Consider the following 56,969-nt stretch of genomic DNA (forward strand, 5'->3'; position numbering starts at 1 on the left):
CAAGAATCAGAGGTGGACAATCAAATAATATTTGTTACAGAGGGAATAACCTGGGTATTATACCATTCTAATAACAAGCAACAAATCATTACTTCTATGCTTTTAGAAATTTAATAATTAGTAAAAATCCATCTCCATCGAACTAGTGAAAAGTTGTCGGTCTCTTTAGGTCAAACAATCAATAAATTCTGACTCCATTAATCCTAGAATATACCGCAAGGATATACCATTTTACTTCTCTATATAAAGCATCTCGTCAATCTTTTTTCTGTTTATAGCATAGAGAGTTAATCAACACACAATTAGATTGTAGGGAAAGACCTTCCTCCCATTTCCTATCTCTTCCTGCGCATCAAAACACCAACTCTTGAGCAATGGTTGGGACCCAACAACAACCCCTTGAAGTCTTGGGTGCCCTTGACGTGGCCAAGACACAATGGTACCATTTCACAACAATCATAATCGCCGGAATGGGATTTTTTACTGACGCATATGACCTCTTTTGCATATCGCTAGTAACAAAACTCCTTGGCCGATTATACTACACTGTTCCCGGGTCCCCTACACCTGGGACCCTCCCACCAAATGTCTCTGCTGCTGTGAATGGGGTTGCATTTTGCGGTACTCTCTCAGGTCAGTTGTTTTTTGGCTGGCTTGGTGACAAGTTGGGCAGGAAGAAAGTTTATGGGATGACTTTGATGATGATGGTGCTGTGTTCTCTGGCGTCGGGCTTGTCATTCGGCCATACGCCTAAAACAGTCATGGGCACCTTGTGTTTTTTCCGTTTCTGGCTTGGTTTCGGCATTGGTGGCGATTACCCCCTTTCTGCCACCATCATGTCGGAGTATGCCAACAAAAAGACACGTGGCGCTTTTATCGCTGCTGTCTTTGCCATGCAGGGTTTCGGCATCCTTGCTGGTGGTCTCATTGCCATTGTCATCTCATCCACCTTTAGGGCACGATTCCCGGCACCAGTTTATGAAGTTGACCCGGCTGCTTCTGTGCCAGCTCAAGCTGACTATGTCTGGCGCATCATCCTCATGTTTGGTGCAATACCTGCCGGGGTGACATATTATTGGCGGTTGAAGATGCCTGAGACTGCCCGATACACTGCATTGGTGGCTAAAAATGCAAAGCAAGCTGCCGCAGACATGTCTAAAGTGTTAAATGTTGAGATCACTGAAGAACAGGCCAAAACCGAAGACTCAAAGGATGAATCACAATATGGTCTTTTCTCAATGGAATTTCTTCGTCGTCATGGGAAGCACCTTCTTGGTACCACAACAACATGGTTCCTCCTCGACATTGCTTTCTATTCCCAAAATCTTTTCCAAAAAGATATCTTTGGTGCCATTGGCTGGATACCAAAACCAAAAACCATGAGCGCGCTTGATGAATTGTACAAGATTGCTCGTGCCCAAACCCTAATTGCTCTTTGCGGCACGGTGCCTGGTTATTGGTTCACTGTGGGTCTAATTGACATAATCGGACGATTTTGGATCCAACTTGTTGGATTCTTAATGATGTCTATATTCATGCTCGGCCTCGCCATCCCTTACCATCATTGGACCACCTCAGGAAACCACATTGGCTTTGTTGTCATGTATGCATTTACCTTTTTCTTTGCAAACTTCGGACCGAATAGCACTACTTTCATTGTGCCGGCTGAGATATTTCCGGCGAGACTTAGATCAACCTGCCATGGAATATCTGCAGCCTCCGGCAAGCTTGGCGCTATCATTGGATCCTTTGGATTCCTTTATTTGGCTCAGAATCCAGACCCGACAAAGACCGACCATGGATATCCTCCTGGTATTGGTGTGAGGAATTCTCTCTTCCTACTTGCTGGGTGCAATGTCTTGGGGTTGTTATTTACTTTTCTTGTGCCTGAATCGAAAGGAAAATCACTAGAGGAAATGTCCGGTGAGAATGAAGGCAATGAAACATCTGATGACGACTACAGAAAGACTGCCACGGTTTAATGCCTTATAGCTAAACTGTTGGAGTTTAACCGCGGTAAAAGAATAAATTGTAACTTGTTGGAATTTATGTCATATTTTATGTTAATTTATATTAAAAGTACTAATTAGGTGCAGAAGAAAGAGAACAACGTTGTTTAACAAACTTCTGTTGTATCTATGTCAGGTACAAGCGTCTACTTATTTTCAATAGAAATTGTGTTATGACTCTCTAATATTTTGACTTTTATCTACGTCCACTAGCTCAATGGTCTTCTTTTATTCACTTTTTTTTGTTTTTTTTAATCTAACATGCATGAGATGAAAGTCAAAGTCCTTTTAACAGTTCAACTCCAATTTGAGCACTGAATTTCGAATTACTTTCCACACAAAGAAAACCGTCTTATCACCAAACTAGATATGATTCTCCACCAATTTAATTTTTTAAGCCGGCGTATTTGATTTATGCTATTTTCTCTGTTGTCCATGCTCATCTATACATATAATTTCAGAAAATGCATTTCCGATTCCAGACATCAGAGATGGTCTCACATAGAAAACAAAATTTTATATCATTTGATTTATATAAAATTTAAGTGTGAAATATGATTAATCAAAACCAATGTTGTAAATAACGGTATGCGTTGTCAAACGGATAGGGTACCGCCAAGCGATTATTCAGGAATAAGAGAATAATCGAGCATAATCGGAAATAATTAGTCAATTATTCGGAAAAATCCGTAACGGTTAGATAATCGCCAACAACTAACGGCCAAATAATCAGTCTAAATGGACGTTTTTTATAACACTGATCAAAACTCATGTTTAGTTGTTGAAAAATAAAATATGATTCAAAATTATAACAGCTAGTTTATTTACTATTATTAATAGAATAGAAAAATAGTGCCTTAATTAATAGCAATAGGAAATAATGCATTTCAATAGCTAGTTTTTTTTATTGTCTTGCAAGTATAACACCTTGTTTGGATAGAGAGTAGAGGGAGGGAGGGAATGAAAAGGAATAAAAATTTTCTGTTGAATCGTGTTTGGTTGATAAAATTATGTCGGAGATGAAAGATACAGGAGGTGAAAGGTTTAACCTTATATCATTATAATTAATAGAATCAGTTTCCCTCCCAAATTAGGGTGTAACGGATGGAAAGAAATTTTGTTACAAATATTTTTAGGAAAAATGACACAAATGCCGAACCCTATACCATACATATATAATTCTCATACAAGATTTTTTCCTCGAACCTACAACAGTCATGGAGAGTAGAGGAAGGAATGGGAGGTAACAAATAGAAGGGAATGGAATGGAATAGAAAGGAAGATTAACATATTTAATCTCTTTGTGTTTGGATAATTAATGAGTGTAAAGTGAAATGTGCATGGTCCATGTGCTTGGTGGTCTCAAAGGTTTCGGCTGGTCGTGTGGGCTCTACACGGTCAGGTTGCTCAATTTCTGCAACAGGTGGGTCCTGCATTGTCCGTGTGGAGTCTGCACGGTCCATGTGCTGGGCTGCTGAGTCAGTGAGCTTGGTAGAACCCTGATAATGATCCCACTTCGCAATGTGATGGCTTTGACCTCTCATCTGGGGTTGAGCTCTGGTTGACTGGGCAGCCTTCCAAGTTGTTGTGGGCTAGAGGTGGCTTGGTGGCTAAATTGAGCTTCCATCACCTTGTTCTGAGCGGCTAAACAGACCAACTGGGCACTGATCGTTTGCATATGCTCGAACATCATCTGATTCATCTTCCCTTGCTCGTGCATGAAGTTGCTCACAGCGAGAGCAATGTACGGCTTGGGTGGATCGGATTGAAATGCACGGTTATTTGAGTTGTTGAATTGTGCATTGTTGTAGAAGTCTCGGTTGTTGCCGCTCGAGGGATTGTTGAATGGTGGTCTCGGAAAGTGGGATGGTTCATTGTTGAGGTAGTTTACTTGCTCGGTTCCTCATCCCTTTACGCCAGTGGGCAATGCTCATAGGAGTGCCCCTTATCTCCACACATGACACATGGCTGTGGTTCATGGTTGCCGACTGCCTTTACACTCATCTTGTCAAAGGCCTTCTACATGGCATCCAGCTTGGCAGATAGTGCTGTGATCTGATCAACCTCAAATCGGCCGCCTCCTCTAGCTCGATTACTGTCGCTGTCGGACCACTGTTGGTTTGATGCCATGTTGTCAATAGATGTACGAATACTCTCAGTTCATCATAAAAGGTCTGAATAAGCAACCGGCCAGGTATACCATGGTGTGGACAAGAGTATTGCAATTCCCTAAACCTTTCCCATGCCTCATTTAGGGGTTCATCAGACCTTTGTCTAAAACTAGTCAATTGGGTCCTAACCTTGGCAGCTCTTTTGTGAGGGAAAAATATGGTCAGAAACAGTTTAGACAATTCCCTCCAGGTGTTTATGGAATCCCTTGGTAAAGACCCTAACCATCTCTTGGCCCTATCCCTAAGAGTAAAATGAAACAATGCAAGTCTAGTATAATCAGTGGTTGCGCCATTTGTTCTAATAGTAGTGCAACACTCAAGAAAAGTTTGGAGGTGAGCGTGTGGATCCAAATGATCCAGGCCATGAAGGTGTTATGCTGCACGATGTTAACAACACCAGGATTGAAGTTTGGTTGTTGTCCGGCAATCCTTGGCAGCCTGATTGAAATTTGGATCTGTTTCTGGAAATGCTTGACACAGTCCATGTGAAATTCTACACGGGCCATGTGCCTTTGTAGATCTTCTCGCAAGTTTTTTGAAAAGTGGTCATACACTCAAAACAGAGTTACGAGTCAAAAGTTATGACTGTTTTAAGTTCAGGTCTTGAAATTTCAGCATCATATACAGGTCGTGTGGATGGTGTCCTGGTCGTGTCTGTGGTCGGGCAGAGGGTTGTACAGTCCGCATAAGAAGGTACACAGACCATGTATAAACCTTCGAATTCCATATTCTTCTTCGGTTTCGCTCGTTTTCTGCAAAGTAAGAACAAATGCACAGCAAGACCACATTCTATAGATATTCAATGAAATAAACACGATTTGAAAGTTTTAGGCACAGGTTTTGGTACAAAATATGAGTCGAAATATAGATATGTTTTTGAGATATCAAACATCAAATGTACCCTCAACTCTTACTGAATATTTGGGTTCTTGCAAATACACATCAAGGTCAAATTTGGGTGGCCTTTCTTCCTCTGTAGTCATAAGAAAAGTGTAGAAGTCATCTTCTTTTGATAGTGCACCGGTATAGGCAGCAGGTGCTGCTGAATCTGAGGTACTTGCGTCAACTTTAGCCGCCTTCCGAGCTGTCATTTCAACATTTGAATACTTCTCATAGAGACATTTCAACTTACTAGTTAACTCTTTAATCTTATTACCAACCTCATTAACTGGATACAACCTTTTAAAAGTAAAGTCCACCGAGAGCAATTTAAAGTGTGGATCTAAAATGGATGCAATTGCCATAAGCACTCAAATCCCCCCCCCCCCCCCCCAATACTTGTTAAACTTTTCATACATAGGTTTACTTATATCCACCAAGAATTTATCACCCGAATGATAAGCCTCATATATCACCTTTTTTTACCCTAAAAACTTCCACAAGAAACAGATTTGCTGTTGGGTACAATGACCTCGAGAATAGGTTAGTGGCATCCGAGAAAACTTGAAGCAACTTGCACACTTTTTCGGCTTTATTCCATTCATTCTCATCGGGCAACCATTCAAAATTATTGTCTCTCATTTTATATCCTTGAAAGGTGGATTTGTAATAAAGAGCCGATTCAAGCATGAGGTATGTTGAGTTCCACCTAGTTTTCACATCACTACATAGTGACCGACTAGTTTGGATAACTAAACCCTTTGCTATTTCACCAAATTTCAAAAGACGAGCCGAGGACTTTTTAAGATATCTAACTCCATTCCTAATTTTTCCAATACAATCATTAATCACACTAAGAACATCTTGAACTACCAAATTCAAGATGTGAGCACAACATCTCACATGAAAAAACAACCCGTCAAAATGTAACTTGCCCCTCTCTTGAAAACTAAACTTCAAAAGGGTAGCTGCTATGTCATTATTGGTTGCATTATCTAGAGTTATTGTACCAATTTTGTCTTGAATGCCCCAATTTATAAGAGAATGTAAAATAGCATCCGAAATTACCTCAGCACTATGGGCGGTGCAAGCTCATTGAAACTAATGATGCGCTTTTGCAATTTCCAATTAGAATCTACATAATGAGCTGTCAAGCACATGTACCCAATTGTTTGGTTTGATGTCCAACAATCACTCGTGAGTGAGATCCTATCAGTACTTCTAAAGACCTTTTTTAACTTCTCTTTTTATGATTCAAACACTTTTATGCACTCTCTTTTAATGGTTGCTCTACTCACTTTTTGATAAAGATGAGTGATGTACTTCATTAACATGTTGAACCAGTGATATTCGACAAATGTGAAAGGCAACTCATGAGCCATGATCATCTTGGCAATGATTTTCCTACACCTCAATTGATCAAACACCCCACTTGGGTTCAAACCAGGTACAACAATATTATCACATGATTCAAATTTGAGAAGACCTTGAGAATTACCTTGTGCCTTTTTTATATTAATGCAAGTTTCGATGTGTCGCTTAAGAGTTGTTGTGGGGCCTCCCATCACGCCTTTGTACCTCTTTTTACAATACATACACTCTAACTTTTGCACCATCTTCCCTTTTTCATTTACTTCTTTAGCCACAAAATATTTCCAAACTGCGGATGTATGTTTCCGTTTGTGCTTGGTAGCGCCTTCAGAATTAGGCTCCTCTGTAGCTGGTCCGTCAACCATATCTCTTTGTCCATCACTTAAGGTGACACTCTCACTACTGGATACAGGTTGGACTGACTTGTCTACATCATCTGTCACACCATGTGAAGACTACAATAACAAATTCAACAAAAAATTACAAAATAGATTAAAGCTACTGAAACAGAAAAAAAAAGTAAATTAAAGTAATAGAATATAAGCAGAAAATAAAGTTATAGTAAATTGAATTCCTCACATTTTGTGTTTCTTTATCTCAGAATGTGAAGACATTCTACCATGACTTATATGCACAAAAATCAGTAAAAATTGATATGCGTCAGAACTGGCTCAGATTGTATTTTTGTAGGAATCGATTCTAGTACTAGCATATAGCACAGTGTGGTTTTACCCTTTTGGTCAGTCAGACTTTGGAGAATTATTCTGACCGATTGGCTACATGGAAATTTTATTTCTTTATATGGAAATGATGGTAATCTCACATGCAACATTCTCAAAAAGTTTCAAAAATTCTAGAAGTCAAGAGCTATTTTTGGTTCACCAATTTGTTAAGGGCAATTTATATGCCACCATAACAGCAGTGCATTTTTTTTTTTTCTGCTGACTGAGACTTCAAAAAATCGATGAAAACCCTTTAAAAATTCCTATAAATGGAAAATCAGGTGCAGTGATATTTATCAGGTTATACTCTAACTGAGTGGACATTTTGGGGACATTTGACAGCATGTAGCTATAAGGAACATGTATGTTTATGAGGCTCAGCTAGTGCACTTGTGCAACATTTTTTTGTTTTCAGGATATTAAATTCAAATGGCCACCATAAATTGTAGGTAATCAAAAGCGTGAAAATTTACTAATAAAAAATAATGCACAATTTAAGGCCTACTTGAGAGCAAGTGAGCAACTACGGGCAACAGAGCCTTACACTTTTCAAGATACTAAAATAAATAAGCGATGAACTATTCTTCTAGAGAAATATGTCACAAAGTAACGCAAACTATAAGCGAACACCGGTACAGTACCTTAACAGAGAAGCAGCAAGGCGATCGGTGTGCTGGTCCCGTCGTGCACAGCTCTGGTAGTGAGAGAAAGAGAGCGAATGGGTCACCAAAATAGACGGTGGATGGTGGATCGTTGTGCTGGTCCTATCGTGCACGGCTCTGGAACGATGACTTGGGCTGGGTTAGGGTTAGCGTGAGAATGAGAGAGAGAGAGAGAGATTAAATGTCTAGGGTTTAGTGTTTGGCACTTTGGCGGGATTTTGATTTGGGTGCATGAGGGTCTGAGACTATGAGGGATTTGGTATTTTGGTTTTAGGTCTGAGTTGGGATTTACTGTGGCGGATGCTATGTAACTCGAATTATAAATGAGTGAGTTGAGCTGAGGTCGAACTCAGCTCATTTATTAAACGAGTCAGCCAACTCGAGTTGGAACTGACTTGAGTTGTAAATGAGCGAGTTAAAGTGAGCCATTAACGAGCGAGTTGCGAGTTCGAGCAATTTTGCCCAGCCCTAGTTGCAATCACCCCCTTCTCTAGCCATATAGAGACACTACTACAGTCCTACAAAGTCCTTCAATTGGAGTGTTGTATTAGGGTTGCAACTACCATATTCTCTTGCCATCTAGAGACACTAATAATGTGTTGCAAAGACCTACAATTGGGGTGTTGTATTAGGGTTGCAACTACCTTCTTATCTTGCCATATGAAGACACTGCTAGAGTGGTGCCATGACCTTCTATTGGAATGTTGTATTAGGGCTTTCACTACCATCTTACCTTGTCATTTGGAGACACTATTTGAGTGCTGCAAATACAGTTGGGGTATTATATTAGGGTTGTGACCACCCGCTTCTCTTGCCATCCGGAGACAATATTAGTGTGATGCAAAGGACTTCAATTGGAGTGTTGTATTAGTGTTGCAACCACCCACTTCTTATGCCATATGGAGACACTACTATTGTTATGCAAATACCTTATGCTGGAGTGTTGTTTTGGGGTTGTAACTGACCTATTTTCTTGTCATATGTCAACATTACTTGAGTACCGCAAAGAACTTCAACTGTAGTGTTGAATTACGATTATAACTACCCTCTTTCCTTGCCATTTTGAGACACTACTAGAGTACAACAAATACCTTCAATTGGAATGTGATATTAGGATTGCAACTACCCTCCTCTCTTGCCATAAGGAGACAATACTGGAGTACTACAAAGACTTCGAATTGGAGTGTTTTATTAGGGTTGCAACTACCCACCTCTCTTGCCATATCGAAACACTTCGAAAGTGCTCCAAACACCTTCAATTGTAGTGTTGTATTAGGGATGCAACCACTCTCTTCTCTTGTCATCAGTAGACACTACTAGTGTTCGGCAAAGATTTTCAACTAGAGTGTTATATTGGGGTTGCAAATACCCTCTTTTATTGCCATCTTGAGACACAACTAGAGCGCTGTAAAAACCTTTAATTAGAGTTTTGTATGAATGGTTGGAACAATCCTACTCTCTTGCTATATGGGGACATGACTAGAGTGATGCAAACACCTTCAATTGAGTGTTGTATTAGGGTTACAATCACCCTCATCTCTTGCAATCTAGGGACTACTAGTGTGCTGCAAACACCTTCAATAGGAGTTTTTTAATAGTGTCACCAGATGACAAAATAATAGGGCATTTACAACACTAATACAACACTCCAATTAAAGGTGTTTGAAGCACTCTAGTAGTGTCTCCAGATGGCAAGGGAAGAGGGCATTTATCAATACAACACTCCAATTGAGGGTGTTTGGAGCACTCTAGTAGTGTCTCCAGATGACAAGATAATTGAGCATTTACAACCCTACTACAACACTCCAATTGAATGTGTTTGCAGCACTCTAGATGTGTCTCTAGATGGCAAGATAATAGGGCATTTACAACTCCAATTGATGGTGTTTGGAACAGTCTAGATGTGTCTCTAGATGTCAACATAATGGGGCATTTGCAACCCTAATACAACACTCCAATTGAAGGTGGTTGGAGCACTCTTGTAATGTCTCCAGATGACAAGATAATATGACATTAACAACCCTAACACAACACTCCTATTGAAGGTGTTTGGAGCACTCTAGTAGTGTCCCTAGATGGCAAGATAATAGTGCATTTACAACCCAAGTACAACACTCCAATTGATGGTGTTTGGAGTACTCTAGTTGTGTCTCTAGATGTCAACATAATGGGGCATTTAAAACCCTAATACAACACTCCAATTAGTGGTGTTTCGAACAGTCTAGATGTGTCTCTAGATATCAACATAATGGGACATTTACAACTCTAATACAACACTCCAATTCAACGTGTTTGGAGCACTCTAATATTAACTCTATATAGCAACATAATAGGCCATTTACAACCCTAATACAACTTTCATATTGAAGGTATTCGGAGCACTCTAATAGTGTCCCCAGATGGCAAGATAATAAGACATTTGCAACCGTAATACAACAGTCCAATTCAAGGTGTTCGGAGCACTCCTGTTGTGACTCTATAGTAAGATAATAGGGAATTTACAACCCTAATACAACACTACAATTGAAGGTTTATGCAACGTTCTAATATTGACTCTATATAGCAAGATAATAGGGCATTTACAACCATAATACAACACTCCAATTGAAGGTGTTTAGAGCACTCCCGTAATGTCTCTCTATGGCAAGAGAAGAGGGATGTTGAAACCCTAATACAACAATCCAATTGAAGGTGTTTGGAGCACTCTAGTAGTGACTCTATATAGCAAGACAATAGGGCATTTACAACCCTAATACAACACTACAATTAAAGGTTTATGCAGCGTTCTAATATTGACTCTATATAGCAAGATAATAGGGCATTTACAACCCTAATACGACACTCCAATTGAAGGTGTTTGGAGCACTCTAATAGTGACTCTATATAGCAAGATAATAGGGCATTTACAACACTCCAATTGAAGGTGTCTGGAGCACTCTAAAATTTCCTCTATATAGCAAGATAATAGGGCATTTACAACCCTAATACAATACTCCAATTGAAGGTTTTTGTAGAACTCTAGTAGTGTCTCCAAATGACAAGATAATAGGGCATTTGCAACCCTAATACAACACTCCAATTGAAGGTGTTTGGAGCACTCTATTAGTGTCTCCAGAAGGCAATAGAAGAGGGCAGTTGCAACCCAAATACAACACTCCAGTTGAAGGTATTTGGAGCACTCTAGTAGTTCCCCGATGGCAAGATAATAAGGCATTTACAACCCTAATACAACACTCCAATTGAAGGTGTTTGGAGCACTCCCGTAATGTCTCTATATGGCAAGAGAAGAGGGATGTTGAAACCCTAATACAACACTCCAATTGAAGGTGTTTGGAGCACTCTAGTAGTGTCTCCAGATGGCAAGATAATAAGGCATTTGCAACAGTAATGCAAAACTCCAATTGAAGGTGATTTGACCACTCTAGTAGTCTCTCTACATAGCAAGACAATAGGGCGTTTACAACCCTAATAAAACGCTCGAATTGAAGGCATTTGGAGCACTCTAGTGGTATCTCCAGATGGCAAGATAAAAAGACATTTGCATCCGTAATCCAACACACCAATTGAAGGTGTTCGGAGTACTCTAGTAATGACTCTATATAGCAAGATAATAGGGCATTTACAACCTAATACAACACCCCAATTGAAGGAGTTTGGAGCACTCTAGTAGTGCCTCCAGATGGCAAGATAGTCGGGCATTTACAGCCCTAATAGAACACTCCAATTGAAGGTGTTTGGAGCACTGTAGTAGTTTCTCGAGATGGCAAGAGAAGAGGGCAGTTGCAACCCTAATACAAGACTCCAATTGATGGTGGTTGGAGCACTCTAGTAATGTCTCTAGATGACAAGATAATATGACATTTACAACACTAACACAACACTCCTATTGAAGGTGTTTGGAGCACTCTAGTAGTGTCCCCACATAACAAGATAATAGGGCATTTACAACCAAGTACAACACTCCAATTGATGGTGTTTGGAGCACTCCAGTTGTGTCTCTAGATGTCAACATAATGGGGCATTTGCAACCCTAATACACCACTCCAATTGAAGGTGTTTGGAGTACTCTAATAGTGACTCTATATAGCCAGATACTAGGGCATTTACCACCCTAATACAACACTTCAATTGAAGGTGTTTGAAGCACTCTAGTAGTGTCTCTAAATGGAAAGAGAAGAGCGAAGGTGCAACCCTAGTACAACACTCCAATTGAAGGTGTTTGGAGCACTCTAATTGTGACTCTATATAGCAAGACAATAGGGCATTTACAACCCTAATACAACACTCCAATTGATGGTGTTTAGAGCACTATAGTAGTGTCTCCAAATGGCAAGATAGAAAGGCGTTTGCAACCGTAATACAACACTCCAATTGAAGGTGTTCAGAGCACTCTAGCAGTGACTCTATATAGCAAGATAATAGTGCATTTACAACCTAATACAAATTGAAGTAGTTTGGAGCACTCTAGTTGTGTCTCCAGATGGCAAGATATTAGGGCATTTACAAACCTAATACAATACTCAAATTAAGCGTGGTTGGAACACTCCAGTAGTTTCTCGAGATGGCAAGAGAAGAGGACAGTTGCAACCCTAATACAACACTCCAATTGAAGGTGGTTGGGGCACTCTAGTAATGTCCCCAGATGACAAGATAATATGACATTTTCAATCCTAACACAACACTCCTATTGAAGGTGTTTGGAGCATTCTAGTAGTGTCCCCAGATGGCTAGATAATAGGGCATTTACAACCCAAGTACAACACTCCAATTGATGGTGTTTGGAGCACTCTAGTTGTGTCTCTAGATGTCAACATAATGGGGCATTTACAACCCTAATACAACACTCCAATTAGTGGTGTTTGGAATAGTCTAGATGTGTCTCTACATGGCAAGATAATAGGGCATTTGCAACCATAATACAACACTCCAATTAAAAGTGTTTGAAGTACCTTAGTAGTGACTCTATATAGCAAGATAATAGGACATTTACAACCCTAATACAACTCTCATATTGAATGTATTTGGAGCACTCTAGTAGTGTCCCCAGATGGCAAGATGATAAGACATTTGCAATCGTAATATAACACTCCAATTCAAGGTGTTTGGAGAATTCTACTTGTGACTCTATATAGCAAGATAATAGGGCATTAACAAACCTAATATTGCACTCCAATGGAAGGTGTATGCAGTGCTCTAATATTGACTCTATATAGCAAGATAACATGCCATTTACAACTCCAATAGAACACTCCAATTGAAGGTGTTTGGAGCACTCTAGTAGTGACTTTGTATACCAAGATAATAGTGCATTTACAACTCTAATACAACACAACAATTGATGGTGTTTCGAGCACTCTAGTATTAACTCTACATAGAAAGTTAATAGGGCATTTACAACCCATACAACACTCCAATTGAAGGTGTTTGGTGCACTCTAGTAGTATATGGCAAGATAATAGAGCATTTACAACCCTAATCCAACACTCCAATTGAAGTTGTTTGGAGCACTATAGTAGTGTCTCTATATGACAACATAATAGGGTATTTACAACCCTAATATAACACTCCAGTTGTAGGTGTTAGTATCACTCTAGTAGTATCTCTATTTGAGAAAATAATAGGGCATTTACAACCCCAATACAACACTGCAATTGAAGGTGTTCGGAGCACTCTAGTAGTGACTCTATGGAGCTTGATAATAGGGCATTTACAACCCCAATACAACACTCCAATTGATGGTGTCTGGAGCACTCTAGTTGTCCTCTATATAATTGGGAATTTACAACCCTAATACAACACTCCAATTGAAGGTGTTTGCAGCACTCTAGATGCGTCTCTAGAGGGCAAGATAATAGGGCATTTACAGCCCCAATACAACACTCAAATTGAAGGTGTTTGGAGCACTCTAGTAGTGACACAGATGGCAAAATAATTAGCATTTACAACCCTAATACAACACTCCAATTGAAGGTGTTTGCAGCGCTCTAGATATGTCTCTAGATGGGAAGATAATATGGCATTTACAACCCCAATACAACACTCCAATTGAGGGTGTTTGGAGCACTCTAGTAGTGTCTCCATGCAACATAATAGGGCATTTTCAACACTAATACAACACTCCAATTGAAGGTGTTTCGATCACTCTAGTAGTGATATTCAAAGATAATATGGCATTTACAACCCTAATACAACACTCCAATTGAAGATATTTGGAGCACTCTAGTATTGACTGTATATAGCAAGATAATAGGGCATTTACAACCCTAAAACAACACGCTAATTGAAGGTATTTGAAGCAATCTTGTAGTGTCTCTATATGGCAAGATAATAGGGCATTTACTACCCTAATACAACACTCCAATTGAAAGTGTTTGCAGCACTCTAGATGTGTCTCTAGATGACAAGATATTAGGGCCTTTACAACCCCAAAACAATACACAAATTGAAGTTGTTTGGAGCACTCTAATAGTGTCTCTAGATGACAAGATAATATGGCATTTACAACCCTAATACAACACTCCAAATGGTAGTGTTTGGAACAGTCTACATGTGTCTCAAGATGGCAAGATAATAGGGCATTTGCAACCCTAATACAATACTCGAATTGAATGTGTTTGGAGAACTTTAGTAGCGACTCTATGTAGTAAGATAATACGTCCCTTACAACCCCATTACAATAGTCCAATTGAAGGTGTTTGGAGCACTCTAGTAGTGACTCTATATAGCAAGATAATAGGGCGTTCACAACACTCCAATTGAAGGTGTTTGGAGCACTTTAACATTGACTATATATAGCATGATAATAATTTACAACCCAAACACAACATTTCAATTGAAGGTGTTTGCAGCATCCATCTAGTGTCTGCAGATGGCATGAGAAGAGGGCTGTTGCAACCACAATACAAAACTCCAATTGAGGTTGTTTGTAGCACTCTAGTAATGTCTCTATATGGCAAGATAATAGGGCATTTACAACCCTAATACAATTCTCCAGTTGAATGTTTTTGGAGCACTCTAGTTGTGTCTCCCGATGGCAAGATAATTGGTCAATTACAACCCTAATACAACACTCCAATTGATGGTGTTTGCAGCACTCTAGATGTGTCTCAAGCAGGCAAGATAATAGGGCATTTACAACCCCAATACGACACTCCAGTTGAGTGTGTTTGGAGCACGCAAGTAGTGTCTCCAGATGGCAAGTTAATTGGGCGTTTACAACCCTAATACATCACTCCAATTGATGGTGTTTGGAGCACTCTAGTTGTGTCTCTAGATGACAAGATATTAGGGCATTTGCAACCCTAAAACGACACTCCAATTGAAGGTGTTTGGAGCACACTTGTAGTGTCTCCAGACGGCAAGATAATAGGGCATTTACAACCCCAATACAACACTCCAATTGAGGGTGTTTGGAGCACTCCAGTTGTGTCACTAGATCACAAGATATTAGGGCATTTGCAACCCAAATACAACACTCCAATTGAAGGTGTTTTGATCACTCTAGTAGTGACTCTATATAGCAAGATAATAGGTCATTTACAACCCTAATACAACACTCCAATTGAAGGTGTTTAGAGCACTCTAGTAGTGACTCTATATAGCAATATAATAGGGCATTTACAACCCTAATACAACACTCCAATTGAATGTGTTTGGAGCACTCTATTATTGAACATATATAGCAAGATAATATGACATCTACAACCCTAATACAACACTCCGACTGAAGGTGTTTGGAGGACACTAGTAGTGTCTCTATATGGCAAAATAATAGGGCATTTACAACCCTAATGCAACACTCCAGTTGAAGTTGTTTGTAGCGCTCTAGTTGTGTCTCTATCTGAGAAGATAATAGGGCATTTACTACGCAAATACAACACTCCTATTGATGATGTTTGAAGCACTCTAGTAGTGACTCTATATAGCAAGATAATAAGGCATTTGGAACCGTAATATAACCCTCCAATTGAAGGTGCTTGGAGCACTCTAATATTGACTTTATATAGCAAGATAATAGGGCATTTACAACCCTAATACAACACCCCAACTAAAGGTGTTTGACGCTCTCTACTAGTGTCTCCAGATGGCAATAGAAGAGACCAGTTGCAACCCCAATACAACACTCCAGTTGAGGGTGTTTGGAGCACTCCAGTAGTGTCTCCAGATGTCAAGATAATAGGGCATTTGCAACCCTAATAGAGCACTCTCGTTGAAGGTGTTTGGAGCACTCAACCCTAAGACAACACTCCAATTGAAGATGTTTGGAGCACTCTAGTGGAGACTCTATATAGCAAGACAATAGGGCATTTAGAACTCTAATACCACACTCTAATTGAAGGTGTTCGGTGCACTCTAGTAGTGCTCTATATACTAAGATAATAGGACATTTACAACACTAATACAACACTCAAATTGAAAGTGTTTGGAGCACTATAGTATTGACTCTATATAGCAAGATAATTGGGCATTTACAACCCTAAAACAACATGCTAATTGAAGGTATTTAGAACTATATAGTACTGTCTCTATATGACAAGATAATAGGGCATTTACAACCCTAATACAACACTCCAATTGAAAGTGTTTGCAGCACTCTAGAAGTGTCTCTAGATGGAAAGATAATAGGGCATTTACAACCCCAATTCAACACTCAAATTGAAGGTGTTTGGAGTACTCTAGTAGTGGTTGCAGATGGCAAGATAAAAGGACATTTAAAACACTAATACAACACTCCAATTGAAGGTGTTCGGAGCACTCTAGTATTGACTGTATATAGCAAGATAATATGGCATTTACAACCCTAAACCAACACGTAATTGAAGGTATTTTGAGCAATCTGGTAGTGTCTCTATATGGCAAGATAATAGGGCATTTACTACCCTAATACAACACTCCAATTGGTGACTCTACATAGCAAGATAATAGTGCATTTACAACAACACTCCAATTTGTGGTGTTTGGAGCACTCTAGTATTGACACTATATAGAAAGATAATAGCGCATTTACAACACTAATACAACACTCCAATTGAAGGTGTTTCAAGCACTCTAGTAGTGTCCCCAGATGGCAAGTTAATAGGGCATTTATAGTCCAAATACAACACTCCAATTGATGGTGTTTGGTGCACTCTAGTTGTGTTTTAGATGGAAACATAATATGGCATTTGCAACCCTAATATAACCCTCCAATTGAAAGTACTTGGAGCACTCTAATATTGACTCAATGTAGCATGATAATAGGGCATTTACAACCCGAATATAACACTGCCATTGAATGTGTTTTCAGCACTCTAGTAGTGTCTCCAGATGGCACGATAAGTATTTGCAACCGTAATACAACACTCCAATTGATGGTGTTAGGAGCACACTAGTAGTGTCTCCAGACAGCAAGATCATAGGGCATTTACAACCCTAATACAGCACTCCAATTTGGAGCACTATATTTTTGTCTCTAGATGACAAGATATTTGGGCATTTGCAACCCTAATACAACACTCCAATTGAAGGTGTTCGGAGCACTCTAGTAGTGACTCTATAAAGCAAGATAATAGGGCATTGACAACCCCAAGACAACACTCCAATTGGTGGTGTTTGGAGCACTCTAGTATTGACACTATATTGAAAGATAATAGCGCATTTATAACCCTAATACAACACTCCAATTGAAGGTGTTTCGAGCACTCTAGTAGTGTCCCCAGCTGGCAAGTTAATAGGGCATTTACAATCCAAATACAACACTCCAATTGATGGTGTTTGGTGCACTCTAGTTGTGTCTTTAGATGGAAACATAATAGGGCATTTGCAACCCTAATATAACCCTCCAATTGTAGGTGATTGGAGCACTCTAATATGGACTCTATATAGCAAGATAATAGGGCATTTACAACCCTAATACAAAACTCCAATTGAAGGTGTTTGATGCTCTCTATTAGTGTCTCCAGATGGCAATAGAATAGGGCAGTTACAACCCCAATAAAACACTCCAGTTGAAGGTGTTTGGAGCACTCTAGTAGTGTCTCCAGCTGTCAAGATTATAGGACATTTGCAACCCTAATATAGCACTCTCATTGAAGATGTTTGGAGCACTCTAGTAATGTCTCTATATGGCAAGAGAAGAGGGAAGTTGCAACCCTAATACAACACTCCAATTGAAGATGTTTGGAGCACTTTAGTGGAGACTCTATATAGCAAGACAATAGGGCATTTAGAACTCTAATACCACACTCTAGTGGAAGGTGTTCGGTGCACTTTAGTAGTGCTCCATATACTTAAGATAATAGGAGATTTACAACTCTAATACAACACTCAAATTGAAAGTGTTTGGAGCACTATATAGTATTCACTCTATATAGCAAGATGGGCATTTACAACCCTAAAACAACATGCTAATTGAAGGTATTTAGAATTATATAGTAGTGTCTCTATATGGCAAGATAATAGGGCATTTACAACCCTAATACAACAATCCAATTGAAAGTGTTTGGGGCACTCTAGATGTGTCTCTAGATGGCAAGATAATAGGGCATTTACAACCCCAACTCAACACTAAAATTGAAGGTGTTTGGAGCACTCTAGTAGTGTTTGCAGATGGCAAGATTTACAACACTAATACAACACTCCAATTGAAGGTGTTTGGAGCACTCTAGTAGTGTTTGCAGTTGGCAAGATTTACAACACTAATACAACACTCCCATTGAAGGTGTTTGGAGGAGCACTCTAGTATTGACTTTATATAGCAAGATAATAGGGCATTTACAACCCTAAAACAACACGTTAATTGAAGGTATTTGGAGCAATCTAGTAGTTTCTCTATATGGCAAGATAATAGGGCATTTACTACCCTAATACAATACTCCAATTGAAAGTGTTTGTAGCCCTCTAGGAGTGTCTCTATCTGAGACGATAATAGGGTATTTACAACCCTAATACAATACTCCAGTTCAAAGGTGTTTGCAGCCCTCTAGTAGTGTCTCTATCTAAGAAGATAATAGGGCATTTACAACCCTTATACAGCACTGCAATTGCAGGTGTTTGGAGGACCCTAGTAGTGACTCTATATAGCAAGATAATAGTGCATTTACAACCCCAAGAAAACACTCCAATTGGTGTTTGGAGCACTCTAGTATTGACACTATATAGAAAGATAATAGCGCATTTACAACCCTAATACAACACTCCAATAGAATGTGTTTCGAGGACTCTAGTAGTGTCCCTAGATGGCAAGATAATAGGAAATTTACAATCCAAATACAAGACTCCAATTGATGGTGTTTGGTGCACTCTAGTTGTGTCTTTAGATGGAAACATAATAGGCCATTTGCAACCCTAATATAACCCTCCAATTGAAGGTGCTTGGAGCACTCTAATATGGACTCTATATAGCAAGATAATAGGGCATTTACAACCCTAATACAACACTCCAATTGAAGGTGTTTGATGCTCTATATTAGTGTCTCCAGATGGCAATAGACGAGGGCAGTTGCAACCCCAACACAACACTCCAGTTGAAGGTGTTTGGAGCACTCTAGTAGTGTCTCCAGATATCAAGATTATAGGGCATTTGCAACCCTAATAGAGCACTCTCATTGAAGATGTTTGGAGCACTCTAGTAATGTCTCTATATGGCAAGAGAAGAGGGAAGTTGCAACCCTAATACAACACTCCAATTGAAGATGTTTGGAGCACTCTAGTGGAGACTCTATATAGCAAGACAATAGGGCATTTAGAACTCTAATGCCACACTCTAGAAGGTGTTCGGTGTACTCTAGTAGTGCTCTATATACTAAGATAATATGACATTTACAACTCTAATACAACACTCAAATTGAAAGTGTTTGGAACACTATAGTATTGACTCTATCTAGCAAGATAATTGGGCATTTACAACCCTAAAACAGCATGTTAATTGAAGGTATTTAGAACTATATAGTAGTGTCTCTATATGGCAAGATAATAGGGCATTTACAACCCTAATACAACACTCCAATTGAAAGTGTTTGCCGCACTCTAGATGTATCTCTAGATGGCAAGATAATAGGGCATATACAACCCCAATTCAACACTCAAATTGAAGGTGTTTGGAGCACTCTAGTAGTGTTTGCAGATGGCAAGATTTACGACACTAATACAACACTCCAATTGAAGGTGTTTGGAGCACTCTAGTAGTGTTTGCAGATGGCAAGATTTACAGCACTAATACAACACTCCAATTGAAGGTGTTTGGAGCACTTTAGTATTGACTGTATATAGCAAGATAATAGGGCATTTACAACCCTAAAACAACACGTTAATTGAAGGTATTTGGAGCAATCTAGTAGTGTCTCTATATGGCAAGATAATAGGGCATTTACTACCCTAATACAACACTCCAATTGAAAGTGTTTGCAGCACTCTGGATGTGTCTAGTTGGCAAGATAATAGGGCAGTTACAACCCCAATACAACACTCAAATTGAAGGTGTTTGTAGCCCTCTAGGAGTGTCTCTATCTGAGATGATAATTGGGTATTTACAACCCTAATACAATACTCCAGTTCAAAGGTGTTTGCAGCCCTCTAGTAGTGTCTCTATCTGAGAAGATAATAGGGCATTTACAACCCTTATACAACACTGCAATTGCAGGTGTTTGGAGCACCATAGTAGTGACTCTATATAGCAAGATAATAGTGCATTTACAACCCCAATACAACACTCCAATTGGTGGTGTTTGGAGCACTCTAGTATTGACACTATATAGAAAGATAATAGCGCATTTACAACCCTAATACAACACTCCAATTGAAGGTGTTTCGAGCACTCTAGTAGTGTCCCCAAATGGCAAGTTAATAGGGCATTTACAATCCAAATACAACACTCCAATTGATGGTGTTTTGTGCGCTCTAGTTGTGTCTTTAGATGGAAACATAATAGGACATTTGCAACCCTAATATAACCCTCCAATTGAAGGTGCTTGGAGCACTCTAATATGGACTCTATATAGGGCATTTAGTAGTGTCTCTATTTGGAGCCCTAAACCCTAAACCCCATAATAGGGCATATGCAACCCTAATATAACCCTCCAATTGAAGGTATTTGGAGCACTTTAGTAGTGTCTCTATATGGCAAGATTATAAGGCATTTACAACCCTAATACAACACTCAAGTTGAAGGTGTTTGTGGCACTCTAGTAGTGTCTCCAGATGATAAGAGAAGAGGGAGGTTGCAACCCTAATTTAACACTCCAATTAAATGTCTTTGCTGCACACTTCGATTGGGGTGTTGTATTAGGGTTACAATCACCCTCTTTTCTTGCAATATAGGGACACTACTATTGTGTTACAAACTCCTTCAATTGAAATGTAGTATTAGGGTTGCAACCACTCTCTTCTCTTGCTATATGAAGACACTACTAGACTATTACAAAAACCTTCAATTGGAGTGTTGTATGAAGGTTGCAACCACTATCTTCTCTTATTATCTGGGGACACTACTAGTGTGTTGCAAAAGCATTAAATTGGAGTGTTGTATTGGGGTTGAAACCTCCTCTTCTCTTGTCATCTGGGCACACTACTAGAGTACCACAAACACCTTCAATTGGACTGCTATATTAGGGTTGCAACCATTTTCTTCTCTTGCTTTATGGAGACACTACTAGTGTTACAAAGACCTTCAATTGGAGTATTGTATTAGGGTTGCAACTACTCTCATCTCTTGCTATAAAGAGACACTACTAGAGTCTTGCAAAGGCCTTCAATTGGAGTGTTGTATTAAGATTGCAACTACCATGTTCTCTTACCATATTGAGACACTAATAGTGTGTTTCAATGACCTTTAATTGGAGTGTTGTATTAGGGTTGCAAATACCCTATTCTCTTGCCATATGGAGACACTACTAGAGCACCAATATTAGGGTTGCAACCAACTTCTTCTTTGGTCACATGGGGACACTACGAGAGTGCTGCAAACACCTTCAATTGGAGTGTTGTATTAGGGTTGCAATCACCCTCTTCTCTTGAAATCTAGGGACACTACTAGTGTGCTGCAATGACCTTGCATTGGAGTGTTGTATTAAGATTACAACTGCCATCTTCTCTTGCAATATGGAGACACTCGTAGAGTGCTACAAACACCTTTAATTGGAGTGTTATATTAGGGTTGCAGTCACTTTCTTCTCTTGCAATATGGGGACACTAATAGTGTGTTGCAAAGACCTTCAATTGGAGTGTTGTATTTGGGTTGCAATAACCATATTCTCTTGCTATATGGAGACACTACTAGAGTGCTACAAAGACCTTCAATTGGAGTGTTGTATTAGGGTTGTGATCACCCTCTTCTCTTGCTATAGGGAGACACTACTAGAGTGCTACAAAGACCTTCAATTGGAATGTTGTACTAGGGTTGCAACTAGCATATTCTATTGCCATAAGGAGACTTTACTAGTGTGTTGCAAAGACCTTCTATTGGAGTGTTGTATTAGGGTTGCAACCACCCTCTTATTTTGCTATATCTAGGCACTACTAAAGTGTTGCAAAGACCTTCAATTGGAGTATTATAATAGGGTTGCAACTTCTCTTGCCATATAAAGACATAGTAGAGTCATACAAAGACCTTCAATTGGAGTGTTGTATTAGGGTTGCAACTACCTTATTCTCTTGCCATCTAGAGACACTAATAGTATGTTGCATGAAGGATGTGTGTTTTGAAAGTTATCTTTTAATAATAATTTATGTGTTGTTCATGATTTTATTACGAATGTTATTATTCTTGTTCCTTGAGATTTATATGTTATATCTTTGGATGTATTCAATAAGATGCTCTTAGTCTTGAATCATAGAAATCCTAAGATGAGAAACATTTAAGCACTAAATAAATTCACGATCGTGGTAATTAAGGAGGAACATTAATTACCAATGAAGATTGTCATGTAGATTAAAGTGCATTGAAGTTCTATAAATATTGATAAAGGATTATCATTTAATTACATGAATATATAAAAATGTGTATTTTATATATTGAACATGACCTAAATGAATGGAACATTATATGGATTGTGTTTTGTGTCATTATATGAGATGTGTAGGTTCTTCACATGAGAAGTATATAATGTGATTACTATTTAAATACTATCTTCAGATAGGACTGAAGTAGTAGTTCGTTGTGTACAACTTGTGCGGGAGAAATCTATATGTTAATATTATTATTGTCCCTCAATTTGAGTTATGATATTACTGGGCCCCTTGGTAAAGTGAAATTATATCGCATGCAATATAACTGATGTAGTTATAATTATAATTCACTTGAGAGACCAAGCAAACAAATATAATGTAAAAAATGACACAATCCTATTTTGCATATTATTCATAATATCATGTGACAAGGATAGACACGAAATTAGTGGATTTAGTAAATGATTACTATGTTGTTTTAATAACTATAATGTAATGATATAACATCTTATAGTCAATAATATAAAGTTTATAATATTGCCAAGATGACATAGATCATCTATACCAACTGAAGAGAAACAACAAGTATTTTACATTTCATTGTGATGAAATGCTAAAATAAAATATCATAATATGACATGCTTAGACCATAAATAAATTTATAAAGTTATGCAAATATTATTCAGTATAATGTTTGAATGCATTATAAGAATAATATAAATATTGTATAATAGAATAATATTAATAATATTGTTTTTTCATAAATTAATTGATTAAACCAATCACAAGATGAGATTAAAGAGAGCATAAAATGGCAAAACAAGGCTAGTGGCATGTGTGTAATTAATTTAAGCATTACACAAATGGTTGCCCTGGTCCTTGCCTATTTAAGGGGATGTAATTAAGGAAAATACAAACTAATTTTCTGCCATATATCCTAGCCAAAATCCTCTCTTTGAGCAGCTACATTTTTCCTCTTTCTCCTTGGCCAAAAATAGAAAGGCCTCTCCTTGGTCGAAATTTGTGGGGATTGCTCCTAGTGCGAAATTATCTCATCTCTTCTTGCTAGGTGGTTGGATCTAAGCCTTGAGCTCCACATCCATCTATCTAAGAGATGTGGTAGTTCGTTGTTTAGATTCAAGGTGAACCAAGATGTGTTTCCAAAAGAACGGCAGTTCCAAGAGATCTAGAAGGAAAATCGACTTTCCTCTAAAAAGAGATTTGACAATCTCTTTAGGTATGAATTCTTATCTCATCTTATGTGAGAAATAAATTTATTTAATTTTATTTGAAGCACATGAGATGCTAGAAGAATTTATTTAACGTTATATTGCTTGGAATTGTCATACAAATGAGATCTGTTGTGTATTGAGTTAAAAATTTTGATTTTTACCCACATACACATGAAATTCCTACATTGCAAAGACCTTCAATAGGAGTGTTGTATTAGGGTTGCAACAACTCTATCCTTTTGCTATATGGAGACACTACTAGAGTGATACAAAGACTTTCAATTAAAGTATTGTATCAGAGTTGCAACCGCCATTTTCTCTTGTAATATGGAGACACTTGTATAGTGCTACAAACACCTTCAATTGAAGTGTTGTATTAGAGTTGCAACCACCTTCTTCTCTTGTTATCTGGGGACACTACTAGCGTGCTGCAAAGACATTTAATTGAAGTGTTGTATTAGGGTTGCAACCTCCCTCTTCTCTTGTCATATAGACACACTACTAAAGTACTACAAACACCTTCAATTTGAGTGTTGTGTTAATGTGGCAACCATCCTCTTCTCTTGCATTCTAGGAACACTACTAGTGTGCTGCAAAGATCTTCAATTGGAGTGTTATATTAAGGTTACAACTACCCTCATCTTTTGCTATCTGTAGACAATACTATTGTGCATCAAAGACCTTCTATTGGAGTGTTGTATTAGCTTTGCAACTACCCTATTTTTTTTGTCATATGGAGACACTACTAGTGTATTGCAAAGACCTTCAATTGAAGTGTTGTATTAGGGTTGCAAATACTCTATTCTCTTGCCATATGGAGACACTACTAGAGCACTACAAGGACCTTCATTTAAAGTGTTATATTAGAGTTGCAACCACCCTCTTCTCTAGGCATATGGGGACACTACTAGAGTGATGTAAAGACTTCAGTTGGAGTTTTGTATTAGGGTTGGAATCACCCTTTTCTCTTGCAATCTAGGGACATTATTAGTGTGCTGCAAAAACCTTCAATTGGAGTGGTGTATTAAGGTTACAACTGCCCTTTTCTCTTGCAATATGGAGACACTCGTAGAGTGCTACAAACACCTTCAATTGGAGTGTTCTATTAGGGTTGCAGCCACCTTCTTCTCTTGTTATCTGGGAACACAACTAGTGTGCTGTAGAGGCATTTAATTGGAGTGTTGTATTAGGATTGCAATCATCCTTTTCTCTTGTTATCTGGGGACACTACTAGTGTGCTGCAAAGGTATTTAATTGGAGTGTTGTATTAGGGTTGCAATCACCATCTTCTCTTGCAATCTAGGGATACTACTAGTGTGCTACAAAAACCTTCAATTTGAGTATTGTATTACGGTTACAACTGACCTCTTCTCTTGTAATATAGAGACACTCTTAGAGTACTACAAACACCTTCAATTCGAGTATTGTATTAGGGTTGCAACCACCTTCTTCTCTTGTTATCTGGAGACACTACTAGTGTGCTGCTAAGGAATTTAATTGGAGTGTTGTATTAGGATTACAACCTCCCTCTTCTCTTATCATATGGACACACTACTAGAGTGCTACAAACACTTTCAATTGAAGTGTTGTATTAGGGTTGCAACCAACCTCTTCTCTTGCTATATGAGATACAACTAGAGCGCTACAAAGACCCTCAATTGGAGTGTTGTATTTGGGGTTGCAACAACCCTATTCTCTTGCCATATGGAGACACTACTAGAGCACTACAAAGACCTTCAATTAAAGTGTTGTATTAGGGTTGCAACCACCCTCTTCTCTTACCATATGGGGACACTACTAGTGTGTTGTAAATACCTTTAATTGGAGTGTTGTATTAGGGTTGCAACTACTCTCTTCTTTTGCCATGTGGAGACACTACTAGTGTGCTGCATAGACCTTTAATTGGTGTATTGTATTAGGGTTGCAACTACCCTCTTCTCTTGCCATATGAAGAAACTACTAGAGTGGTGCAATGATCTTCAATTGGAGTGTTGTATTAAGGTTGTAACTACTATCTTTCATTGCCATTTGGAGGCACTTCTAGAGTGCTACAAAAACCTTCAATTAAAGTGTTGTATTGTCTGTACTATTTGGCTGGAAAGAAATAGAATTTGTTTTAATGATGCTAACCCTCTACCGATTAAATCTATTGGAACAAAAATTATTTCATTAGCTAGCTTTTGGTGTCAATCTCGTTTAGATAATTCATTTTTAAAAATTGAGTCTAATGCTCCCTTCTGATGTTAAGGATCTCCCAGGTCAAATACAAGAGGAAGAGGTAAGAAGTCCAGAATTGGCTCAAGTAGTGGATCTTCTAATGTCCATTTCTCAAGTGGACAGTTCAGAGGATATGCAGGTTTTTGGAGCTGGCAATCTCCAATGTCTGGAGAAGAGGAGAGTGATGAAGATTTATTGGATATATAGTCCTTAGCTTTTATATACATTCTATGTTTTTTAGTAGTCTCTTATGTTTTATTTTTCTTAGTTGTGCGCTTGTTTCTGTGAACTTGTTCTTCTTTTATTTTTACTTTTGTTTTTATAGCTGTATGGACTTGTTATATTTGATTTTGGTACCATTTGGTTACTAAATCAGATATGTTTTGATTTCAAATGAAATCGGTGGTATAAACCACTTTTCTTCAAAAAAAAAAAAAAAGTGTTGTATTGTAACCACCCTCTTCTCTTGTTATCTGGGGACACTACTAGAGTGTTGCAAACACTTTCAATTGGAGTGTTGTATTAGGGTTGCAACTATCATTTTCAAACTATTGAAATCCATGTACTTCATGAGTGATGTATGTACATGAAATTTTTTGAAAGTCTACATGGTTAAGCGGTTAAAAAAATGATGAGAAAATGAATGGATAAAACAACTTATAAAATATTCATTTCTTTGACCAGTTGACATTGTAGCAAATGAATTTGAAGCTTCCAAAATTTTATATGTACCTGCATCACTAATGAAATACATGGATTTCAACGATTTGGATTTATCATTTCAAGCCGATCTAATAAGTTGTACTCATCAAATCCTCTTGGTGAGTACATCACACCCTAGCTTTGCTCATATATATATATATATATGAGGAGGGCTCAAATGCCCCAATCTTCTCCTAAAATCTCAACAACACATCTCAAGTTAGATTAGAGGTTCATATTTCACGACTCAACAGATCAAATAATAGCACCCTTCTCTTCTCTAGTGCTCTAGTTATAATTCTCTCCAGTTCTAGAGTGCTAACCCTTCTCTTCTCTAGTGCTCATCTCCATCCTCCGTCGCACTCTTACCTTCTCTCGTGCTCTCTCCCTCGAATCGAGCACCTCTCACTATTCGATCGCTCGCTTAGCCTATGCACCTCTCGCGACTCAGTCGCACCTCACCGTGGTTTGTTGTCTCCGCGCACCCCTCTTTCGAAGGAAGTCCTTGCTGGTTTTCTCTCTAAATTTTCTCCCCCAGTTCTAATCCAAGTAGTCTCTTCTCTCTCATTCTCGTAAACAAGTTATAATTGATATTTATTTGTTCTAATTTGATTGATTTGTGTTATTTTTGCTGATTTGTACAAATTGAGATACTAAGCTCATAAAAATTTCCACTTGATTGCAATTAAGAAAATTCTTGTGGGTGATGTAATTAAAAAAAATTAAAAAATTTGTGAAGTAAAGTTCATAATTTATATAATTCGGAAGACAAATTTAAAATCAATGTAATTTTATTTTTCCAGTGATGCGTATCATAATATTTAGACATCACATGTTTTATTATGGTAGGAGTCAAAGAAAGTCTAATGAAGTCAATTAATTATGCTAAAAAAATTATATTATGTACATTTTATGGACCTTTTAGATGCAAAGAATAATGGGACATAATTTGTACAATATGGAAGGTTTAGTTTGTACAAACACAATTTGTCAACCAATAAAAAAATTGTATTGACAATTTACTCCTTATTGTCTTACTGGCAGGTAATTTGATTGAGCTGGAGATTTGGATTGGAAAAAGATAGTGGTATACTGATGCTGGAGAGTAGTGGCATGAAGTTTTCAATTAAGTTGTGTTTTGTTTTTAGATGTTTACTTGAAGATGTATTTTGTAATGTGAATAATTAATTAGGTCAAATTCTACATATTTTACTTGAGTTGAAAATCAGTGACTGGTAATGAGTTCTTATAAAAGGGTAGGGTATTGGGCATGCAACCGTATGCAGTAGATAGAGTTGGATTACTAGTGGGTTAGAAGACATCTAATGCATGATGTTGTTCAATTAGCTTATTACATGATGTTGTGATTAGTGTTTTGTAAATATATATGCTCATTGTAAGTAGATGCACTATGTTGTTGTGATGGAAGATACAATGTGAAAAATATTTTAAATGATTAGTAATAAAGATCCTCTATTTTTTTAATTTCAAATGTTCTATGTTTTTCTTTTTCTTTTTCTTTTTCTTTTTCTTTTTCTTTTTCTTTTTCTTTTTCATTATGTGTAATACTAGATGAAGAGAAGGTACAGTAAATATGGAGACCAATATGACATAAGAAGGTACAGTGAAGATATATCGTGATAATATTAACCAAGTATCAGTTCAATAGAAGTGCTTTTAGAGATTAATTTATAACTAATCAGTTCAATAGAGGTGCTTTTATAGACCAGTATGACACAAAGAAAGAACTGGTAGAACTCTTACTGTTTTCTTTACATTATTATATAGCTAATCTAAAAATAAAAATGTAATAATTGCTAAGCACAATCATGTTTGTATATTTTTATAATTTAATCAACTGATTTTTTGTGTTGTAATTTACATGACAATAAAAAGGATTGAATTTGCTTGGAAACATTTTCTGACAAATTCAACAAAAATTTTGCATTATGCCCCCTAGAATTATATTGGTGAATTTGCCAAATGACTAAAAAGCAAATAATAATAAAGTTGCAACATAATGAACAAAAAAAATAACAAAAGGAATTTATAACAGCTAAAAAACATTGAACCAACCTTCATACTGGAATGACATCTTATATAGAAAATCCAAAACTTCTAATTAAAATTTAAACTTGCGTTGAAACTGTCACAAGATTGACAATTGTTTTCTATAGTATTTAATTATGCAAAAGCCAAACTATTATGGTCTCAACAACATAAACTTGACCTTGAAAAAAAACCAAAAAATCAGTTAAACATTTCATTCTTCAATTATGTTCTCTAGTCTCCAGTTGTTTCATTCTCCAAAGCATCAGCTCATTTCCTCCTTTCACAAGTTGACCACAATTTTTGCACTGTCGTTTCAGCTTCTTCGAATGTTCCATACCAAACTCAAAGCCACTTCTGAAACGTCCATTCTTCGACTCCGCACAATCTTCCTTTCTGCGACCCTTTGTTTTTATAATGGGTGGATTTGTAACGCCACGTAAATTTAAGTTAAGGTACAATTTAAACTATATTTAATTATATTTATTAAATGCATTAGTAGACCAAAAGAGACTTTAGTCCAATTAATTTTCTACCGTCCATATTTTATAATATGCCTTCAGCCCAATCTAATTAATTAATTTTCTAAGAGCCCATATTTCCTTAATTAAATTTCAGCCCATAACTATCTTCCTGCTTAAATCACTTAAAACCTCTTCACGCCTCATTATCTTTTCACGCCACTTAAAACCTCTTCACGCCTCATTATCTTTTCACGCCTCCTGTATGTGCTTATCCCTTTCTATGCGCCTCTACAGAGAAAACCCTTCTTTTTTTTAAATACCTGATATATTCCTTCCTTCTCTGTTCTCACCAGTGTAATAAAATACGGCCTATGTGGCCGCATATGCGTATAAGGTTCTCGACCGCATAGAATCCGACTATGCGGATTAATATGCGGATCTTAGTCCACTTAAATTATTTTAATTAAAAAAGTTCAAGCTTTGATTCGAAATTTTTTAATTCTTAAGGGATATCGGGTATAAAAATCACACCCAATTCATAACCCTCATCCAGACTAAACAGCCTAGTCAAGTTAATTTCAAGGGGACGGAGAGGAGTTGTTTTATAGGCACTCCAGCGCCTTCTGAGTATTCTTTCGTAGATGTGGGACTAATAGACTGGTTTTTAAGCTTTGAGGCGCCCCAGGCACTGAGTATTCCTTCACATGTTCATTTTATTTCCGTTTTGGGCCAGGCGCTGAGTATCCTCTCCAGCTTCAATTTATTTTCTTCATTGGAGTAGAGCAGGCCTTCCGCATATATAAGTTTGATGTTATAATCAAGATGTAGAGCAGGCCTGCAACTTCAGGATGGAGAGGACTTCTTCAATTTATTTTATTTCAGATTTTGAACTATGCTGTTATAATTAAATATGCGGTGGTCTTCCGCATACCGCATAGAAACCGCATTTTATAACACTGGTTCTCACATCAACCCACCCTTTCGCCTATTCTGTGAAAATAATCATAAACCATATTATCTCTCTATGTTCTTGTTTTAAAACCTCTTCAATCCGTTACTGTTGTATCTCCCTAGCTCTTTTCTAGGTATATTTAATTTGTGTTATCCATTAATTAGCATATACGGTAATTTTTAATTTCTACAAAATATCTCAATTTTTATGTTTCTATTCACATGTATTTCATCCTTATAATTTTTGTCATTACGTTATTGTAATAGATCATATCCATTACTTATTTACTCTTTTACATTTTATTCATAATCAATTTAATACTATATCAACTTTTCACTTATCAAATATAGTCTCTGTTATACCTTAAGCATACAAAAGTATTTTATAGTTAATTATTATTTTATAATTTCGTATCTATCATCTTTAAAATTATCCAGATTTTGGTTATTAATTTAATTTCTAATTTAGTATTTCAATGAATTTAAGTTTATTATCAATTATTTGTAAATGATTAAATAGTAAGAAATTTATTAATTTAGAAACTATATTAATTAAAGTTTGAATTAAATAAATTAGGTTTGAGAATAGAGATTGAGGAACGTGACGAACGTGAAGAGTACGCTCGAGGAACCTACGAAATTCAAGGTGCAGTGTATTTCCTGGATAATTGTTAAATTACTTTACCATTTGGTTAAATATTTATTCTATAGTTATGTGATGAATGGTGCATTTGGAATCTAAGGAAAGATGTCATGATTGTTATTGAAATGGATTTTTGAAATGAACATGCTATATATGAATAGAAAAGGCTAGGATACGATCAGTGAACAGGGGCCGATATGTTTTACATATCGGAATGTATACATTGGGTCCAGTGTTCGACTAGACCCCTCGTTAACGTGACTGTAGGCGAAAGCGGTCCTGTCACGAGTCAAAACTTAGCAGAGAGCTGGATGCACCGCCTAGTGAGACAGTCAAGACCTAGCGGAAAGCCGGATGCACCGCCTAGTGAGACAACCAAGACTTAGCGGAAAGCTGGATGCATCGCTTAGTCAAGCAAAAGAAATGTGCATTAAAAAGGAAAATAAATGTTTTTGATTAAATAACTAAATTGGTGCATCATTGGATAGATTTCATTAATTAAACATGAATGAGAAATTTACATTTGATATCTAAAGTTAATTTCACAAAGATCCGGGCTGGAACTAAAAATCCGCACGGAGAGTTTCGCTCAAGCTCTCATCCGTACCACTTTATTTATGTGGGTTCCAGGTGATGAAGACAACGTGGCTAGGCAAGGTGAGGAGTAAAACGGGAAGGGAAAGCGAGGATAAATATTATATTGCTACTTAGTTTGCTCATTTTGTTTGTTTGAATACATATAATGAACATGGCTATTAGACATTTATATATTAGCCGTGTCCATTTATGTCCTTTGTATCAAAAATACTTGTGTGGTTTATATTTAAATTTGTGGCAGTATATATATATTTTTATTTTATTGATGATGTGTGTATTATGCTCACGCCTTACGTATAAATACGTGGCGGGTTGTCACGGAGTGTGACAGGATTGGCCAGCAAGAGTTGTTCAGCATTTTTTTCAGCACGACCAATTGTTACCATTGTGCCTTCATTCACTTCTTGGTTTCCCTCCAAATTAACAACCCTTTTAAATGTCTTATCTAAGCCATCCATTATAGTATCAAAAGCATTTGTACTCGCATGCAGATATGGTCTCATCTGGCTTATCATATTATTAAATTGTAAATCATGAACCATTGAAGCTTTATCTACATCCTTCTTAAAAAGAGGAATGGATATTCCCTCTGCTACCTTTTTTGTCCACCATGGTAAGATATACTTCTGAGGGATTTTTGCAACATCATTTTTATTGAAAATTGCTAATACATGGCGACACAAAATACCTTGGAATTCAAACAAGTGACATTGACAGAGAACCTCCTGCACCTCCCGGGACTCGACATCCAAAGTTACAACAAATGCCTCGTTTGGATTATCAAAATTTATTACCTTGTATTTTCTGGAGGATCCACTTTTCTCCAACTTCTCTTTGCTGAACTTGTTGCTTTCCTTGAGCTCATCTCGGAATTGATTGAAGATGTTACACGTGTACACATCAGCAGCATGTTCTTAAAGTGAGGATTTTCACTTCAAAATTGGTTTTTTTGTATATTAAAACAAACCGCTTAGCATGCTCTGCCCTATAGCGATGCTCCATAGCATGCTCATACTTGATCACAAATTCCCTCAAGGTGGTGCCTTTGTTAAGGAATGCATCAAAAAAAAAGTGTATGCTTTCACATCTTTGGGTAGTGTTCATACCAGCATAAAATATGGTACGGTTATATATAGGAACCCATGATTACCGAATATCAAACAAATTAATCAACCATTCATCCTCTGTAAGCTTGTAGTCTACCATAATTGTCTTCCATTCACCATCAAATTGCTCGGTGGTGATTGAATTATACAAACAATTCTTCAAATCTCGGCAAAATGGTGAGTTCTCCTTGTAAATGGTTTCATACCTTTTAGGAAATTTCTTCATGATGTGCCAAAGGAAAAATCTATGTGAACGGTTGGAAAAACCCTTTTAATTGCTTTTTGGATAGCACGATCTTGATCTGTGAGAATTGATACCGGTAACTTACCACCCAATGCCTGTAGCCAAGTCTCAAACAACCGCACAAATGTTTCTTCTTGCTCATTTGACAATAAAGCAAAACCAAACATGATGGATTGGGAATGATTATTGACACCAACAAAATTTCCCAGAGGCAAACAATACTTGTTAGTTTTATAAGTTGTATCAAAGACCAAAACATCTCCAAACCGCTCATAGTATTGACGAACAGTTGAACCTATCCAAAAAAAATTTATCATCCTATCCTCTTCATCAGTTTGGATTTCGAAAAAGAAATTTGGATCTTATGTTTTCTTCTCAATATAATATTGCAAAACAGCTCTTGCATCTCCACTATCCAAATCCTTCCTCCTAAGGTTTCTTCTATGATTCCAACAATCTTTTTTAGAAACTTTTATACTGTCATCACAATTAACAATATCTTGCACTCTACCAATAGGAATGTCTGTTTCACTAAACTTCTCCACTAGTTTTTTTTCCATAGATGGCATCCCCCCTTGTTGTTTTAAGTGGATCCGACTACTCGGACTAACCAAAAGATGATTGTGCTCCTTGTTAATGTTCCCACCTTCCATGTACCATTTTTGTTCGACACACTTATGTTTACCGGACAACCAGTTCTACGAGTTAAAGTTCTTCTACCCACCTTTTCTTGATCCAAATTAAGTTCATTTTTTTCTTGTTTCTCTTCACAGAATTCGGCACAAGAGCACAGATATTGCCGATAGCGAATTCTATCTGTATGTGGAAAGTTAATGGTTCTCTTTACCCGTACCGTATATCCCTCCGAGATGGAAAAATTGTAATAGAATCTTTCAAACTCTTCAAGTGTCGCAAACTCCATACCTTTCCTTGGGACAAAATCATTAACAAACTTCTTGAATGGAAAACTGTTCTTATTCATATTGGCTTCACCAGAAATATACGTCTCCACCTCATCATCTGTAGAACCAACATCCTAATACAATAAAAAATTTAGTGAGAACTCATATCAATTTAATGCTTTTTGTTTTGTAAGTTTTCAAAGATATAATTTTTAGTGAGGACTCATAACTATATAAATGCTTTTATAAGTTTTCTGTTTTCAGTAAATTTTTGACGCATTGAAAACAGCGGTTTTCAAACCATCTTAATAAATAGTAAAAAAATTTCAAAAAATGTAAAATTTGGTCTCCAAGTAGATTATAATATAGATTAAACATCTAACGGTTTAAATTTGTTGTTTGGACATCACACGGCTAAATATAGACCCGGCAGCACTTGGGCAGAACTGCTGCCAGCAGCAATTTAGCCGGACTATATATATATATATATATATATATAGAGGTGGGCTACGGTGAGTTGCGAAGTAAAACGCGTTTCTACTTCACGCCGTATTTTTATTTTGAAAGTCCAAACGACCGATACGAACCGTTAGATGTTTAATCCATATTGAAATGTGCTTGGAGACCAAATTTTACATTTTTTGGAATTTTTTTACTATTTATTAAGCATTTTTGAAAATTGTTGTTTTGCTGTGAACAGTAAAAAACAGTAAAATTTTCTAGACCATCAGATCAGCGACTTTCAAAATTGCTTAATAAATAGTAAAAAAATTCCAAAAAATGTAAAATTTAGTCTCCAAGCACATTTCAATATGGAGAACAAGATGAACGATTCGGATCGACGTTTTGAACTTAAAAATCACAAAATATGAGCGTGAAGTAAAATAGTCGCTTTACTTCGCAACTCACCGTAGCCCACCTCTATATATATATATATAGAGTTAGGCTTGGGTGCTATGGATAGCACAGTGGCATCTATGCTACGGCTCAATATTCGAGTTTTCAAAATCCAAACGGTCGATCCGAACCGTTCATCTTATTCTCCATATTAATATCTGCTTGGAGAACAAATTTTACATTTTTCTGAATTTTTTTACTATTTATTAAGTATTTTACAAAATTGTTGATCCAACGGTGGCTGCACAAAACAGTAAAACCGTTGGATTAGCGATTTTCAAAGTGGCTTAATAAATAGTAAAAAAATTCAGAAAATTATAAAATTTGGTCTCCAAGCAGATATTAATATGGAGAATAAGATGAACGGTTCGGATCGACCGTTTAGATTTTGAAAACTCGAATATTGAGCCGTAGCATAGAGGCCACTAGCTATCCATAGCACCCCAACCTAACTATATATATATATATATTTGCATTTCAAGGCCCGTAGGCAAAATGATAAATAATATATACATAGTACCTTTTTGACATAAGTAATGGCATTTTTCTTCACTTCATAAGCAATCTCTATGTGAGACCATAACTTCTCAAAAATAGCTTCATTTGTAGAGGCCACCACATCACACCAATAGGATAGAAATGCATCCCAAGCTTTTTGCGTATCAAAATACCCTTTACATTTACCTTAGATATTCTTGTTAATATGCTAGATGCACAAAATATTAATAGTTGTCGGAAACACAACTGTTATATATTGCGTTCATTAGTGCTAAAGCTTTATCAGAAACGATGACAGAAGGTTGATTATCAGCACCAATAGTTTTGCTAAACATTTTGAGAGCCCAGATGTAATCTTCTTCTGCTTCCGTTTGAATGAAGACAAAAAGCAAGAATAAAATGAACTATTTAAACTTGATACACCGACAATATCAAGTAAGAGCATTTATATTAGTTTGTTTTGTAGGTGCAATCCATTACAAAGATATTAGAGAAACTTTTGGTTAGTTCCATTGATAAAGGATGCGTAAACAAAGGTGTGTGAGTCGTCCATCTTAGTTTTGCAAATAATTATAATGAAACCACATTTTCCAAGTTCCTCAAATAATACTTGAATCAAAGTTTAACCTCTAAGGTTGTCTCGTGTAATCTTTGCTTTAGCATTGTAAATTGTTCTTTATATAGCTCGAAGTGTGGAATTATGTTGTCGAAGTGAGGTTAAAATTTGCCTTGGTGGCACTCCCGATTGGCTCATTTGTTTAACGTTTGTCAATTCATTGAGCGACAATCGATGAGAAAACGGATGCCTAAAGATATTACTCGATGGCTCATGGTTGTGTGATAATTTTTTTATATCCACCATCCAGAAACCATCTTGTTTTTTCTCTTTTTTTTTGAAAGGGAAACCAATAAGACAGCTACTGGTGCTTCTTTTTCATAGTTCAAAAGGAACTTTTTAGTGTCTCGATATACACTGTCTCTGTCGCAATGCAAAATCACAAATTTATTTGGTCGTGAGCCGCAAGTTGTTAGCACATAACCTTTAGCACCATATAATTCACGAACATTAACACGAGCAAATCATCACGATTTTCAAACTTCAAACTAAGAAGTTGATTACTTTCATTTGCATCATTCAAAACTTGATTTTCCATATTTTCTTCTAGTTAGTTAGAAGATTAATCTATATATTCAATTAACAAATATAAATTAATTACACAACATCAATAAACAATTTTATTTAAAATAGACTATAGATAATAAGTATCAAAATTAAGAAAAAAATTATAAAGTTTAAAAATTAAAGCGTAGATAAAAAGTATCAAAATTAAAACGAGTTTATTATAAAAATAATAACACAACTTGTTTTGTTGATTACCATATTTTTATGTATTATGATCACGCCTACAAAATGTGTTTTCATGTGAACAAACTTTTTATTGCAACAATATAAAATCCTACAAAATTAACTGTTATTCTGAATTCATACGCCAAATTCTCCAACTTGTTCACACGAAAAGGGAAAAAATTATCTGGCATGGAAAGTTTGTTCACCACGAAAGAAAAAAGATGAAATAATCTGTGATGGAAGGTTTGATAAAACAATGAAATAATTTGTGACATGAGACCTTGAAAGTTGCAACCTCTTTCATTCATGTGCAAGCTCAATTAAAGCGTAGATGAAAAAATTATTGTTCGTACAATAATCTTTTACGTCTATTTGACTAATTTGCAGAAACATACAATTATTGAATTTTACGATTTCTTCTATTTTGAGAACATATAGGTCCAAGAAGAGTAAGAACTGCGATATAATAAGCTTGGACTGAAGAAATCACGAAAACTTTTATCAAGAATACAAATTGTAAAATCAAAATCTTGGTAAAGTATGTATGAGGTTGATTAAATTGAGATAAAACGTTATTGACGTTTTCAAAACGTTGGTAACGTTTTATAATGATCAGAAGCTCCAAAAGAATCAAGTTATAACGTTATAACGTTATACAACCGTTGTAACGTTTTACAAACGTTGTAACGTTTAACAGATACAGAACAACTGAAGAATTGTTGTTCAGTACAAACTATAAACGTTGTAACGTTTATAAATCGTTATAACGTTTTTGAAACGTTGTAACGGTTATAAAACGTTATGTAACGTTTTACTAAGCTGTCAGAGAATTAAAACCCTAAATCGCATTTGAATAAAACGTTGTAACGTTTAATAAAACGTTGGTAACGTTTTATATCAAACAGCTCATTTTTGAGCTGCCACTATAAATAGACTGAAGTGATCACTTTTAAAATGACCTCAGCCGACCCTAATTAATTCAAAAGTGATTTTCTGAGAGCTTAGCCTACTCCATTGTTGTGAGAGCTTAAAACTTCAAAATCCCTCAAGCAACCTCAAACCTACTTCACTAATCTTGTTATAGATTAGGTTAGAGTGATCTATTGAGTGTTTCTCTTGTGTTCCTAGACAATCGAGACCTTGTTCTCATCTCTTTGAGTTGGCCGTTTGACCTCCCGCTTGGTGTGTAAGGGCTCAACGGTTCACAAGTTGTAATCCTTTCGTATTGGGTAATAGGAAGGCGCACCTCACAAGGTTGCGAAGCCCCGGAGACGTAGGCCTTTGTTTTGCCGAACTCCGTTATCACCCCGCGTGTCAAATTTCTCTAAACTCATCTCTTTACTTTCAATTGCAATTTAATTTCAGTTTTTTGAGCAATTAGAGGTGCCCCTAAGTGCAACAAAGTGGTATCAGAGCAAGTTACTCGAATTAAAACACACTTAATTGGAGATTAGATCAACTTGACAAATGGCACCCTATAGATCCGTGAAAGAACCCCTAATTTTTGGTACCACCACCAAAAATTTCATGCATTGGAAGAAAACCATGATTAATTACTTGAATATCCTTGAGGTGTGGTATGTTGTTGAAAAAGGGTATACACCAACATACACAAGTGTAGCTACCGAGGGTTCAACCGATGCCAAAACTGAGACCGTTGATTCCAAACAAGCGAAGAAAGACAATGACCTAGCAACCAATGCCATATTCAATTTTGTTAGTGAATCGGTAGCCTCACTCTTTGGTAGTGCATCAAGTGCGAAAGAAATGTGGGATGCTCTTGTAAACCGGTATGAAGGTAATACCCAAATCAAACGAACCAAAATAACCGGTTTAGAAGCAAAATTTGAAACCTTTAAGGTTGAAGATGGTGAAAGCATTGAGGATATGTATAATAGACTTATGCATATCCAAAATGAGTTTACCGAATTGGGAGAACCACTTTCTAACAATAAAATTGTAGGAAAGCTATTGAGGGTAATGCTCATGAGAGATAGATGGTCCGGATTGGTGAGTGCCCTAGAAGCAATTCAAGGCACGCACGACACATTCACACCGGATGACCTCTATGCACATTTTAAGAGTTTTGAAGAAAAACTTCGACAATCCGGTGAGTTGAAGCAAAGCTCAAAATCCAAAACCGTAGCTTTTCCGGCACAAAACCGAAACTTTCCAAGCTCCTCAAACACCCGTCTCTCAAATGATCAATTTATCAACAAAATTGATCATGAAACATCCAAGGATGCTCTTCTCTTATCCAAGATGTTTCAAGGAATGCTTGACTTTGATAAGGAAATACAACAAGGAACGAGAAGAGAAGAACAAAAGGTTAATGTGTTTCGCTTGCCATAGAGAGGGGCATTCCATTCAAACATGCTTCAAGCTATTTCCACAATTGAAGAACACGGATGGCGAAGCACAACAAGATCGAAAACCAAGACAAAAGTACGATGGTTACAAAAAGAAGAAAGCCAAAGCCATGCAAGCCTTGTTCTCGGATAGTGAGGCCGAACAATCCGATACGAAATCGGAGAATGAAGAGGAGATCAACCTTGCATTGATGGCAAGTGTAGATGAAGATACCTCAAAAATTGACATAGACTCAATTATAGCTAGCAAGAACATCACCGATGAAACAACCATCAACTTTCTTATGGAGCTTGTTAAATCAAGGAATGCCAAGGAGAGAGATGATGGTGTCAACACCTCAACAAACATCGCTAGTGAGGTACATTCAACACTTAGTCTTGATGGTTATGAGACCGAACTTGAATATATAAATGAAGGTGGTGAAGAATATAGCGGTGAAATTGATATTGAAAATTGCATAATCACAAATGAGACCAACAATGACTTGTGTACCAATAGGTTAGACACCAATGATGCAAGCACTTTCAAAGATGAAATTCTAATGCACAATGATAATGAATCTAGGTTGAAATCACTCCTTGATGAGTCCAATAAAACCTTGGTTGAGAAGGAATGTATTATTCAAAAATTAATTGCTAAAAATGACATGTTAGAACTTGAAAATATAAAGTTAAAAGCATCACACTTAGGTGAAATAGGCATTTTAAAAGTGAAAGTTCAAACCTTAGAAACCGAAATTCGGGCATTGAGATCTCCTAGTGAATTATCAAAAGTCACTAGTCTAGATCCCTATTATGTGAGCAAGTTGATACATGATCAATCCTATTATAAAAATGATAGAGTTGGTCTTGGATTTGAGAAGGGTAAATCCTCACTTAAATCTAATCACATGCAAGGCCCTAAAGAAAAAGGAGAACATTCTCAAACCTCAAGTATTCCTAATGCCAAACTAAAGTTTAATTGTGAACAATATTCAACTTATCAATTTTTTACTAAAAAGGGTTTAACTCCTTTGAACACAGAGTCATCAAAATTGAAGTCTTCTCATGCCTTAAATGCTAAACAAGATCGAAAATCTCCAAATTATGCATTTAGGTACAAGTACAATAAAAGAAATTCTAAGAACAAAAATGTTTTTAACAATAGTGATAGGAACACTTTTAATCCAAAAGAGTCAAACAAGACCTATTTTAAATGACCCAATGGATGGTTTTATGAATTCAAAAATAAAATTGCTTTACAAAACCAAACTCAAAGAAATGGTTTAGCTAGAGATGTTCCCCAACATCATAATAGATTTGATTCTAACAAAACCAAGAGCATTGCATCTAAAGTTGCAAATAGGTCACATGGTAGTCACAAGAGTAACATGCATGAAGTGAAGTACCAATCCATTCTCAAACAAGGTTCTACTACTCAAAAGCAATCAACTACAATGTGCAACTATTGTTGTAAATTTGGCCACACTTCCTTAGAATATAGATTTAGGAATGTAAACAACAAATATAATGTTGTTTGGGTTCCTAAAGCTATACTAGCTTAGGTTCACACTTAATCTCCCCTAAAAGTATTATAATTGCCAAACATAAAGGGGGAGATTAAAGACAAGGTATATGTTAGTTACTAACTCAATAATAACTAATATATACTTTGTAGGTGTCTTTGATTTCATCTCAAAAGGAAAGTGCTTGGATCATTGATAGTGGATGCTCACACCATATGACCGGTGACAAATTTAATTTTAAATTCTTAGAACCATATGATGGAGGTACGGTTACCTTTGGAAATAATCAAAGAAAGAGCTCTATTATTGGTATAGGCTCAATTGGTAACCAGCACTTGACCATATCTAATGTATATCTTGTTGATGGATTAGATTATAACTTACTTAGTGTGAGTAAGCTATGTGATTCGGGATATTATACCAAATTTGATACTAATGCTTGTCACATAGCTAGGTCTTCGGATGATGCTCTAATTTATTCGGGTAAACGAAATAAAAATGTTTATTACTTGTATTTTACTCACTTTGATTCCGGTGAAACATGCCTAAGTGCCATATCTAATGGATCATGGTTATGGCATCGTAGGTTAGGTCATGTTTCAATTGATACCATTAGGAAATTAGTGAAATTAGATCTTGTGCGTGGTTTACCAACACATAAACTAGAACTTGACGGATTATGTGAGGCATGTGTTCAAGGTAAACAAACCAAAAGTAGCTTTAAATCCAAAGATATGGTTTCAACCGATCAACCTTTGCAATTATTACATATGGACTTATTTGGACCAATAAGTGTACCAAGTTTAGCAAAGAAGAAATATGCATATGTAATTGTAGATGACTATAGTCGCTTTACTTGGGTTTTGTTCCTACAACACAAGGATGAAGCAATTAGCAACTTCATTGAATTTTGCAAACGTGTTGAAAATGAAAAGGGATCAAAAATAATTAGGATTAGAAGCGACCATGGGGGGAATTTGAAAATGCAAAATTTGACCAACTATGCTCTAAAAGGGGATATAAACATGAGTATTCGGCTCCTCGAACACCTCAACAAAATGGGGTAGTTGAGAGAAAGAACCGAACCTTAGTTGAGCTTGCCCAAACCATGCTAAATGAATACTCCTTACCCAAACACTTGTGGGCCGAGGCGGTAAATACGGCATGCTACGTGGTAAATCGCGTAAGCATAAGGACCATATTGAATAAAACACCATATGAGCTATGGAAAGGGTACAAGCCTAAGATATCTCATTTTAAAGTATTTGGTTCAAAATGCTTTGTTCTTGATGAATCTCCCAAAGTAACCAAATTTGATTCTAAATCAATTGAGGGAATGTTTGTAGGATACTCAAACTCAAGTAAAGCCTATAGAATATACATTCCATCTTAAAGAATCGTAATTGAATCCGTACATGTTAAATTTGATGAAAATGCTAATCAAAAGATCGAGAAAGGTATTGAAATTGTAGGTGTTGAAGTGCCAATTCTCGATCAAGATGAAATTGAGACAAGAACCGACAAAATTGAGAATCAACCCGAGCAAACTCAACCCGAAATGGATACAACCAAAAATATTGAGACGGATCAACAAATTGAAGATGAAACCAATAAGGAGATGGATCCAATAGTTGAAGGAATGCAAACCGAAGAGATACAACCTACAAGAATTGAGTACCAAATCCCTCAAGACCTAAGGGAAGTACCATCTCATCCTCTTTCTAATGTTATTGGTGATCCTAGGGAAAGAGTTAAAACAAGATCCAAATTAACTCAAATGATAGGTCATTGTGCGTTTGTATCTCATATCGAACCTAAAAATTTCAAAGATGCAAATGTAGACCCTAATTGGATTTGTGCCATGCAAGAAGAACTTGCTCAATTTGAAAGGAACAAAGTTTGGGAACTTGTACCTAAGCCAAATGATAGAATGATTATTGGAACCAAATGGGTCTTTAGAAATAAAAAGGATGAAGATGGAAATGTAATTCGCAACAAAGCTAGGTTGGTAGCTCAAGGGTACAAACAACAAGAAGGTATTGACTTTGAAGAAACCTTTGCACGCGTAGCTCGTCTTGAATCCATTAGAATGCTTTTAGCATATGCCTCAAACAAAAATTTCAAATTATTTCAAATGGATGTTAAAAGTGCATTTTTGAATGGATTCATAGATGAGGAGGTGTATGTTAATCAACCTCAAGGCTTTGTTGATCCAACATTTCCTAATCATGTGTATAGACTCACCAAAGCACTCTATGGACTCAAACAAGCCCCTAGGGCATGGTATGGTAGATTAAGTTCCTTTCTAATTGACAATGAATTCATTAGAGGCAATAATGATACAACTCTTTTCACCAAGAAGAGAGATGGATCACTTTTGGTGGTGCAAATTTATGTAGATGATATAATTTTTGGTTCACCTAATGCGGCACTTGCCGAGGAATTTTCTTCTCTTATGAGTAGTGAATTCGAGATGGGCATGATGGGTGAATTGAATTTCTTCTTGGGACTCCAAATCAAGCAACTCATGGATGGCACCTTCGTTAGTCAAACCAAGTATGCGAAGGAGTTGATCAAGAAATTTGGAATGACCGAAAGCAATACAAGCAAGACTCCAATGGCTACGAATGCAAATCTTGACTCGGATCCAAATGGCACATCGGTGGACATCACTCAATACCGAGCTATGATAGGTAGCCTACTCTATTTAACTGCTAGTAGACCCGATATAATGTTTGCGGTGTGTCTATGTGCTAGGTATCAAGCAAATCCCAAAGAATTGCACTTGAAAGTCGTTAAAAGAATTCTTAAATATGTCAAGGGTAGTTTAAATTTGGGATTATGGTATGGCAAACAATCGGATTTAGACTTGATAGGATATGCCGATGCCGATTTTGCCGGAGACCGTATGGATAGAAAAAGCACAAGTGGTACATGCCAATTTCTTGGTGGTTCACTTGTATCTTGGTCAAGTCGCAAACAAACCTCGGTTGCCCTTTCCACAACGGAAGCCGAGTATGTAGCGGCCGGTAGTTGTTGCACACAAATTCTTTGGATGATTCAATCCCTAAATGATTATGAAATTCGCTTCCGCAGCGTACCAATTATGTGTGACAATACTAGTGCCATTATGATATCTAAAAATCCGGTCCTTCATTCTAGAACCAAGCACATAGAAATAAGGCATCATTTTATTAGGGATCATATAGAAAAAGGTGAAATTGAACTCATACATATCGACACCAAAGAACAAATTGCCGATATATTCACAAAACCCCTAAATACTCATCAACACAATGAATTGAGATTTAAATTAGGCATGCTTGAACTTAGAGAATAAACATATTCATAACTTATTTCAATATAATCCTTTGCAATCAAAATAGTTCATTTAAAGAGTGTTTTACAGAAATAAAATGTTATAACGTTTTTGAAAACGTTGGTAACGTGTTATGAAACTTCAAAAGTCCGAAAGGTGAAACAAAACGTTGGACAAACGTTACACAAACGTTCCAACGTTTAAGAAACGTCACAACGTTTTTAGAAACGTTGCAACGTTTGTCTGACAAGGGCTTACATTATAAAAGTTTCATTCAAAACGTTGGTAACGTTTGTAAAGCGTTATAACGGTTACCTGACAAGGGACCAAAGTTGCAAAAATTACCTATGAAAACATTGTAACGCTTTCCAAACGTTGGTAACGCTTTGTGAGAATTCAAAAGTCCGAAAGGTAAAACAAAACGTTGGACAAACGTTACACAAACGTTATAACGTTTTAAGTAAAAACAATGCATTTTTAACAAACGTTGGTAACGGTTTATAAACGTTGGTAACGATTTATAGCGAAAATGTGTTATATTGGCTCCAAACCCGTCCCTTCCTCTTACCTTCTTCATTCTTTCTTCATTTCTTCTTCTTCTTCTTCTACTCCGCCTCTCTCTCTCTCTTTACCCATTCTAGTCATTTTCTTCACCAAATCAAGAGATTCTTCTTGATTTCTCTTCTCCTCTCTTCTCTCTACTCTATTCTCCTCTCCAAATCTCATTTCTCTCTCTCTATCTCTCTCTCTCCAAAACCCTAGGCGCAAATTCGGTGATCCGACCGTTGGATTGACGATCCGTCTTCACCACTGCACTTCTACGGTCCTCCTCTTCTCGGTTTAGCGCTTCACTTCTTAATCGGTAAACTTTCTCTCTAAACCTAATCTAATGGCTCCAAAGAAAGATGCGGTAGCTAAGGGTAGTAAGAAAAGACGTATGGAATCGGAAAGTGGTCAAGGAAGTGGGGGGAATCTAGAACCAAATTGGACCATTCACCGGTCAAATAGATACCTATTCCGGGATATTGTGGCCTATGAGAACTATGTGGGTTCTTTCATGAATAGGAAGATAACCGAATGCTACCGGTTTGACAAATCCGTAGTCACCTTCTCCCAACCCGAGAATGACAAGTTAATTGAATATGTGAATCATTGGGGTTGGGAACCAATTGTGACTTGTTTTGAACCCTACACTCAACTTCTTACCCGCACGTTCTATGCAAACATCAAAACTAGTGATGAACCCTTCAGGATCACCTCTTGGGTTGGCGGGAAAGAAATCGTGCTTTCTCTCAATAATGTGGCTCAATGGCTTGGGGTTGAGAATGACGGGGAGGAAACCTACCCCTTGAGGAGTTGGCCTCTTTATGCCGATGGATCCTCAAATGATTACAAGAAATGGTTTGACCGAAACTACATATCCGGGTCTTCAATCTATGTTTCTCACCTTCCGTCTCTACATCGGTTGCTCTTTCTCTTCATCAACAACATCCTCATGCCCAAAGCCACAATCAAAACCAACCTTGAATGGGGACCCATGTACTTTCTTCGTCACCTCATTCAATTGGATGAGAAAAAGATCAACATACCCTACTTTCTTCGTCACATCAATGGTGCATTTTCAACCACCAACCATTCTCTGCCTTATGCCCATCTCATTCATAAAATCATCCGCCTCAACCATATCCAATTACCTGAAGATGCAGAAGTGGCCTTCCCGACCAGTTTGGTTGACCACTTGACAAGAATCGGGTGGGTCCATGGTCATTCAGAATCCGGTCTGAGGCGCTATGAACCCGATGCAAGAGTCATCAACCAATGGATAAACCATCCGGAAGCCTTACCCAATCAATATTGGGATCCGGAAGAAGATGTGGCCCCGGCTCAACCTCAACCTCAACAACCACAATACATGCCACAAGCGGGTGCGTTTGTTCCTCCACAGGGCCAAGAAGCACAAATGTTGTGGTTGTGCCAACAAATGAATGCTCAACGCCTTGAGATTCAACAAAATCATCAAGCAATGCTAAAGAGGTTCGATAACCTGGACAAGGGACAGTTGAAGATAAGGAGACAACTGAGAGCACATGCTCGAGCTCTCAACACGCTTGATGAAGCACAATCCAGTCTCTCGAATCGCTTTATCAGGCAATATGGTCCCTCGGGAAGCCCGGCACGAGCACGTGAGAATCTAGTTAAGGAAGAGGACCTAGATGATTTGGAAGAGGAGCTTCGAGGTGATGGAGAAGAAGAAGCGGCCGACGCACCAAACGACCCCATGAATGACGAGTAGATCGCAAATTTCAAAACTAAAAACTTGATAGTTTAATTGTGTGTTAATTGCATTAATTGTGTGTTAAGTGCATGAATTGTTTGTTGATTGCATGTTTAATTTGGATTGCATGAATTGTTTGTTGATTGCATGTTTAATTTGAATTGTTGAATTGATGAAATGTTGGTTTAATTTGGTTAATTTAGTTGAATTGCTTGAATGGTGTTATTTGGAATTTGGTGTGGATATGTATAAAATGTAGATGTTTTTAATTGTGATGTATGAATTGCTAACTTGTTAGGGGCTATATTGCAAAATTGCAAAATTGGTTGAATATGTCCAATTAGATATATTGGAGTCTTGACAAGTTGTATTAAAGTGTTTGGATTGTATGAATCGAAATGTCTTATATGCATAGTTTATGCATATTGATATATATAAGTTGATATGGTGAATTGAAATTGAATTGTCTTGCATGTTAAAGTTATGCCCTCAACTTTATTCTTGGTTGTAAATTATTATTGCTATATTACTAAATTAAGGGGGAGTGCATAATTTGAGGGGGAGCACTTTAAATTAGTGCTAATTTTTCACCCTTTCGTCGATTTCCAAAAGGGGGAGAAATTGGTACAAATGGATTGAAATGCAAAATCAAAATTGAATTAACTAATTTTTGAAAATTTTCGATTTATGCACTTACTCACATTGTATGTTTTTGCAAATCACCAAAAGGGGGAGATTGTTGTTCGTACAATAATCTTTTACGTCTATTTGACTAATTTGCAAAAACATACAATTATTGAATTTTACGATTTCTTCTATTTTGAGAACATATAGGTCCAAGAAGAGTAAGAACTGCGATATAATAAGCTTGGACTGAAGAAATCACGAAGACTTTTATCAAGAATACAAATTGTAAAATCAAAACCTTGGTAAAGTATGTATGAGGTTGATTAAATTGAGATAAAACGTTATTGACGTTTTCAAAACGTTGGTAACGTTTTATAATGATCAGAAGCTCCAAAAGAATCAAGTTATAACGTTATAACGTTATACAACCGTTGTAACGTTTTACAAACGTTATAACGGTTTACAAACGTTGTAACGTTTAACAGATACAGAACAACTGAAGAATTGCTGTTCAGTACAAACTATAAACGTTGTAACGTTTATAAATCGTTATAACATTTTTGAAACGTTGTAACGGTTATAAAACGTTATGTAACGTTTTACTAAGCTGTCAGAGAATTAAAACCCTAAATCGCATTTGAATAAAACGTTGTAACGTTTAATAAAACGTTGGTAACGTTTTATATCAAACAGCTCATTTTTGAGCTGCCACTATAAATAGACTGAAGTGATCACTTTTAAAATGACCTCAGCCGACCCTAATTAATTCAAAAGTGATTTTCTGAGAGCTTAGCCTACTCCATTGTTGTGAGAGCTTAAAACTTCAAAATCTCTCAAGCAACCTCAAACCTACTTCACTAATCTTGTTATAGATTAGGTTAGAGTGATCTATTGAGTGTTTCTCTTGTGTTCCTAGACAATCGAGACCTTGTTCTCATCTCTTTGAGTTGGCCGTTTGACCTCCCGCTTGGTGTGTAAGGGCTCAACGGTTCACAAGTTGTAATCCTTTCGTATTGGGTAATAGGAAGGCGCACCTCACAAGGTTGCGAAGCCCCGGAGACGTAGGCCTTTGTTTTGCCGAACTCCGTTATCACCCCGCGTGTCAAATTTCTCTAAACTCATCTCTTTACTTTCAATTGCAATTTAATTTCAGTTTTTTGAGCAATTAGAGGTGCCTCTAAGTGCAACAAAAATATCAAAATTAAAGCGAGCTTATCATAATATAAAAAAATTCAAATACATACCTTGAATTAATCTAGAGTATGGCTAATATAACATCAGTGTCATTTCAGTCTATATAACACCAACTCCAAAACCTATCAAATCGAGTTCAAATGGTGAATCCAAACCGTTCAAACCGATCTACTTCATTAGTTGTGCGCTTACATGTAAAATTTATAAGTTTTTGAGTTTATTTGGTATCAAGTCAAGCGGTCAAATGTTTGAGTTTTTAAGTTAATTTTAATACATTCATTTTTTTTTAATTTTTTTGCCGCTTGATTTGATACTAAAATAACTCCAAAATATAAAAAGTTTGCATGTAAACGCATCACTCATAAAGTAAATTGGTTTGAACGATTTGGATTCACCATTTGAACCCGATTTGATTGGTTTTAGAGTTGGTGTTATATAGACTGAAATGACACTGATGTTATATTAGCCATACTAATATCTAGTTTGAGTGGAAATTAATTGATGGCTCAGTGCTTAAAATTTCAATTGAATTAATAGTTTCGGATAAAGTTGTAGTTATATTTCTATGAGAAAAAATAAAACAGAAAAAGATTACTCAATGTAAAATAAAATAAAAAAGGAAAAAAAATCTAGCAAGTATGGAAATCAAATAATTTAATAAATGAGCAGTATATTCATCATATTATGGAAAGATATGATAATCAGCAAAACATTTAAAGAGAGTTAAAATTGTCCATACATTAAATTTTATTAAAGTTATTGTGTTAATACAAATGTCTGTGGTGTCAATCCTCGAGAAAATGCAAAGCGGTTTACACGTTTTCTAACTAATAAAAAAAAATCCAGAGAATGTTGAGTCTAAATGGAATATATATATATAAAAAAAAAGCAAAAATCAGCTCAAGTTTCTTATGCAGAAGTTGAGCAATATAAATAATCAGTACTTCTAGTATCATCTCAAGATCTCAATTCAACAATATACATTTTGTTTAGAATTTTTTTTTAGATCTAACTCAATATCTTGTTTCGAATAGGCTTACAAGAGTATTAAAGAAAAATGTCTAAACCTTAATTATCATTGTATGACAGAATTATAGGAAGGAAGTATTGGAGTATTAAATAAAGGTACTTTGTCTTTTATAATTTTAAGGAAATTTTATAGGCAAGAAGTGTTGGAGTATTAAAGAAAGGTATTTTTTATTTTAAGGAAAATTCATATCAAATTCTATGAAAATAGCAAAGGCAGACGAAGAAACTCAAAAAGATAACTTCCATCAAACATTCAAACATATCCAACAAGGCTTTGCTGCTAAAGACGTGAGGCTTCCCTTCTCATTTGGGCCCAATGGGCTTGGCTAAATAAAGCCCAATTTGGGGGAAATAACTGTGATTCTGTGAACTCTAATCTCTAGTGTTAATCTGCATTAATAGGTTCAATTGAAGCTGTCTAACGCTAGAGAGCGACGAGAGTGCGATGAGGGGGAGAGAGATTGCGCGCAAATAATGTTTGGAATTTCGGATTAGTCGTTTGTTCTCAGATTTTGTAAACCTGACGATCGCGTTGTCGGGTGTTCGTTTTCGTACTTGAATGGAGCATTACAATCTTCTCCAACTCTTTTCGATTGTATGGCTAGATTCTTTTTTTCTTTTTCTTTGTCTTGATAAAGCTTGTAATACCCTGTGTTACTGACGAGTCGATGAGCCACAGTGTGTGTGCGTGCATGCGTGATTTTGGTGATCATTTTGGGAAAATTAATGTGTTATAAATTGCTTATTGAATTCCTCTTTGATTGTGCAGTTTGGTGTTGTTTAATGGTGAGTGTATGTCCTGAGTGACTTTCTTGTCTTGGTGTAGACCTATCTGGAGTCAATGATAATGCTTCTAATGATTGCTGAAGTACCATTAGATCCTTTAATTGGGCCAATGAATTACTACATTGAGGTAACAAGTTTGAACTTCATTTGGACAAATGTAGTCTCTGTATCATTTCATCTTCATAGATCAGAAGTTAGTTTAAAGGGATTAAAGGGTAGAAATGAGAAAAAAAATAAAGAAGTTGTTAAGTCAGATTAAAATTAGAAATTAGGCATTGCTCTCTATGGTACGTTATTGGTTTTAGGCCTTCAAATAAACAGGTTAAGCCTATTATAATCATATGTTAACAATATATCTTCTGTTTGGCTAATCTATTAACATTTTAAATGAAAAAATTCAGAATTTTTATTTTCATTACTACTTGTAATAAAAGAGAGGATAATGCGAGACAATTAGATTGAAGATGCATTGCACTGTAATACTTGATACATATTACATTTGTGCTAGAAATTAATGAAGTGAGGAGTGTGTATATTAAAAGATGGGAATATCTATCTTTTACTGAATTTAAATGTAGAAGTTATGTGCAAACTTTTTGCATTCAGGCAGCTATACAAGAACATATCTTAAATTACTTGACGCAAGTACAGTTTTTTAATGTACTTTCCACCTCTTATGTAGGTTGCAGACATGAGTTGCATGATAAAGAATTCAGCTTGTGGCGGTAGAGAAATTTTGGTGCAAGAGACCTAACTTTTTGTCCACCCTGACTTCTTTTGACATAATCACAGCCTGACGTACTTGTGGTTGCAGGGAAGGGCTTGCTAATTATTGCTTATTCCTAAGCAAGGCGTGAGGTGAATGGACCAAAAAATAAATAATTGACTATGTCTAACCACGAGGAGAAGAAAGAGATAATCAGGAATGCCGCTTCATCATTGGTACTGGAAATTATTTGTTTTCTTAACATCTAATAGTTTTCTGAAGAATATGTTTGTATTCATCTTGTTATTATTAGTATTTCATATACCATTGTCTAAATATATTAGACAACATTAAGAAAGTTTTTTGAAGAAAAAATGTCTCGTGAACTTTATCACTAAAATTAGAGAGAGAGAGAGAGATAATTATACTATCCTGCAAAATACAAAGGAAAGAACATACACTAAAGTACCATGTGCCTTACATAACAAAAATAGACCGCAACAAACAGGAAAAGCAAAAAAAAGATAAAGATTTGCTAAGACATATTGTTTTGTTTTGCAACTCATTTTCATCTTCCTCCTCTACATTCCTAGAACTCTAGCCAAAACTTCTACTACAACTAAAGTATATATTATCTTACCAAAGTATTTTATTATAGGCCTCCATGTAGTCCAACTCTATCTTATTTGATAATGTCATGCAGTTGTTAGACCACTAATACAACCTCTTAAACGCGAGGCATTTGATTGTAAGTTGTAGAATCCCCATTTGTTTCATTCTCACCGGATATTTCCTCAAGAGATTTTCCTTTGGGTTCAGGTACAAAATATGTCATTGCTAGGCCCAGAAAGTTGCAAGCGGCTAGCACAAAGAGTGAGTTTCTCACACCAATTCCTGGGGGATATCCATGTTCGGTTTTTGTCTGGTCTGGATTCTGGGCAAGATAGAGGAATCCAAAGGAACCAATAATTGCCCCAAGCTTGCCGGACGCAGCAGAGATTCCATGGCAGGATGATCTTAGCCTGGCCGGGAAAATCTCTGCTGGAACAATGAATGTGGTACTGTTGGGACCAAAGTTGGCGAAAAAAAAGGTTAGGCCGTATATAACTAAGAACCAAATTTGGTTTCCAGGGGTGATCCAGTGTTCTAGCATAAATACAGTCATCATAAAGAACCCTATGATCTGAATTGAAAGACGTCCGATTTTATCAATTAAGGCTACAGTGAACCAGTAACCTGGCACAATACCACAGAGAGCAATAAGTGATTGGGCACGTGCAATTTTGAGTAGCTCATCAAGCGCACTCATGGTGGATGCTTTTGGGATCCAGCCAATGGCACTGAAAATATCTTTTTGGAATAGATTCTGTGAGTAGAATGCAATGTCAAGAAGTAACCACGTGGAGGTGGTTCCAAGGAGATGCCTCCCATGGCGGCAAACAAACTCTGCCGAAAAGAGACCAACTTGTTGTCCAGCACTCGACCCATTTGTTGATTGTTCTTCTGTTATCTCGACTTGCAAAACCTTTGACATATCTTGAGCAGCTTGTCGTGCATTTTGAGCTACTAGGACAGTGTAACGAGCAGTTTCTGGCATCTTCAACCGCCAGTAGTAGGTTATAATTGCAGGGATGGCACCAAACATGAGAATGATGCGCCAAACATAGTCAGCCTCCGGTGGCAGGGAGGCAACAGGGTCAACTGCATATGTCGGAGCAGGGAAGAAAGACTTGAAGATAGCTGCTATAACAATTGTTATGAAACCAGCAAAAAGGATGCCTATGCCTTGCATGGCAAAGACAGCAGCAATGAATGATCCTCTTGTCTTCTTGTTTGCATATTCCGACATGATCGTTGCAGAGAGGGGATAGTCACCACCAATGCCGAAGCCTAGCCAGAAGCGGCAAAAACATAAAGTGCCAATTACACTCTTCGAAGAGTGGCCAAATGATAAGCCAGATGCCATCGAGAACATAACCATCATTATCAAGGTCATTCCATAGACTTTCTTTCAACCCATCTTGTCTCCGAGCCAGCCAAAAAATAGTTAACCGGTGAGGGTGCCAACTATGGCCACGCCACTTACAGCAGCAGCGACATTTGGTGGGAGGGTTCTGGGCGTGGCAGAGCCTGGAATAGTGTAGTATAGACACCCGATTAGCTTTGTAACTAGGGAGATGCAAAAGAGATCATATGCATCGGTGAAGAAACCCATGCCGGCGATGACAATGGTGGTAAAGTGATACCACTGAATCTATGCCGAGTCGAGGGTGTTCAGGACATGACGCCCTTGTGACTGACCTGGCATTGTGATTCAATCTAAGAGGGTGAGTTGAGAAGAAATGGATATCTTTCGATACAAACAACTTGGTCAAGGATAGGGGAGATGGTGAGGAATTACATTTTTCTTCTAAACAAAGACAGTACAATTATATAGGGTCCAGGAGCGGTGTGCATTTTTATTATATAGGAATATGCTGATATGCTTAATGTATGACCAGATGGTCTTAGAATATGTACCATCGATAGTATATACCCGGTTAGATTGATTTACTGTGTTGCCAAGCCAACTTGTCCAATTTTATCTTGCGACATTTTACTTAATTTGTCGTTGAATTCATCATTTTGCTTAATATAGGGTTTTCTTAATATGATTACCAATGTAGTATACGTACCGCTTAAGATCAATGTATCTGATTGTCAAAGATTATGAACAATGTGAATACACAAATGAGAAGTTTGATAAACCATAAATGCTGGAGTTGTTTGATAGGGAAGAAAACAGTGTGTTTATATATCATCCATTTAAATACGTATCATTTGAATGCTGATAGTGATAATTTATGCGTTAATTGCAGGATGGCACCCAATCTCAGGCTCTAATATCTTCAAAATCAAATCTGTCCAGTATAGAGGAATAAATAATAGTTTTTGTGATCGTGATGGATAATTGGGAATTATCCTCAGTCTTACCTTTTTTTTAGCATAAAATTTGACTTTAATTCATTAGGTTAATAAAAGATAACTTAAAAAAAATATGTAATAAATAAATGATGGGTCAAATGTTATGTGCATTCATCATTAAAAATTGAAAATCAAAATTCAAATCATAAATCCAATCTTTAATATAGAATTGCAATGAGTCTCTCTCTCAGTTGTTTTTTTTTTTTTTAACGTGGCAGAGACAGGCTGCCATCTCTGAGTTCTCTCTATCTTTTGTAGAAACATCCAATTTTGATCCCTTAACTTCGTCTATTTTAATAGCAGTGCCTCCTTTCCTCTAATTTTGACCCAAACCGGCCCAGTTCGAGAAGGCTTCATAAAGGGCAACCCAAACACGACACAGGCACTGAATTAAGGAAACGACTAACAGTACCCCTATTCAGTCTCCTATCTTTTCCCCGCGCTAAAAGACAAAAAAAAAGTACAATGGAGGGACCACTAATTGACGCGCACGTGCTAACTACCACCAAAGAGCAAGATTAACGCTATTTTATTAATAGTCAAAACGTATAGTATTCATATCTACGAATTTATAGTATTTATACTTAATATCTATAATATTTGTCATATGTAAACAAAAACTGGAGGGGACCATTAATCTTGGGGACCAGTAACGACCAGGGGGACTGCTGACGACATATGACAGCCTGGATTGGGGACCGCAACCGTCTGAAAGCGACATTTGCCAAGATTGGGGACCACTACAACGAATCACAATATCAGCGAATCTATATAGTATTCATATCTAAATAATTAAGTATTCATATCTAACTAATGAAGTACTTAATATCTAACAAATGAAGTATTCATATAGATTCAAATCTGCTCTTTTTCTTAAGAAAATGAGCACCCTCCTATTCCTCCATCCAAGCCGTTCAAAATTGATCGGACGGCTTCAATTACTTTTTCTTTTGTATCAATATAATCTATTAAAACAAATCAGATATAATTGAAGCCGTGCGATCGATTTTGAACGGTTCAAATGAGGAATAGGAGGGTGCTCCTTTTCTTAAGAATAGGAGGGTGCTCCTTTTCTTAAGAATAGGAGGGTGCTCCTTTTCTTAAGAAAAGGAGCAGATTTGAATCCGTATTCATATATATAACTATTCATATCTAACTAATGAAATATTCACACCTGACACTAACAATATTTACATCTGACACTAACAATATTCACACCTACCCAGATTGGGACCAAGAAGTATTCTCAACAGCCTAGTATGCATATCTAACAACATGAAGTATACATATCTAACTAAGAGAAGTATTCATACTGACGATTACGAAGTATTCATACATGTTCGAAATAATTTATACAATTCAAAATTCAAAGTCAGATCCATCTCTCTCACCCCTCCTCTTCCAAAAAGTATTCATATCTAACATAAAGTATGCATATCTAACAAATGAAGTATTCATATCTAACTAATAAAGTATTCATATGTTCCACTCTGACAACCTTCGCTGGGCTAGCATGGACCCCCTCCAATGGTGCACCACGCTCTCGTCGCCGGATCTCGATGGTGCACAGCGCTCTCCTTGTCGGATCTCGACGGTGCACTCCGCTCTCCTCGCCGGATCTCGACGGTACACCACGCTTATCGAGCGCTCAAGTGGAGGCCATTGAGACACGGGGTGGGTTCGAGTGGTGGAGGCTGTTGAGATTGATCGTGACATGAAAGTTTTTCTTTCTAGGAGCGAGGGGATCGACTAAGAGATCCAATTGGAGAGAAAGATGATTTTGATTTTTTTTTAAAGTCATTTGACTTTGACAGTTAGTGAGACTAATTAGTTGGGGGGGACAAATAGGGGACTAGAATGTGGGGGATAAAATCATTACCCTTGAATTAAAGGGAGTTCTTTTTTATTTCATTTTGAACTAATCAGATGTGATCAGTAGTCTCATTCATCCGTGTAAGAATTTGCATATGGGATCTCAATTTAAGGCCCGGTTTTACATCTAGTGCGACCTCAGTGTATTTTTACAAGAGGAAATATAAGAGAATATGTTGTTCCTCTAATTACTGATAAAAAGGCATTCTATAAATCATAATCACGTGCAATGATGGGGGATAAAATGAGGGAGAAAATAGGGATACTGCAAGTCCATTTTAGAATAGAAAACAATTATATTAAAAGTATTTCAGTCCTTAATATAAAATTAATAAACCTTGAGTGTTGTTATTAAAGAAAGACATTTACTTAGGTCGAGGATACCGATGTTTTCATTCTCATACTCCAATGTACTTGGGAGTATATGGCAAGAAGTTTGATGAATGAGAGAAGGGAACATCCGAGCAATAGGTTTATATTCGGTATCTCCATCTGAGCGAAGAATTTTGATAGAGGTCTCAAATAAACTCTCAACTTGAGCTTTAAATAATGAGAACACATGAACTGATTTACCATTGGACTTCAAGAAATAAATCCAAGAATATCGTGTGAAATCATCAATAAAAATGACATAGTAGCGAAAATCATTAATATAAACAATAGGGGCAGGACCCCAAACATCCGAGTGTATCAATTCAAGAGGTTTAGAAGTAGAAGCAATGCTAGAAGAAAAAGGTAATCGGCAAGTTTTGGCCATACAACAATTATGACACAGAGACAACTTATTGGATGTACAAGGTATAGCATGAGAATTAACAATTTTTAAGTTGTAGAAGAGGATGGGTGTCCAAGTCGACCGTTACTCGCACACCAAAACAAGCCTCAAAATTAGGCCGAATAGGTAACACATAAAGACCCTTAAAGAGCTTGACTTGGAAGAGTTTCTTCAAGGTGCGGCGCTCCTTAATCACACAAAAATGAGAACAAAATTTAATGAGAATTGAGTTATCAAGTAATAGTTTAGAGAGACTCAAAAGATTTTTTTTTTAAAAGAAGGAACATAGAGCATATCTTTGAGTTCAAGTGTGAAATTAGATAGGGTCAATTTAGAGGAGCCAATATGACTAATTCTCATGCTGGTACCATTGCCAAAAAAAAGTACATCCATACCTTCATAAGGCATATAGGAAGACGGTTCTTGAAGTCACGGGTTACGTGATGAGTTGCACCTGAGTCCAAATACCACTCAGAACCATCATATCCTTGTTGATTCGGAATGACAGGATAGGCCTGAGCATTGGGTTGTGCACTTTGATTAGGCTGATTATGTTGGGTTGAAGCATTAGGCACATATCCCCAATATAACAACAGTTTTTGGCATTGTGATCCTTTTTGGAACTAAACTGACATATAGTGGCCCGATCAGGATTGTAGGCCTGCTTGCTTGAGAGTTGGGCTGCGGATTGTCAAGCGGAGGCCTATGATGAGGGTTAGGAAGGAGAGTCGCAGCATAAGAAGGCCTGGGTGGATTACCTGGTTTGTAACCTGGTCTAGGAGTGAAACCGGGTTGTGGACCTCTAAGTCTATAACTGGGTCTTGGCCTTGTTGGTTGAGTAAAGTTAGCATATGAGTTGAGAGAAGAAGAAGAGATACCGTTCTGTGATTGGAGAAGCTTTTCATGAGTAAAGAGAAGAGACTGAAACTCCAAGAGAGGAACAGCTCCTTGGCGAGCGATAA

At 36.9% G+C, this 56,969-nt stretch overlaps 2 protein-coding genes, 1 non-coding gene and 1 pseudogene across 3 annotated transcripts; 2 read left to right on the forward strand and 2 right to left on the reverse strand.

The window, feature by feature from the left end:
• Window positions 1-280: 280 nt before the first annotated feature.
• On the forward strand, window positions 281-2,143 carry LOC144543978 (inorganic phosphate transporter 1-6-like). The gene has a single exon (XM_078292424.1). The coding sequence runs from the start codon at window positions 375-377 to the stop codon at window positions 1,980-1,982; it is 1,608 nt and encodes a 535-aa protein (XP_078148550.1). The 5' UTR covers window positions 281-374; the 3' UTR covers window positions 1,983-2,143.
• A 2,062-nt stretch (window positions 2,144-4,205) lies between these two features.
• Window positions 4,206-4,312, forward strand: LOC144543995 (small nucleolar RNA R71). Its single transcript, XR_013508129.1, has one exon. It is a non-coding gene; the product is annotated as a small nucleolar RNA R71 (small nucleolar RNA).
• A 1,212-nt stretch (window positions 4,313-5,524) lies between these two features.
• Window positions 5,525-26,923, reverse strand: LOC144543954 (zinc finger BED domain-containing protein RICESLEEPER 2-like; annotated as a pseudogene).
• Window positions 26,924-50,964: 24,041 nt separating this feature from the next.
• LOC144543624 (inorganic phosphate transporter 1-6-like) lies at window positions 50,965-52,979 on the reverse strand. The gene has a single exon (XM_078291955.1). It carries the CDS (start codon window positions 52,390-52,392, stop codon window positions 51,124-51,126), a length of 1,269 nt encoding a protein of 422 aa, XP_078148081.1. The 5' UTR covers window positions 52,393-52,979; the 3' UTR covers window positions 50,965-51,123.
• Between the last annotated feature and the right edge of the window lie 3,990 nt (window positions 52,980-56,969).

The sequence above is a fragment of the Carex rostrata genome, chromosome 25 (assembly GCF_964058835.1).
Source record: "Carex rostrata chromosome 25, lpCarRost1.2, whole genome shotgun sequence".
Classification (NCBI taxonomy): domain Eukaryota; kingdom Viridiplantae; phylum Streptophyta; class Magnoliopsida; order Poales; family Cyperaceae; genus Carex; species Carex rostrata.

Excerpts from the sequence above, each read along its gene's own strand:
- LOC144543978 (XM_078292424.1), top strand. The coding sequence starts at position 375 with ATGGTTGGGACCCAACAACAACCCCTTGAAGTCTTGGGTGCCCTTGAC.
- LOC144543624 (XM_078291955.1), bottom strand. The coding sequence starts at position 52,392 with ATGACCTTGATAATGATGGTTATGTTCTCGATGGCATCTGGCTTATCA.